Source organism: Dipodomys merriami, unplaced genomic scaffold (genome assembly GCF_024711535.1).
Source record: "Dipodomys merriami isolate MVZ:Mamm:240054 unplaced genomic scaffold, mDipMer1.0.p SCAF_1104, whole genome shotgun sequence".
NCBI lineage: Eukaryota > Metazoa > Chordata > Mammalia > Rodentia > Heteromyidae > Dipodomys > Dipodomys merriami.
This window is the reverse complement of record NW_027202388.1, coordinates 73,753-145,841: the sequence shown is the minus strand read 5'-3', so window position 1 is coordinate 145,841 and position 72,089 is coordinate 73,753. Positions and strand designations below refer to the sequence as shown.

Sequence of the window (72,089 nt, the reverse complement as noted above, 5' to 3'; positions counted from 1 at the left end):
GTTTTTAAGATCTTTAAACAATAGCCCAGGACAATTTACCAAAATCACAACTCTTTTTTTTTTTTTTTTTACTAACCAGATATTTTTGTAAAATAGACACAGAAGGCTCAGAAGGCTTAGTCTTGTAGCCATCTCTGACAGATGCAGTCTTCACACCTTGAACACCTACAACAGTTAACACTATTCTTTGTGCCTTTTTTTTTTTTTATCTATCTTGCCTCATTTTTCCAAAACTGACTCTGGACCCTTGATCTTAAATTGGGGGTAGAAGGGCGAAGGTCCATTTTCTGTAACTTCTTCAAGCTGACTTTAGGGGCATTGATCTTACCTAGCCAGGAACTTATAACCTTAGCCTATTTTACAAAGAAGCCATCAGGGTTAGATGTCATTAAGAACAATATTTTAACTTTTGACAACTGCACAGACCTTTTCTCTGGCTACAGCAGTGTAGCTTGTTTAGCACTCTACTTTGCAAAAGCATCTTCCTAGATGGCTTAGGAATGTGACCTCTAATGATCCCAACAATGCCTAAGATGCTTAAGTTACCTTTGCAGGCCTTTAGACAGATATCAATAGAAACACACTCTCAGGTTTACAAACTTTTTCCTGAGCAGATGAATTTCATGTAGCTGGTGTCAGCTCAATATTTCAATATTACTGCCAATTAGAGCTTTTGGTACATAAAGGGGTTGAGATTTAAACTATCCCCCACATTTTATAACATTAGCTTTTCACTATCACAGAGGACTGGCAAGTTCTTGTCCCTTACAAGGTAGTCATGAACATTAGGCATGCTTCCAAACTATCTTCCTATGACCTCCTGGCTTTGACCTGTTTTGAAGGGCCACGCACAAATGACTCTAGGATCTGACATTTCTGCCATCCAAGCAGTGGCTTTACTGCCTCTGGATGCTCCTCCATTGCTTTCGTCCCAGGAGTGTCTTCTCCACATTGGGATAAATGCCTCATTGGCATTTCCCTTTAGCTGGTCGCTGGACTTGAACTCGGGGCCTGAGCACTGTCCCTCAGCTCTACAGCTCAAGGCTAGCACTCTGCCACTTTGAGTCCCAGACTCAGGGCTTGAATGCTGTCCCCTAACTCTTCAGTCCAGGGCTAGTACTCTGCCACTGTGAGTCTCGAGCTTGGGGCTTGAGTACTGTCCCCTGACTCTTTAGTCCAGGGCTAGTACTCTGCTGGCTGAATAGAGGTGACAGTCTCACAGGAACCTTTTTGTGCCCGGGCTGGCTTTGAACCAGTTTGCAGATCAATGAGTCTTACAAAAGGCCATTTTACTCCAATTAAAAGCAACAAGGTGGTCAACATAGAAGTAGCTTTTAAGAATGCTCTTACCTGAAACTTATTAAAAGCCAAAGTTACATCTAACAAGCTTGTAAGAATCCTCTGTGCTTTGCTCTGAGCTTGCTGGAAACTGTTAAAAAAAATCTATAAGAGCAAACTAGAATAGCAATTATTTTGGTAATCCTAATTTTTCCTTTGTGCACATTGAGGCCAATGTTAAAAACAATTTTACATTTAAACTTTATATCCAAAAATCCATTTCTATTTTTTAAAACTCTTATTAATTACCTTTAATATTTTATACTTTAGTTTTTATTTGCATTTTGAAAAGATCCCTTGAAATCTTGAGGCCAAGTGTCACTCATTGCCTCTTGTTTTAAAACAGACACACATTAAGATTTTTAAACTCAAATGACAATTTTTCCTTAATGCAAGAATTACAGTCACCTTCACTATATCACGAAGCTAAACTTAACACCTTTATAACTTTTAAAAGCATCCTAATTGTGGAACAAAAGTGAAAGTAAGCCACATTATATAAATAACTTTTTAGCCCTCTTTTAATGCCTTCCTAATTTTAATGTTAACACGTCCAAGGGGAGGTTTTAGCAATACTAATCAGATCATCACATCACTCATTTTAACCATCATGTTTTCAGTGTCTATCTGCAGAGAAAAGAGAGAACAAAGATGGGCCACCCAGCCCCTTCTATGGAATGGCCACACACCCAATCTGACTCTTTAGGGTCAGATGAACTGCGTTTGCCTCAGCTTGCCCTCTTTTACCATGCGTGGACTCCTCCCAGGGCCTGTTCCACCATGCATGACAAGCTGAACTGCACTTCTGCTTGTTCACCCCTCACCCCTAAAGATAGGTCTTCTGTTGGCTTCTAAGTTTTTCCCCATCTCTTCTCTTGGTTCTCGAATGAAATACACAGTTTTTAGACTGACAGAACAAGTAACATCATTGACAGTGTTAAACTAACCTTTACATTTAAATTTCTAATACTTATCCCCAAATTTTAGCCAAGGGAACTAGATCCCAAACAGCCAATGCATTTTTGTTAAGCCAGGCAACTTGATTACAGTATAAAATGTCTTATGCATTTTAAAATATTAGTTTTAAATACCAGATTTTCTAATTTGCAAGTTAAAGAATCTTTACAAAAGCCATTTAAAACAATGCGAAGATTTTTTTTGTCAATGTCCAAACCTCATAACTTTTTGAATTTTAAATTTAAACTCACCCAATTGTTACAGCATGCTGACAATTTTTATCTTTGAACACGTTCACAGACACACACAAAACACTCACACAGATCTTAAAGCGCGCAAAAATCAAAATCAGTTGTACGTACACCTTTTAAAGTTTTTAAACAAAAATTTAAGACAGTATTTCTTTTAAACCAGGTAACTTTGTTGGGCTTCATTTTCCCAGAGTTTGCTTATCTAGCAAGGCAATTCACTAATTAGTCTTTTGAATCACTGTGCTGTTCTCATTCAGCAATCTGAATCCAGAGTCTGCTGAGTGAGCCTGCCATAGTCTCCCAAATCTTCCCTACTTCAGAAAACATAAAACGAACACACACACTAAACAAGACAAACAAGTGGCCACAAAGACAAAATCAGGTCTCAGTTAATGGGGCGACATCTCACCACCATTTACTTACTAGGGGACTCAACACCCCTACTCACCTCAGACTGACAGGTTCTCCCCCACGCTCAGAGCCCCTGAACCAAGGCCCAAGGCTGAGATCTAACTGGGGCCACTCGCAGGTGGTCAGTGGCAATTTCATAATTGACAAACAAGCAAGTTCCTAAAACCTGACAATCTGGGCTCGTGCTGTAACTTTTTTCCAGTGATCTAAAGTCAGACTTAAGGGGGTTGTTAGTTGCCGCCCCTTCCCTTTAAGGACAACAAGACAGACAACAGAGACAATTAACACTAAACAGAAACAGGAAACCAGACAGGCGCTGTGTGGCAGTCGAAGGACTGCAAACAGAAAAAGAAGCAACTTCAGATGGTAATGGCCATCTGAACATGTTTTTTGTTTATGATAGCCTGAGCCTCTGCCTTATCTATAAATTCAGCCTTCCAGGTTAAGAACTGGCTTCTAGTCAGGACTGACTGAACCACTTTAACCCACTCGTGAGGCAGCAGGCTGCCTCCTTGGCCCAGTCCTTCAAGTATAGAAAGGGTGAAGGGTGCATTAATACCATAATTTTTTACTGCTGAATGTAAGTCTTTTAGATGTTTAATTTTTAATTTTTTATATATGGCCTAGCCCACATTACCTCCCCCTCATTCCTCCTCTAATTCCTCCCCCTCTCCCTCAGAGGCCGAGGTCCCTTGTTCAGCATCTTCATCCTCTGAGTTATCACCCTGGGTGGTGTCTGCCTGATTCCCCTGAGTACCAGAGCGGGCCATTACTGGAAAAGAGAGTGACACCGAAGTTGGTGTCTTATTACTTTTACTTAACCTTGGCCTGGCCTGTGCTCTGGCTAAGGAACCCACACAAGGCAAAACAAAGCCAGCTTCTCCTGTAAGGTCAGTCTGTAATTCCTGTATTTGTTGGGTGAGATCTCTTAATTCCCTTTTTATGGAAAGGACATCTTTTAAAGAGGAGACCTGTCTTAACAGGGAGTCTTTAGTTTTTAAGAGTCCTTCTACCCCTGGAATCTGGGTAAGAGGAACTGAATCGTTTGGGGGGGTGCTTGGAGCGCTGGGGGGACATGGCCCATATAGGGGTGGAGAGGGCCAGTGGAGTTGTCTGGGATGTCCCCGGTCTGCTATAAAAACTTGGGACTGATATTGAGGGTGGGGCCCGTATTTTTCCTCCTCATATTTGGCAGCCTCCGTCTCGAGGCTGGCCTGCTGTGAAGGGCCAAGCCAATCATCGTCAGGGACATTTTGAGGAATTACAGGATAGAGTGCCTTATTTTTTAATGATTTATTTGGAGGAGATGGCCTCAATAAAGGGGGGGCAACTTAGTGGGGATAGGCTCATCAATAAGGGATGGGGAGGGCAAAGCCACAGTATCGGCCGCCTCCTCCGGTCTTGACGTCCCCTTTTGTGACTGAGTCTCATTTGTTAGGGGGGCGGGTGGCAAAATGTCCTTAGAGCAAGACTCATGCTCAGCCGAGGGACAGGAAAGGGCATCCTCTGCAAGAGCTAAAAGATGAGAAAATTGTCTATCTCCCTCCACATCCTTCAAGATGTCCCTAATGACCCCATAAAAACTAAAAAAGGCTTCAGGAACCTTCTCTCCGTCCCTGAGGAGTTTGTTAATGTCCTTTCCCACTTTATTCCATGTAAGAGGGTGAATTCCTGGCCCATGTAATACTAACCATGGACATTTTTCCTCCACAAAACAAAAAAAAATTATGCAAGTCCTTTTACTTAACTCTAATTCCTCTCTCCCTAAGACTACTTTTCATTTCCTTAAAGAAAAGACCTTCTTTAGACAGACTCTCTCCCATGGTTAGTTGACAGCAATCTTTACCTCAAGACCTTTCCGGGGTGGACGAGAGATGCGGTCCGGACGTCTCTACCTCGCGTGTCAGGAGCTCCTTGTTTGTCCGCTGTCCGGTAGGTCACCGTGTCTCGGGCCCCACGTTGGGCGCCACTTGACCGGTCCAGCAGGCCAGGTAATTTGGTGGGGGATCCGAGAGGGCACCTCCTAAAAGAACCAAGGGGGGCGAGAGAGGATCGAGACCAAGCGCATAAAGAAATACAGGGTCAGTCTGAGTCGCGTCAAGGTCTCATATATTGGCAAAGAAACTTAGGCTTTTATAAGGAAAGAAGGGGAAGTACTGTATGGAAGGGAGGGGCGGACGGAAATTTCTTTACGGTGAAGTCAGGGCAGGGTCTTTTTGGTCCACCGGTTTCGGTAATTGGCCCAGCCTGTTTTAGGAAGTAATTTAAATGTACACCTTGGAATTCCCAAGAACGGCTATTTGTCATGGCTTAATCAGGTGTTTGAAAAAGGCCAGAGCATTCTCAGGCAGGTTTCAGGTCTCCAACACATGATCATCCATCTAGAGAAGGACTCGTGTTCTGTCCACTGCATCCTGTCTTCCCTTCATAGTAGAGGACGGATATCCTTCTCCACTGTGGTCACATTTGGGAGGGATTGCTTTGTGGGGAGTGGAGGCATGGTGTAACAATGCTTTGTGTATGAAGACAGCAAGCTATTTTCTCTTCTGGACTCTGTGATCTGTATCATGGTTTGATTGGCTAGAAGCCAGTGTCAAGCGAAATTCCTACCCTATCCCACCTCCCCTTGGAATACAGAGGTCATTTTGTGGTACTAATTGTGCATTTCTGTATTAACTCCATTCCTGTCTCCATTGTATGCTGCTATCCATACCTTTCTACTTTCCCGTTCTCTCCTACACCTAGTTTATCAGAGCAGTTCTGGAATACAGCAAGTTATAAATAATTAAAATATAATTAAATTGCCTGGGCCTAGGGTGGAATTTGAGAGCTTTGCTTTGCTCTTCTCTGCTGCTGAGGGGCAAGCTTTCCTGTTGCTCTCCTGACTTCCACTCACTTGACATTCCCTAGGACCTCGGCAGTTTTTGCTCCTGGGTTTGCCATCCAGGCTGACTTGTGCAGAGCATACAGGACAGGCTTGGTTTAGGTTCTCCCCGAATCTTTGATAGTAACCTTGGTCTAAGGAGCCTGAGCGTCTTTTCCCCTGAACTCATACTTGAGTCATTTCACAGGTTTGTCTTGCCTTTCTTGTCTTCATAAATTGTAATTGCTTCTTTTGTCTTAGACACAGAGGTACAAGGAAGAGTTAAGAGCTGTGGAATGCTGGGTGCTTGCTCCCCAAATGATTCCCTATAGTCTGAAGCAAAAAGATAGATTAAATTTTGAAAATCTCTTTACAAGTCTGGTTGAAAATAAGAACCTCCTTACCTTTCTTAGAGGGATAGATCTGTCTGATAGTGACCCTGAGTTTGTAGCCAAAGGCGACTTTTAGAAACCCTGAGTGGTATTGGGCTCTGTCACTGACTGGTAACTCCAGGCTGTACAGTTTCCTTGTTCTCAGTAGAGTGTTAGCTCTTCCCCATAGTCCAGGGGATAAATGGTGAATTGTTTGGTATAATATCTAATGATCAATATATATAACTTACTATCATTAGCCTGCCTTCTGCTTATTTGTCACATTAGTTAGTTGGTCTATCTTCTGTAAAGATTATAGCAATTATGGTAATTACTATATCCACCATAAAGGAACCACATGAATACACACTTAATATCTTATTTTTTTTTCTGTAAACTCGCCTTTTATAAGTGCTCACTCCTTCCTTTCTTCCCTTCCCTCCCTGCTTTTTCTTCCCCTTTTTTGTACTTGAGCTGAGTCTTGAACTTATGGCCTCTTGCTCTTGTTTGGCTCTTTTGTTTATGGATGATGCTTTGTCCTTTGAGTCTCATTGACTTTATCTGTCAAGGACTTTGAACCGGGATCCTTAGATCTCAGCCTCATGAGTTGTCAGGAGTACAGGGGTGAGATAACAGTACCAGGCAACTCTTTGCTTTTACTTTTAAAAGCAATGTATTCTTTTATTTATTATCTTTAAGGAGTTATACAAAGGAGTTGCTATCTAACTCAGCAGTTTAGGAATACAATATATCTTCATCAATATCACCCCTTTCAACTGTTGTTTTGATTCTTCTTTACTTCCTTTCCCTTAGCACTTCTCATGACCAATTACTGTATATTCACTTCTGTGGATTTACTGCACACACATGTGTATGTATGTGCATGCATGTGTATGTCTGTGTTTGGTGTGCACACTCGGTTCCCACCACAGTCTTTTTAGAACATTGCTTGGTACGTCGTAGCCATGCAAATCTATATTCAATCAGTGAATAGTCTTCAGACACCACCACAGTTTCATTAATGCGGCTTTGGATGATACTTGAAACAGAAAGGGCATTCCTTTGACTGAAGACAGAAGCTCTTCCCAGGGAAGTGTGTGCTTGAAAGACCCAGGGAAGACATGGGCTGCATTACTCTTTAATGGGGCTGCTTGCTCAGGATTCTGTCACGAATTACCACTAGTCTTTTTGTCACCAGATTGTGGACTGCCCACTGAGAGCTAGGGAGAAACCAAATGGGAAACCTCGCAGGTGCCCACAGAATGATGTCCCTTTTGATTTCTGTGCAGGGACAACATTTTGGTAGGATCAATACATGTGAGTATCTTAGAATCCTCATATGTCAAGAGCATTTTTCAAAAGCAGTCTCTGATCTGCTGACCTCTCTGGGATTAAGAAAGCTGACTTATGTAAGCACATAGCTAACAATACCCTATGTCCTGATGCATAGAAGAATTCTAAGATGAAGTTGACTCAACACAGGTTCACACTGCATACACTATGTGTGGAAATTCTGCAAAGCAAGGCTGGGGTACCATGGAGCTACTTACCCCTGAGGGGGAGCAAGAAGCTGACATCCAGGGAAAGACAATCAAACCACTTCCTTCTTTCAGAGCTGAAGACCTTACTGTTAGGCAAGTGCACTTCCACTAAGCTAAATCCCCATCCCCCACTGCCTCTTGTCTCTATATTTCCTCAATATTTTCCTGACTCTTTCAGAATGTCTTTTGATTAAAAAAAATCTTAACTGAGGATCATTTCCTTGAGTATGCACAAGTAAAAGTGAAAGTTCTTATGTTCTGTATACTTCCGGAATTCTGAATGAATGCATGCTACCCTGCTGCACTCTGAATGTGCACGCTACCCTGCTGCACTCTGAATGTGCACGCAGCTTTCTCATCCATTATTTCACTGATGCTCTGCAGTTTCATTGTGAATCAAAAGTCACCAATTGCTAAACAGAGAAAGCAAAGCAGAGCGGTTAAGTTTTGCCCCAGGTCATTAGTGTACAAGTTCAGTAAAAGGAAATTATATTCACTTTTTTTTTTGGTTGTGGGGCCTGAACTCTGGGCCTGGGCGCTGTCCCTCAGCTCTTCAGCTCAAGACTAACGCTGTACCACTTGAGCCACTTCTGGCGTTGTCTGCTTATGTAGTACTGAGGAATCAAACCCACGGCCTCATGCATGCAAGGCAAGCACTCTACCACTGAGCTACCTTCCCACATTTACATTCACTTTTTATCTATTAAATCCTGAGTTCTTTTCCTCCCCTTTTTTTTCTAACTACATCCTACTTCCGCAAATGTAGAGGCTCTACTCTCACAGCAATATTATAGCATCCTCTTCGAGAAAGAATATTAGCAGCAGCCATTATATACTCAGGAAACATGGTCTACCCTACCCTGACTCCTACTGGTAACTCCTCTATGAGATGAGTTCCTGGGCAGGTTTTGGACTTTAAGCTACAAGTTAGTTCTGCTATGGCAAAGGGGCCACAGGCAGGACCAGGAAGCAATGCTGCTGTGCAGACTGTGGGGAGCCTGTATATGCTGAAGGTCAGATGCTGACCCAGGCAGGAACAAGATGAGGGGAAAGCACATCATCAGGCATTTGCTTTGCCTGTCTGCTTGTGCTCAGGACATCAATGAAGAAATAGATTCCGTTGTGCAACATATGTTTTAGATTATAGCCTGAAAGCTGTCTATGTGGCACCACAAATATCTTGGCCGGCATAGCAAATTTGAGGGTAGTCTCGTGTAAACAGTATGAAATTTGAACTAAAGAAGACATCTAAAATAAATGGGCTTCAGTTATTTTCAAAAACTTATATTGGAAACCTAAAATGATAAGGGCTCTAGGAAAGGTTCTGGTGTATTGCTGGTGGAGCCCAGCTATTTGGGAGGAGGTAATGGGAGGGTCACGGTCCATAGATCAGTTGGATAAAACTATGAGAACTTACCTGAAAAAGCCAAATTAAAGCTGGGTGCTCGTGGCTCACACCTGTAATCCTAGCTACTCAGGAGGCTGAGATCTGAGGATCACGGTTCAAAGCCAGCCCAGGCAGGAAAGTGCATAAGACTCTTATCTCATATTTTCCAGAAAACCACAAGTGGTGCTGTGGCTCACCTGGGTTCAATTCTTCAGCAACACATAAGCAGAGAAAGCTGGAAATGGTGCTATGGCTCAAGTGGTAGAGTGCCAGCCTTGAGCTGAAGAGCTCAAGGGAAAGTGCCCAGACCCAGATTTCAGGCCCCACAACTGACCAAAAAAAAAAGCCAGAAGTGGTACTGTGGCTCAAGTGGTAGAATGCTCACCTTGAACAAAAGACATCTGGAGACAGCACCCAGGCCTTGGCTCCAAGCCTGAGGGCAGACAAAAAAAAAAAGGAAAAGAAACAAAAAGAATAATTTTTAAAATTATGCTATGGTGGTCACGGGACGGAGATAAGACATTTACCAAGAAATGCCCTCCAACCAAGTCCATGAATTATTGAGAAAACCTGGAGATGCTGGTGGCTCATACCTGTAATCCTAACTATTCAGGAGGTTGGGCTCTGAGGATCGCAGTTCAAAGCCAGCTTGGGCAGAAAAATCCTGAAAGACACTTATCCACAATTAATCAGTAAACTAGAGGAAGCAGAGCTGTGGATCAAGTGGTAGAGCACCAGCCTTGAGCAAAAAGGCTCAGAAAGAGCACAAGACCCCAAGTAAAAGGAGAAGGAAGGAAGGAAAAAAGGAAGAAAGGAAGATAGGAAGGAAGGAAGGAAGGAAGGAAGGAAGGAAGGAAGGAAGGAAGGAAGGAAGGAAGGAAGGAAGGAAGGAAGGAAGGAAGGAAAGAAGGCAGGCAGAGAGGCAGGCAGGCAGGTAGGCTTATCACATGTCTTCCTGAACAGAGAGCCAGGCAAGGTGGTGTGTGTCTGTAATCCCAGCATTCATAAGGCAGAAGCAGGAGAATTATAAGTTCCAGGCCACCTGGAACTCCATAGCAAGACCCTGTTTAAAAGAACAGGAGAGGAAGCCAGGTGCTGGTGGCTCCCATCTATTAACCTTGCTACTCAGGAGACTGAGATATGAGGATCACAGGTTAAAGCCAGCCAAGGTAGAAAAGTCTGTGACATTTCCAATTAACCCAAAAAAGGCAAAAATGGAGCTCAAATGGTAGAGTAACAGCTTTGAGTGAAAAAACAGGGACAGCACCTAGACTCTGTTCAACCCCCAGGACTGGCATGAGTGTGTGCATGCACGCACGCACGCACGCACGCACGCATACACACACACACACCACACACACACAAACTCACACCACCACCACCATGACAACCACCATCCAAGCCCCTCAACAGGCAGACACTTCAGACAGCAAAATGAAGCTGCCATCACTAGTGCTTTCTCTGAAACCCACATTGCTAAGTGGCTGGGTGTATTTTCCAAAGATGGCTAAAAGAATAGTTTCACCTATATACTGTTCCTTAATGTTTGTTTTGATTTTGAAACAGTGTCTCACTATATAGCCCAGACTGGCCTGGAACTTCTGATTCTCCTAATTACCAGCACATACCACCATACTTGGCTTTGAATAGTTTTTACCAAGACCCATATTAAGAAATGGTTAGGCCGGGCACATGCCTGTAATCTTAGCTACTCAGTAGGCTGAGATCTGAGGATCATGATTCAAAGCCACCCCAGGAAGGAAAGTCCAAGAGACTCTTATCTACAATTAATCAGCAAAAATCCATAAGTGGCACTGTGGCCCAAGTGGTAGAGCATTTGCTGTGAGCTGAAGAGCTCAGGTACAGAGTCCAGGCCCAGAGTTCAAGCCCCATGACCACCACCACCAACAACAACAAAAACACGTTTAGGCTAGGCAATGGTGGCTCCCACCTATAATCCTAGTTACTGAGGATTGTGGTTGGAAACCAGGCAGGAAAATCAACGAGACTCTTATCTCCAATTAACCACTAGAAAACTGGAAGTGGAGCTGTGTCTCAAGTGGTAGAGTGCTAGACTTGAGACTAAAAGCTCAGGTACAGCACTCAGGCTCTAAGTTCAAACCTCACAACTGACAAAAATGATAGAAAAAGAAAGATGGACGTTTAGGCCAGGTGCCGCTGGCTCACACCTGTAATCCCAGCTACTTAGGAAGCTGAGGTCTGAGGATCAAGGTTCAAAACCAGCCTTGACAGACAAATCTGAGATTCTTCTTCTTCTTCTTTTTTTTTTTTTTGCTGGTCATGGGTCTTTCTTTCGTGTATGTGGGTGTATGTGTGTGTGTGTGCTGGTAGTAGGGCTTTAACTCAGAGAATGAGCTTTTGCTTGACTGTTCTGCTCAATGCTGGCATAGCACAACTCAAGCCAGAGCTATACATCTGGCTTTTTGGTGATTAATTGGAGATAAAAGCCTCAAGAATTTTTCTGCTCTGGCTAGCTTGGAACTACGAGTCTTACTTCTTACACTCTTGAGTAGCTCAGAAAACAGGCATGAGCCACAGGCACCCAGCTAGCTCCATGATATATTTATCTAGTTAGACAGTTTATGATGTTTCCAGGTTAGTTTTTGTTTTTTTGTTTTTTTTTTTTTGCCTTTTAAAAAGGATCTGAAATAGCACAGTGGTAGCTCAGTAATGAAAGCACATGCGATTCTTTCTACAGGGTGATTTCTTAGTGCTAGAATTTCTAGGCTAAAGGAGCAAATGCTTTTCTTAAACAAACAAACTTATTTTCTGCCAGGCACCACTATAATCCGAGCTACTCAGGAGGCTGAGATCTGAAGATCACAGTTTGAAGACAGTCAAAGCAGGAATGTCCGTGACTCTTGTCTCCAATTAACCACCAGAAAATCCAGAGTGGCTGTGGCTCAAGTGGTAAGTGCTAGCCTTTAACTGAAGAGCTGAGGGACAGCACCCAGGCACAGAGTTCAAGCCCCATGACTGACAAAAAAATTTAATAACTCTATACACTTCAGAAACACACACATATACATATAACCTTACAATTTCAAAAGGGTGTTCTCATACTCTCAGTCACTAGTTCGTTCAATGCTCATGACTCCTCCAGAGGGAGGAGACCATTATGATTCACAATTTTTCAGAGAAAGCAAAGAGGTTTCATTGAGTGAGGCTATTCGCTTAGTGTGACACACACAACCAGCCAGTGGCTGAGCCTGCCTGCCCTTCATGTCACCTGTTCCACACCCCTCCATTCCACCACCTCATGTCCACTCCTCACTTCATAACATTCCTGTGATAAAGACCTTCTAGACCCTTCTAGATCCACAATGGATGGCTGACCTTGCAACCCCCATGAATGGAGCCAGAACAGTTTCTGTAAGATCAAATGGATCTTGGCCAATTTAATTTTGTAGGATGATGTTCAGGGGCTCCATTCAGCAAGAAGTAGATATTTCCTGGGGCTCAGATGGTTCTAGCACTGCTTTCAAGGAGCCCAGAGAGATCACTTTGGTCAATAGATCCTTGTCAGTTCACTAGTATAAATTAAAAATTCCACCATAAGATTTATTTACTTATTTATTTATTTTTCCCCAAAGAAGATAATTGTGATTCTGGTTAAAATGCAAACCTGCACAAAAGGGAACAGAGTCTGACCATTCACTTACACGCCTCGATCTCCTTCTAGCTGTCTTGGTTTACTGATTGTCAATGCTACAGCACTGGAACCATAGTACCTGTCATACATTACTGAAGGCAGTGCAGGTGTAGCCCTCAGCAAGGTGCTCACGACAGTCCCTAAGTGCTAAGTAAAACCAGGTCTTCTGGGTGCTGCTTGGTTGTGGTAGCTGCTGGGGAAAGAAGCTGCAGAAGGGTCAGGACCGAAGAAATAGCAGTGCACCTGGGAGGAGCAGCTCGTGGGCAGAGGAGGCCCTGGCCATGTGAGAATGGATGTGGCCCAGGTGGGAGAAGGTGGTTGGTAGAGAGGATAGATGGATGGTAGGAAATTCCAAGTGCTGTTGTCCTGTTGTCTAGGAAAATCATAAAGGTGACAGACCAAGGCTGCTTTCCTCTTTCCTTCCCATCTCAGCATGTGGGGCCTACCCTGGGTGGCAGGAGGAGGGAGGGGAGGAGGAGGAGGAGGAAAGCAATCAGGTTCTGGCTAAGTATGGGTTCACACTCTCCATGGAACTATAACATGGGCTCTAGAACAGCCTGGTTCAGAATGTGGAGCAGTGCGGCCAGGTGGGGTGCATGGCTGTGTATGATGGCAGGCGTGGGTGTTTTATGGCTGTGGTGGTGCAGGTTTGCTGGTTTATATGACTTGCCTTTTAATGTTCTGCATCTCAGGCATTGTTTCTGCAGTGCTCGCTCTTCCTCTCTCTCTCTCTCTCTCTCTCTCTCTCTCTCTCTCTCTCTCTCTCTCTCTCTCTCTCTCTCTCTCTCTCTCTCTCTCTCTCTCTCTCTGCTCCTGTCATCTTCCCTTTGTTTCTGATCTTTTGGAAATGCAGAGACATCACGTAGAAGGGCAGAAGCAATGCATTTCCTATGGCGTGCACCACACGTCTGTACACACAGGTGACCATTGTGGCCCACTTCATCCTGCAGCTCAAGGACATCCACACACATAGGACCAAGGATCAGGCTTTGTTATAGCATGAAGCAGGCTACTTGCAACTCAGACTTTGCCCTTCACCCTTCTCTCCTCCAAAGATCTATTAAATGTGCAGACAAAGAAATATGCTTATGCTGGCAATGAGGCTTGAACTCTGAACCACATGCTCTTGCTTAGCTTGTTTTGCTCTAGACTAGTGCTTTACCCACCATTCGACTGACCCCTTCAATTTTGACCTTTTTCTGGTTAATTAGAGAGAAATTTTCCATGGATTTGTCTGCCCTGGCTGGTTTTCAACCTTGATCCTCAGATCTCAGCCTCTTGAGTGGCTAGAATTAGAGACATGTGCTATTAGCACTAATGTGAGAAAAAGTCTTTTCTATCAAAGGAGTTTTCTTCATTTCTGTTAATATTGAGCGATTTTTCTTTTCTTTTTCCATTTTGTCCACTATGGGTCTTTAACTCTGAGCCTGGGTGCTGTCTCTGAGCTCTTCAGCTCAAGGTGAGAGCTCTACCACTTGAGCCATAACGCCACTTCTGGTTTTCTGGTGGTTTATTGGAGATAAAGATTCTCATTGACTTTCCTGTCCAGGCTTGCTTTGAACTGTGATCCTCAGATCTCAGCCTCCTGAGTAGCTAGGTTTACAGGTGTTTTTTTCTGAAGTGTCCCTGCTTTGGCCAGGTGGCTTGGCCCTTGTTATGTACACTTTACTTACAAACTTCCTTTTCCTCAGCACCTGAGAAGCTCCTTGAATTTTAATTACATCTACATCTCTTTCCACATTATGAGCCTGATCTCAGCCAATGGGAGCAGAGGGGTGGGGCCTCCTGGATCTGGGATAAAAAGGGAGCAGCCAGCCTGCCTGCTCTGTGCGGTTGCTTGCCAGCTTTTTGACTGATGGTGCATTCTTCTGCAGAAATAAACTTAGCCTTGGTGAGTTCCTTTCCAGACACCCAGGAACTGAAAATCCACTTTACCATCCAGGTCCTTAACCTACACAACCTGGAAGTCTGCATGTACACAGAAGAGGTAGGGCTTGCTGCTTGTCCTGAGCACAGCAGGGTTGCACTGTAACTGACCATAATGCAGTTGCACTGAGACGGGAGACAGCATGGGCTAGACTAGAATCTCCATCAGCTCTGTGACCTTGTTTCTGTCTCCTGGCTGTTTGTTTGCCCATTCAAACAATGGAGTTCATGCTTAGCAATCTCTATGTTCTTCTCCAGTCCCATTGGCCTTGTCCTCTTTCTTTTCCCACTCTTGTCCTCTTGCTTTTCTATCACTATATATTTAAGACATTTAAAAAATTTGTTTATTCCTGGTGCCAGTTATGAGACTTGAACTCAGGACCTGGGCACTGTCCTTTGTCTTTTACTCTCAAAGCTGGTGCTCTACCACTTGAGCCACAGCCTCACTTCTGGCCCTTTTTTTACTGGTTAATTGGAGATAAGAATTGCACAGTCTTTTCTGTCCAGACTGGCTTTGAACAGCAAGAGGTCTCAGCCTCTTGAGTAGCTAGGATTACAGAAATGAGATATTAGTGGCCAGCAATCAATTATATCTCTAAATGAAGTTAAACAAACATAAAATATTAATTTCAATGTTGGACAATAAAGTGCTAAAATGAATCCTCAATCTTAGACTGTCTCTTTGTCTAGCATATAACTTTCTACTCTGTCATGTCCCTTAATAATGGCAGCCTTTATGGTCAAATGGTTCCTAACAGGTGACGGCCTCCTCTCCCCCCCACCCGTGCACTGGGGAGGGTAGAGGGAGACACATATTTTGTAAGGCAGACATTCATACAATGGCACTCATTTGTGCCCCTAAACCATGTCTTTTCTACTTGCAAAACACATTAACTCACCTGGCTCCAGTGGCTCACACTTGCAATCCTGGCTACTCAGAAAGCTGAGATCTGAGGATCATGGTTCAAAGGCAGCGCAGGCAGGAAAGTCCATGAAATTCTTATCTCCAATTAACCACCAGAAAACCAAAAGTGGTGCTGTGGCTCAAGTGATAAAGTGCTTGCCTTGAGCTGAAGAGCTGAGGGACAGTGTCTGGACCTAGAGTTCATGCCCCATGACCAAAAAAAACCCCCCAAGAAAACAAAATAGATACATTAACTTCATCCTAGTATTCCCTATCCCTCCACCCACAAAAAAGTAAATTTCGCCACTTATTCCAGCATCAACTTTAAAGTCTAAAATCCCTAGTATGACCTAAGTCACATACAGACCAGCTTTAAATCATGCTCCTTCTGAGGTTGTATGCCAGCGGAACCCAATGTATATTTCTAAAACACAACGGCGGATTGGCATAGAATAGACATCCCCATTTCTAGAGGGCTACATAGAACAGAAGAAAGGAATAGCCATTAAGTCTCCCAAATCCAACAGAGTAAGCAACATTAAATCTCAAAGCTGGAGATGAGTCATCTTAATGAAATTCCATTTCATGGACACTCAAGGCCTCAGGAAGACTTTCCTTGGTCATGCTCAAGTTTCTGCTCATGCTGAAATTTCATGCCTATGACTTCTTTAGGTTGAGGCTGTACATTGAAGCTCTATGCTTGTTTGTGTGTGTGTGTGTGTGTGTGTGTGTGTGTGTGTGTGTGTGTGTGTGTGTGTAGCCGGTTTTCCATCAGTCCTCTCAATATTGTCCTAGCAGAGATCTTGATAAGACTCCAGTGTCACAGCCTGCTCTCTATAGCAGCTCTGTCCCTGAAGTAGGACCCTGCCTGGTCCTCAAGGCTTTTGCAAGCATCCTTTGAAATCTGGCCAGACGAAGCCATGCCTCCATAGCTCCTACCTTCAGATTGCCTTGGAATTCACTGTATGTGGACATTTTATAAACAAGGCTTGCGTTGTGGTGGCCTGAGGCAAATCTTGGCCCTTGGAGCCAGAGCTGGGAGTATGGCAGAGGAGTTCTGTGGCAGAAAGTGGGGATCAGAAACTAGAAAAACTCTGGGTAATGAGCCCAGTATGTCCCACAGGTACTCTGAGCCTGTGAGGGGATAGGTAACCCTAGAAATCTCTGGCATGCCTTCTAGAAGCTTGTTTCTATCTTTTGCTGATCTCCATATGGTTACTTGGTTACAACTTTGCTTTTCTCAGCACATTTGTGTATGTATGTGTATGTGTGTGTGTGTGTGAGTGTGTGTGTGTGTGTGTGTGTGTGTGTGTGTGTGTGTGTGTGCACGCACACTTGTATCCACGCATGTGTGCATGCTGGTCTTGGGGCTTGAACTCAAGACTTGGTGCTCTCATTTAGCTGTTTCGCTCAAGGCTGGTGCTCTGCCACTGGAGCCACACCCCCCTTTCTGGCTCTTTGCATGGGTACTAAGACTTGAACTGAGGACTTTGAGCTCTTGTTTAGCTTTTATGATCAGGACTGGTGCTCTAACACTTGGGCCACATCTCCACTTCTGAAGCAATTTTTTTTGTCAGTCGTGGGGCTTGAACTCGGGCCTGGGTGCTGTCCCTCAGCTCTTCAGCTCGAGGCTAGCACTCTACAACTTGAGCTACAGCGCCACTTCCACATCTCCACTTCTGGCTTTGCTTTTTGGCTTATTAGATGAAGCTAAGAGTCTCATAGATTTGTATACCCAGACTTGCTTTGAACTGTGATCCTCAGATCTCAGCTTCCCTGAGTAGCTAGGATTACAAGTATGAGCCACTAGTGCTCAGCTTGAACATGCTTTTATGTCTCTTTACATGGACTGTCTCTGAACTTTCCAGATGTTTCCATGCTCATTCCCTCCTGAGTGTAAATTCTAGGCTTCAGATCATTTGATCATTCCTCTCTTCTTGCATTTTACAAGAAGCTGTTCAGAGAAGCCACATAGGTTCCTGAACCTTTGCTGCCTGGAGAGATTTCTCCTGCCTGATTCCAGAGCATTACCCCACACATTCTGCCTTCTACAGCATCCGAGGAGAGGGACAGAATTCACCCAGCATCGTTGCAAGTTCACAGCAAGGCTGGCCTTTCCTCTTGTTTCTTTCTCACACTTTGCTCAGGATGTCTAACTGAGGGTCCATTTCAGCTGATTTTAAGTCCTGACTACATCTGCTGAGAACACATTTGTTTTCCCTCCCTACCACTTTATTCTCGCAGAACCCAGTGCCTAATAGCTTGGGCCCTGTATGCATTCCAAATCCACTTGCACATTGTTAGATATTTAGGAGAGCCTCCACAGTGTACCCCATGGCTCTGGGACCCATCTTTGTCGTCTTAGTCCATTGGTATGACTATAACAAAATACCAGAAGCTAGACACTATATTAACAAGAGAAACTTGTGTTTTGTTGCCTTGAAAATGGAGATTAGTTCATGGCCCAGTTGTCAGAGGCTCAATTGTCAGATGATGCTACAGTTGGCTTCCAACATGGTGCTTGGAACACAGCATCTTCTGGAAGGGGATGGACACTTGCTGAACATGGACACCAGGGGTCAGACTCCCCTTAGATTCCTTTCTGATAGCATTAATCTCTCCACAAGGTCATGGCCTTCCTGGCATAAACACCTCCCCAAGTCACCACCTTCTAACACTGAGAGGATGGGGATTACGTGTTCAGCGTGTGAACTCGTGTGTGTGTGTGTGTGTGTGTGTGTGTGTGTGTGTGTGTGTGTGCACTCATACCACAGCGATCTCACTTTCTGCATCTCTGATATAAAACATTCTGAGTACTAAGCAGGTAGATTAAGAACTACCATGTGAAATCACATGAGGACCAGGAAACAGGCCAGGAACTTTAGATAGAGGGAGAAGGGATGATGGCTAGGATTTTTTTTTTTTTTTTGCCAGTCATGGGTCCTGAACTCTGGGCTTGGGCGCTGTCCTTGTACTCTTCAGCTTAAGGCTAGCACTCTACCACTTGAACCACAGCACCACTTCCTGTTTTTCTAGTGCTTTATTGGAGATAAGAGTCTCACAGACTTTCTTGCCTGGGCTGGTTTTGAATCGTGATCCTCAGATCTCTGCCTCCTCAGTAGTTAGGGTTATAGGCATGAGCCACCGGTGCGTGGCTTTTTCTAGGATTTTTATCTCATTCTCCTGAAAAGAATTAAACACACTGTGAACAAAAGTGTCAGCTTGTCCTCTGTATCTTGTTATTATTTCCAGGCCATCATTGTGATTTCTGAGTACTAGAATAAAAAGATTCATGAAGCCAGCTTTCCAAATATATAGCCTGGAGCTAACAGCATAAGCTGTTATGAATTCTAATTTGTATTTTACTTAGGAATCACATGGAATTAGACACCAGACTAAGGTTAGTTATATGGAAATGAAATGGAAAGAACTCAGGTCTTCAAAATTATGTTGGTCAGCCATGCCCTGGGGGCTTATGCTTGTAATTCTAGCTACTGAGGAGGCTGAGATCTGAGGATTGCAGTTCAAAGCCAGCCCTGGTAAGAAAGTCGATGGGATTCATGAACCACCACAAAACTGGAAGTGGTGCTGTGTCACAAAGTGGTAGAGCGCTAGCCTTGAGCAAAAAGAGCTTAGAGACAGCATCCAGGCCCTGAGTTCAAGACCCATGATTGACCAAAAAGGAAAGAAAACAAAACAAAAAAACATGACCAAGGATATTAGCCAGGCCCTGAGTTCAAGCCCCAGGACAAGCACAAAATAAAAACAATAATAGATGCAATCATGGTTCTAATCTCTGAATTAGCTCTTACTTGTTGGAATTCTCTTTATGAAGCGATTGAGCTATTAGGGGATATTGAGTGGAAGTGAGGAGTACAAAAGTCAGGCCTTTCTCAAACTTCTTTTGTGACCCCACACTCATTTTTGAAACCTTGATGGCTGAGCTGTGGGGTGAGTTTTATAGTCCTTGCCTTCCCTCCAAGTGGTGCAAAGCATTTATTGAGTTCTTCAGGTAATGATAGTAGCGTGCATGCTCTTAGGAGGTATCCTCATCTCTATCATCATGTGAAGTAGAAATGGGGTTTCCACAGCCCTGCAAAACCACCTCCATCAGCACATTGACCCTATGGGAAGGTAAATATATGGGCAGTAATAACACTCAGCCTGAGTCTGAAGCTGTGAGACAGAGGGACTGCACCATGCACAGCTCCCCTAGGGTGGAAACCTGCAAGCTCGATTTCTACCTTTATCAGCAGAAGATTTGACATCCTACAGGGTCTTCTCATGACAGAGAGGGGGCGCTCCTGCCAGACTGTAGGGTCACAGATCAGCCCCACAACACTGATTGTTGATTTATAGTGGGTCTAGTAAAGAAAATGAGACAAAGCATTCTCCTCCCTTTCTTCCTTTCTTCCCTTCCTCCCTTCCCCCTTCATAGCTCCCTCCCTTCCTCTCTTCCTTTCTTCCTTTCCTCCCTCCTTCCCTTCCTAGCTTTTCTTCCTTCCCTTCCCTCCCTTCTCCCATCCCTCCTTCATTCTTTCCTTCCTTCTTTGTTTTTCCTCTTCCTCATTTTCTCTTCCTCCTCCTCCTTCCTCTTCCTGTTTCCTTTCTCTTCTTTCCTTCTTTCTCCTTCCTCCTTCTTCCTTCTCCTCCTCCTCCTTCTTTCTCCTCCTCCCTCCTCATCCCACCTTTCTCTCCTTCCTCTTCTCTCTTACTCCCTGCTCCTTCTTCCCCTCTTTTGTCTTCTCCTCCTCCTCTTCCTCCTCATTTTCTTCTCCTTCTCTTGTTCCTCCTCATCATCTTTCTTTCTGTGTGCCAGTCTCAGGGCTTGAACTCAAAGCCTGCGCCTTGTCCCTTCATTTTTTTAACTCAAGGCTAGTGCTTGCCACAGCTCCACTTCTCACCTTTTGGGTTGTGAATCTGAGATAAGTGAGTCTCACAAACTTTCCTGCCAGTACTAGCTTGGAACCATGGTCCTCAGGTCTCAGTCTCTTGAGTAGTTAGGATTACAGGTGTGAGCCACCAGTGCCTAATGCTCACATTAAATTTTAGCCCACTTAAAAAAATCTGAAGAAAGAATTTGGAATTCTCTCACATCTGTTTTTCCCCCTCTGTTTTCTCCCAACAGTGGCAGCTATGTGCTGCCTTAAATCAATGCCTTGTTACAGAGTCCTGGGAGAGAAGATGAGGCAACCTCCTGCCTGCTTCTTTGCCTCTGGTCTCCATGCACCTTCCAGTCATAAGCTGAGCATGGTTGCCAGACTCCAGTTTCTACAGCATCCTCCCTTCCTTCCTCCTAAGTATTCAATCACTCCCTATTGCCAGAATGAAGAGTGAACTGCAAAGTAAGTACATGCCAGGTTCCAATGTCTCTCTCTAATTTTCAATTTTTCATCTATCTATCTATCTATCTATCTATCTATCTATCTATCTATCTATCTATCTATCTATCTATCTATCTATCTATCTATCTATCTATCTATCTATCTATCTATCTATCTATCTATCTATCTATCTATCTGTCTGTCTGTCTGTCTGTCTGTCTGTCTGTCTGTCTGTCTGTCTGTCTGTCTGTCTGTCTGTCTGTCTGTCTGTCTGTCTGTCTGTCTGTCTGTCTATCTATCTATCTATCTATCTATCTATCTATCTATCTATCTATCTATCAATCTATCTATCTATCTGTCTGTCTGTCTGTCTGTCTGTCTGTCTGTCTGTCTGTCTGTCTGTCTGTCTGTCTATCTATCTATCTATCTATCTATCTATCTATCTATCTATCTATCTATCTATATTGCTTCTAGTATGAGGACTTGAACTCACGCCCTATATACTGACCCTGAGCTTCCTCACTCAAGGCTTGCATTCTACCACTTGAACCACAGTTCCACTTCTGGCTCTTTTGGTGGTTCAATGGACATAAGAGTCTCACAGACTTTCCTGCCTGGTCGCGTTTTGAACCAGGATCCTCAGACCTCATCTTCCTGAGTATCTAGGATGACAGACATAAGCCACGGTTCGCAGAAGATAATATTCATTTCTATTCTTACCTATAAATAGACTTATGGACTGTAAGATGGGACATAGAACATTGTCTTTGGAGTAATGGCTTTGCCAAGATCTAGGATATGATGGAAGCATGGCCTCTGCTAGCCAGCCTCTAAAGAAAACCCTTCTTCTGGCTTGCTCACACTAGAGATGAGAGTAGAGGAGCTCGAAATGCTGCTCCAGGAAGGACGCCATCATGTTCTTCTGTGAGGTGAGAGATGTGGCCCTCCATGTGGCCTTCCTGGGAGGACAAGACCAGCCCAAAGCCCAGGTAAACATCTACTTCTCCCACCATGCATCATTCTTGACTGCCAACAGTTTTTATGAGTGAATAGCTAGGTGTGGTGATAGTCATGGGAGAGCCTGGGAGAGCAAGTGAGGGCCTTTGGCCTTGTGTAGTCTAAACCCCATCCCCTTCTGATGGGGAATCTGAGCTCCTGAGAGGTGCCTCTGTTCTCTCATCTTCTCCTTTCTTAATCTGAGGCACTGCGGGGTTGAGATCACCTTGAGAAAGCAGAGGGCTGTGTTGACCTGCTCAGCCAGGGGCAGAGAACACTCCAGAAATACTCCTAAATCCAAGGAGAGCAGAAGCAGAGAGGAGAATAGGAGAGGAGAGAACAGGCATTCCTCTGGTTCAGAGAAATAGAGTGCAATCTCAGAGCAGAGACAAGAACAGGAGAGGCTTCAGAACCTATGTGAAAACTTCCTAGCTTGCTTGCTTCCTTCCTCCCTCCCTAACTTCCTTCCCTTCCCTACCCTTCCCTTCCTTCCATCTTTCTTTCTCCCTTCCTTCCTTCCTTCCTTCCTTCCTTCCTTCCTTCCTTTCTTCCTTCCTTCCTTTTTCTTTTTCTCTTCTTTTTTTGGGGGGGGGGCGGTCAGTGAAGGGGCTTGAACTCAAGGCCCAGGTTCTGTCTCTAAGCTCTTTTGTTCAAGGCTAGCTAGCACTCTACCACTTAGAGCCACAGCAACACTCTGGTTTTCTGCTGGTTCATTGAAGATAAGAGTCTCAAGGACTTTCCTTCCTGGGCTGGCTCTAAACCACGATTCTCAGATCTCAGCCTCCTGAGAAGCTAGGATTACAGGCATGAGCCGCCAGCGTCCAGCCTAGAATTTCTTATTATAAGAACATAGTTAGGCACCAGTAGCTCACACCTGTAACCTAGCTGTTCAGGAGGCTGAGATTTTATGATCATAGTTTAAAGACATCCCAGGCAGGAAAGTCTGTAAGACTCTTTTCTCTAATGAACCAGAAGAAAACTGGATGCAGAGCTTTGGCTCAAATGGTAGCATGCCAACGTTGAGCAAAAAATACCCTCAGGGTCAATGCTCAAGTTCCAAGTTCAAGCCCCAATAGTGGCACACACAGACAAAAAAAAAAGAATAAATTAAGAAGTAGTGATTGCTTTCTACCGAAAACCTGAAAGGAATGAAGAGGTGAACCTTTTAGGAATCTGTGTACCAGAGTTGGAGGTGTGACTCAAGTGATAGAGTACCTGCCTGTCAAATGCAAGACCCTGAGTTCAAATCTCAGTTCTGCCAAAAAAGCATCTAAGCATTACTCTGGGCAGTATTAAGTTGATCAGAATGTTTGTCAAGGGGAGTGTTTGTGCCTTAAATCACAATGGGGGCAGGCATTCTCTGTCATTAAAATTTGAAGATAGATAAACAGTAAATATTGCTGGGGATAATTAGTGCAGTGTGGAAAGACATGGAAGTTCCAACTCTGGCTGGTCCAAATCCATAGGGCCATGGGTATTTATCTAAAGCGTAGCCAAACCGTCTGAGCTGCAAAGGTGAGGTACAATTTGGAAGGCACTCTTTTGACACAGTTATGTTTGAGAGGTGTAATAATAACAGTTTGGCTGGATGCTGGTGTCTCATGCTTCTCATCCTAGCTACTCAGATGGCTGAGATCTGAGTATCGAGGTTCAAAGACAGCCCAGGCAAGATAGCCAATAAGACTCTTATCTCCAATGAACCACCAGCAAAAGGAAGTGTATCTGTGGCTCAAAGTGATAGAGTGCTAACCTTGAGCAAAAGAGCTCAGGGACAGAACTTAGGCCCTTAGTTCAAGCCCTGAAACTGACAAAAGAAAAGAGAAAAGGGGGGAAGGGAAAAAGAAAGGAAAAAAGGAAGGAAGGAAGGAAGGAAGGAAGGAAGGAAGGAAAGAAAGAAAGAAAGAAAGAAAGAAAGAAAGAAAGAAAGAAAGAAAGAAAGAAAGAAAGAAAGAAAGAAAGAAGGAAGGGAATTATAAGAAGAGTTATTTTCATTCATAGAGGAAAGTGGCTTGAATGGCAGAATGCTCATCGGATGCAGACTTAACCATTGACTTTGGGAAATTACTTGATATCTCTGACTTTGAACGTCACCTTTACAGTTTGTGAATGAGCCCGCTGCATAGTCAGGATCATTGTGTGGATGGGCAGCACACAGTAGGCCTTCAGTTGATGGCTGTCCCTCCTCTCCAACTATCTGTTGTCCACAACCTTCCATCGGCACCTCTCTGAGATGTCTGTCTGTCTGTCTGTCTGTCTGTTGATCAGCTGGCAGAGAGGCCTCTCTGCCAACTTCCACAATGCTATATTATGGGATGCAGAAACAGCTTTCTGCCATTAAACCTGTGAGGAAAGAACACTTGCTCATTAGAACTGCTCAGTGTGACTCTCCCAAAGGTCATCTCAGTTCTGCAATCCAGACTTGTAGGTTCTTGACATAGACCACGTTGTGTCTCTTGACCTATATAAACGAAAACCTGCGAAAAACATCTAAATCCAGATCTAGGCTGAGGAAGCAATTTTCTTTTCTGGATGGATGGCACAGTTACAAACAACTGGAAAGCAGCAGTATTAATCAAGAATGGGGAACTTTTAAACCCACAGAAGTTAAAAGCAGGGGGAGGGAAGTTGACTGACACATGTAATGATAAAATCTAGACTATTTTGGCTTCAGGTATGGCTTGATCCAGGTACTCAATATCAGGATTTCTCAGCATTAAAAGTCTTTTATTTTATTTTTTTTGGTCGGCCGTGGGGCTTGAACTCTGGGCCTGGGCTCTGTCCTTCAGCTCTTCAGCTCAAGGCGAGCGCTCTACCACTTGAGCTACAGTGCCACTTCCGGTTTTCTGGTGGTTTATTGGAGATAGGAGTCTCACGGTCTCTCCTGCCCAGGCTGGCTTTGAACCGCGATCCTCAGATCTTAGCCTCCTGAGTAGCTAGGATTACAGGCGTGAGCCACCAGCACCCGGCTCAGCATTAAAAGTCTTATTGTACTTTTGATCACCCAAGGTAAATACAAATACTGGAATTGACCCATGAATTATTAGGCTGATGAAATTCTTCTGTGACAACCTGCCTAGATGATCATTGTCTTCCCAATTGATAACTTTGATGAGACCGCCTCCAGGTCTCATTAGAATTTTAGAGGAATCTCACTGTACAGAACCATAAAAGACTATGATACTAAGGTAGAAAAATGTCAGTGTACTACACACCCCCACTCCAAACTCCGATGACTTCCTAGAGGATTAAATCGAGACTTAAAGAAGTAGTGATTGCCTCTCCCACCCAAATATACAGAAATTCTATGACATATCTGGTGTTGTAATGTAGATTTCTTGATACTAATGGAATCGGGTTTTTTCTTCTATATTTTTGCTGCAACTGGGGTGGAGATAGGGTTGATAATAATAGCCTCTGGAAAATGAAACTAGTCTTTTTTTTTTTTTTGCCAGTCCTGGGGCTTGAACTCAGGGCCAGGAGCTGTCTTTGAACCTGTGTGTGCTCAAGGCTAGTCCTCTACCACTTGAGCCACAGCTCTACTTCTGAGAATTTTTTGGAGTAGTTTATTGGAGATCAGGATCTCATGGGCTTTCCTGCTCTGGATTGGCTTTGAACTGAGATCCTTACATCTCAGCCTCCTGAGTTGCTAGGATACAGACTAGCTGTCCCATTTGGTTCCTTTGCTGAGAATTAGGACTCTTCTGGAAACTCTAAGCAAATAGGAGTCAGCTGTGGAGGGCAGTGTTGGCAGATGGCAGCAGGTGGATGTCAAGCTGCAGAGCACAGGGCCCTGTCCGTGATGCTGACCCTTCTCCTCTGTGAGCCAGAGGTTGCTGGATCCTGTGTGACTTGTTCCTGTTTGCAGTCTCCAACACGTCTTCCATTAAATGATAACATTGTCCCCACACCATCCATGGTGGCTTTGAACACTCAGATCTCGGTTCTTCTGTGCAGAAAGACCTGGTGGACTAGAATCTCAAATGTTGCTTCCATGTTGGTTTTGTTAGCATCAGGACTGAATCTCTTTGAGGGCTCACTTGGTCCTTTTAAGGGATCTTTTACTCAAGATTACCAGGCAAGAGAGACAGGTCTTCCTTCCCTCTTTCAATGAATTATCTTCCAGCCTTCCTTATCTTCTTGGGGCTCACACCTGTCATCCTAGCTACTCAGGAATCTGAGACCTGAGGATTACGGTTTCCAAACCAGCTTTGGTAGAAAGGTCCATGAGACTCATCTCCAACGAACCACTCAAAAGCCAGAAGTGGAAGTATGGCTCAAGCAGTAGAGTGACAGCCTGGAGCAAAACAGCCAAATGGAGTTGGAGGGCTTGAGTTCAAGTCCCAGTACTAGCACATACACACAAGAAAATTTGTCTTGTAGACTTGGCCACTTGTGTCTGCAAATTGGTTCTTCATGGGAATCTTGGGTCAAGTCTGTCTAGCCTTGGGTTTGCCTCAGGTTTGTCCTTTTGTTTTCAATGCTTGGCCATCATTTTGACTCTTAGATTTTAGATCTGTAGTTCCCTCAGAGAGAAATCGTATTTCATTCCATTGCAACTTCTAAAATACTACACAGAATGCCATATTCATCTCAGTCAAAACACCTTATCACATCTTCACAGGAAAAATGACTGCGTGAAGTTTAATTTGCTTCAAGTATTATTTGAACTGTGTGTGTTTGTGTGTATAAATCCTGGGGCTTGAACTCAGGGCCTAGGCACTGTCCCTTAGCTTTTTCTTTCAAAGTTCAGTACTCTACCACTTGAGCCATATGCTTCCCTTCTGCAGGGTTTTTTTGTGTGTGTGATTCATTCAGAGATAAGAGTCTTACAGACTCTCCTGCCTGGGCTGTTCTTTGAACTGTGATCTTCAGATCTACACCTCCTGAGTAGCAAGGATTACAGGTGTGAGCCACTAGCACCTCACTCTGGCCCCATTTGAACTAATTCTGTCTGAAAGAGAGAGAGAGAGAGAGAGAGAGAGAGAGAGAGAGAGAGAGAGAGAGAGAGAGAGAGAGAGAGTGTCAGAGGGAGACAGACATACAGACAGAAAGACAGAGACAGAGAGAAAGATAGAGACAGAGACAAAGCTAAAGAGAGAGAGAATGACTTTTCTTTTGCTCTACTGAGCCTTCTTGGGATAGAAGCAAAGTTTTCCCTTTTTGTTTTGATTTTGGTTTCTGAGGAATTAGCAATAGGTCTAATTAATGTCATCAAAAGGAGAGCATTTAATTAACTAAATAACATGTTGAGTCTAATGAGAACATACTTCAGCACCCACTAGGTGGTAATGGTCTCTGAGGCTAATTCCCAGGAGGCCTGTGATTGGATACAGAGAAATTTCTGTCCGCCAGTGTCAGGGTGTGTGTGTGTGTGTGTGTGTGTGTGTGTGTGTGTGTGTGTGTGTGTGTGTGTGTGTGTGTGTGCATGTGTATGCATAGGTGTGTGTGCACATGAATCTGTATACACCTTGCTTTGCACTTGCCCAGAACTCTCTATTTCCAGTCCTCTTGACCTGTCTAGCCATTTTCATACTTGATGGCCCAATCATTTATAACACCTGATGGAGGCAATCATTTTACCTTAGAAGTAAGTACATGAGGCCCAGATAAGGTTTGTGACTGTATCAGAGTCACACAGCCTCCACCACAGACAGAGTAGGCATTGTTTACATAATATGAAGTGGCCCTGTGGCTCAAGTGGTAGACTGCCAACTTTGAGCAAAAGAAACAAAAAAGCCAAGAGCAAGTGCAAGGTCCTGAGTTCAAATCCTAGTACTGGCACAAAAGACAAGGCGTTCTCTGCATCTCTATGTCATGGCGTCTCATTTACCTCAGAGATGATCGTTCTTAAGATTCCTGAGTGCTTACTTCAACATTTTATTTGGATGAATCTAATAAATTCTTTTCCCCCCAGTATTTTAACACAACAGTAATTAGGCCACTCATGGTGTGTGCAGACCTCCTCCATTTTTGCTTAACATTTTTACTTTCAGCACACAGGACTCTTGTATTTATCTCTTTTTTTGGCCGATTGTGGGGCTTGAACTCTGGACCTGAACACTGTCTCTCAGCATTTCAGCTCGAGGCAAGTGCTCTACCACTTGAGCCACAGCGCCACATCTGGTTTTCTGGTGGTTTATGGAAGATAAGAATCTCATGGACTTTCCTGCCTAGGCTGGCTCTGAACTGTGACCCTCAGATCTCAGCTTCCTGAGTAGCTAGGATTACAGGTGTGAGGCATTGGCACCTGGTTTTATTTATCTTTGATGGCTGCATGACAGATGAACTTTAGGCTATTACTCAGGACCAACAAAGTTAATCCACCAAAAAGCACAGACAAGAAACAGGGGAGAGATGGGAGAGTTCTTTCTCTGCAAATCCCTTACCTGAGCAAACCTAGGTCCTGGGGATGAATGGACTTGGAGGCATTAGAGTGACAGGGAGGAAGAGGAAGAGGTGAAGCTTCAGAGTGAAGCCCGCCTCCTACTTCCTTTTCCATCTTTCTTTGCTTTTTCTTCTTCTAAAATTTCTGTTCTCTGCAGAGACCCAAGCATCCAGAATAGAAGCTCCCAGTAGGTTTATCTACTCATTTATCCTTCTCTGGGAACAATTGCTTTGTTAGCATTGAAAAGATTTATTCATCCCATCTTTGTTTTCACCCTTGTGGGCTTTCTGCTTATTATTGGCTGTTTTTTTGTTTGTTTTCTTGCTTTTTCTTTTTGTACCAGTCCTGGACACTGTCCCTGAATTATTTTTTGCTCAAGGCTGGCACTCTACCACTTGAGTCACAGCTCCACTTCTGGTGGTTTCTTTTGTTTAATTTTTTTTTGGGGGGGGGTCCAGTGGTGGGGCCTGAACTCTGGGCTGTGCGCTGTCCCTCAAGTATAGCACTCTACCACTTGAGCCACAGTGCCACTTCCGGCTTTTTTCTTTTTGCTTATGTGGTGCTGAGGAATTGAACCCAGGTCTTCAGGCATGCAAGGCAAATGCTCTACCACTGAGCCACTTTCCCAGCTCCATCATGAGATTTTTATCTCCAATTAATCAACCCAGAAAGCCAGAAATGGAGATGTAGCCCGAGTGGAAAAGTGGTAGCCCTGAGCAAAACATACAAACAAGCAAAAAAGATTCAGGGACAAGCCCAGACCCTGAGTTCACGTCCCAGTGCCAGCCTCCAGAGAAGACAACAACAAAATAAAGCAGTATGCTACAGCACACTCTTCTACAGATTTGGTAGAGATGTGCTTGACCTTCATTCAAATGAAGAGAATCTTTTAATTTTCTCTGCTTGATGCTGCTCAGTGGGGCATTGGGGAACCTCTCCTTTCTCTGCGGGTGTCAACCATTCACATTGTACGGTGAAGGTTACAGTGAAAGTTTCCACTGGGTTACCATTCCTCGGCCAAAGCTGTCTTATATAATTGAGTTTTCAGCTCTCTCCAAATCTATTTTGAAGCTCTTCTGACCCATTTCCTCTCCTGGGAGATTGGTCCTTCTAGAACACTTCACCTGGATGAGTTTTGCTGGTTGGTCTCACATGGAAAGGGGCCAGTGAACTACTACACTTGAATGTGTTTGGCTGGGTTGGGTCGGTGGGAGGCAGGAAGGAGGCCTAGGCGCTTCTCTAGTGCTTTCTTGATTCAGTGTGACACTGGTAATCATCATGGGTTCCATCTTTGTGGCCCCTGATGGAGGGCCCCTGGTGCACAAATCTGACTCTCTGTGGACTCTGATAGCACTTCTTCTGAGCTTTCATCTCCTTTGACCTCGGGGAATCCACAGCTCTCTTTTGCTGCCAATCTCCATGTGGCTCAGTGGCCCTTGTTTATTCTTTAATCTCCTACCCATCACTTCTTTCTTCCAGTTGGTTCACAAAAGTGAACTGAATTTGTTTGTGTGTGTGGGGGGGTGTACAAGTACTTAGACTCTGAGTCTCTCTTGCTTGTTTTGATTTACTCAAGAGAGCTCCACTTCTTCCTTTTTGATCAATTGGAGATCAGAGTCTTACAGACTTTTCTGCCAAGGCTGGCTTCAAATCTTGATCTTCAAACCTCAGCTGCCTGAATAGCTAGGATAATAGGCATGATCTACTAGTACTGGGCTTTCCATGGGGCATTTGTTTCCTGCTGAGACCTGGAGCAGATGCTCCTGCTGAATTCACTCCTATGTGTTCCAAGTTGTTTTTTGGTTATTTCACAACTGATAGGTCCAGCCCATCACCAAGATTATCACATTTGCTGCCTTCCCCTGGCACACATCGTTGCCCCTCCCTGAGTTCTTGGTCAACTAGAATTGTGAGGTCATTATAATGAGGACATTCTTTTTGGAACTTGATTTCAGAACTAGGTTACCCAGGCTACAGGCCTGTCACCATCTTAAGGACTGTTTATGAGTAAGATCCTGTATTCCTTCATTCTCAACTTTCTGCTCTGTTAAATGAGAGCATCATAGCTTTCCTTTCAAGCTAATTACTGCCAGGATGAAGTGAATTGACATACATGGCAAACTTCATACGGGACAGTGCTTAGTGCTTCATACGGGTGGCCTTCATTGTCAAGGTAACCATGCTTTACATACAAGAGCAAACATTTGATCTAAACACAACACTTGTCTTTTATAGGATGTCGATTGTCTCATGGGCACTGCAAATAGTGATGCTGTGGTGCTTTCTGGAGCCAGGTATCTTGGGAAGGAAATGGTGAGCCATTGTGTGTGTGTGTGTGTGTGTGTGTGTGTGTGTGTGTGTGTGTGTGTGTGTGTGCGTGCGTGCGTGCACATGTGCACGCATGCATGCACGCAATCACGCACGGGTGCATGTTCTGGTCCTGAGGCTTGAACTCAGGACCTGGGCTCTGTTTCTGAATTTTTCTACTCAAGGCTAGTATACTACCCCTTGTGCCACAGTTCCACTTCTGGCTTTTTGGTGGTACATTGGAGATAAAAGTCTTAAGGACATTCCAGCCTGGGCTGGCTTTGAACCATGATCCTCAAATATTAGTCTCCTGAGTAGCTAGGATTACTGTTGTGAGCCATCAGTGCCCGAATTGTAATTGTCTTTTTTTCTTTTCCCCAGCCTTGTTTGAGTTTTCTCAGGTGCTCCCTAATGTGTGATGGAGTTGTATGTGAAAAGATGATTATAAGCAAAAATGTTGTGTGTTGGAAAATGTGTTTAATTCACCCTGACTACTGGATATCTTTGCCTAGCAACAGTGTGCTAGAGTGGTTAGTTATTAACTCAGAATTGCTGGGCTGATCTGAAGTTGTAGGTACTGTCTCTTCTCAGCTTTGCAGGAGAAAATCCCATTCATCAGCCTGAGAAAAGATTCACATTGAAAATTCAATATATGAGCCAAGTACTGGTGGCTCACATCTGTCATCCTAGCTACTCAGGAGGCTGAGATATGAGGATTGTGGTTCAAAGCCAACCCAGGCAGGAAAGCCCATGAAACTTTTATCTCCAATGAACCACCAAAAAGCTATGTGAAGCTATGACTCAAGTGGTAGAGTGTTAGCCTTGATCAAGGGACAGTGCTCAGGTCCTGAGTTCAATCCCCAGGACTGGCAAACATGTTTGCATGAGCTTACCCTCCAAATTCAAGATATGATTTCTACTAAATTTTCTGCAATCTATTAACAATTCAAAAGAAACCATAGTTGGGATAATATAGGCAGGGTAAGGTAATAGGGAAGTTAGAAAATATATTCAAAAAATTAAGCTGGAATTAGGAGTGAGGGTATAACCCGCCTAAAAAATAAACAGTCTGGCTGGGTGCTGGTGACTCACACCTTTAATCCTAGCTACTCAGAAGACATGAGAGCTGAGGATCCTGGTTCAAAGCCAGCGTGGGCAGTAAAGTCTGTGAGACTCTTATCTCCAGTAAACCACCAGAAAACTGGAAGTGGCACTATGGCTCAACTGATAGAGTGCTCGCCTTGAGCTGAAGAGCTGAGGGACAGCACCCAGGACCAGAGTTCAAGCCCCACATCAATAACAACAAATAATGGGCTGAACCACAAGAAGTTGAGTCAACTGTTTCAAAAACCCACAGAACTGCCTTCTTTCTAACACTTTCTTTTTCTTTTTCTTTTTTCCACATGTAGAGTAAACATTTCTGCCTCAGAGAAGTAAATAGGTATGGGAATAAAAAGTGACTCTTTCTGGTAAATCTATGACCAGAATGAATATCTTAAATAGGATCACGAAGAGCAGACTTCCATGTCACAAAACTCCTTTGCCAATCCAGATCCACTGTGCCACTCTTGCATAACAGTAGCAAAAAAAAAAAAAAAGAAGAAAAACAATAAAAGGATAATAGAGAAGTTGCTAGGCTACCCTTCATCCAAGTGACCAGTTTGTGAATGAGGAGCTCCAACCCACATAGAGACATGAAGGTCACTTACGAAGCCCCTAATTCTCTGTTTGGCAGAAGCCGTCAAATTCTCCCACTCCTGGCAACTGGCAAGGTACTATCAGCTAACTTGTGTGAGGTTTTGTGAATGACTTCAAGCTTGTATTGTTAATCTAATTTCCTCAAGGGTCACAGTGGGGCATGGAAAATCTAGTAGGGTTCCCTTTTCTTTCTTTTTCTTTCTTTTTTTTGTCAGTCATGCGACTTGAGCTCTGGGTCTGGGGACTGATCTTGAGCTCTTCAGTTCCCTACAACTTGAGTCACAGCACACTTCTGGTTTTCTGGTGGTTAATTGGAGATGAGTCTCACAGATGTTCCTGCATTGGCTGGCTTTGAACTGTGATCCTCAGATCTCAGCCTCCTGAGTAGCTAGGATTAAAGGCATGAGCCACCAGTGTCCAGAGGGTCCCTTTTCTATTTGGGAAATCTCTTTTCCACATACCTTCCCAGAGATACCTAAGAAACTACAAACAAAACTGGATTATTTTGTGGTGCTTGGGATTGAATTTAAGGTCTCACATTTACCAGGCAAGTACTCTACTATATTACCTATACCCTCAGTCCTGTTTACTTTTGGGGTTTCTTTCTTTCTTTGTTTCCCTCAGATAGGGGTATCATGTTTTTACTCCTACTGACCTTGGACCACAGTCATTCTACCTTTGCCTCCAGAGTAGCTGGGATTATAGTCATGCATTATCATGTCTGGATTTGTTTTTAAGTATTTGTATTATAGTTTGAATTCAGGGCTTTGAGGCTCAAGGCTGGCATTCTACCCCTTGAGCCACACCTCTACTTCCTGTCTTTTGCTGGATGGTTGGATATAAGACTCAGAGGGTTTTCTGTTTGGGCTGGCTGAGAATTTGACCTTCAGATCTCAGCCTCCTAATAGCTAGTAGTACATATGTGAGCCACCAGTGTCTTTTCCTCCTCCTCCTCCTCTTCTTCCTCCTCCTTCTCTCCTCCTCCTCTTCCTCCTCCTCCTCCTGCTCCTCCTCCCCTCCCCCTCTTCCTCCTCCTGTTCCTCCTCCTCCTCCTCCTTCTCCTCCTCCTCGTCCTCCTCGTCCTCCTCTTCCTCCTTTTTCGGTAGATTCTCACTAAATTTTGTCTTGGCTAGCCTTCCACTATGGTTCTCCTATCTCTACCTCTAGAGGAGTGAGTCAGCATAGCTGGAAAGGAAACAGAACTTTTGCCTGACTCACTGTGGTGACAAGATCAGCAGGAATTCATATCGTCTCAACCTTCTCTCAACCCTTTCTAATTCATTTCTTCCCCCTTCTAAACTCTGTGTGTGTGTGTGTGTGTGTGTGTGTGTGTGTGTGTGTGTGTGTGTGCGTGTGCATTTATAATTGTGCTAGTACTAGGGCTTGGACTCAGGGCCTGGAGCTCTCATTTGGCTTTTATTGCTTAAGACTGGTACTTTACCATATCAACCACAGCTCCATTTCCAACCCTTTTTTGCCAGTCGTGGAGCTTGAATTCAGGTCCTGGGCACTGTTCCTAAGCTTCTTTTGGTCAAGGCTAGTATTCTACCACTTGAACCACAGCGCTATTTCTGGCTTTTCTGTGTATGTGGCCCTGAGGAATTGAACCCAGGGATTCAGCCATGGTAGGCAAGCACTCTACCACTAAGCCACCTTCCCAGCTCCTGTTCCCAATTCTTTGCTGATTCATTGGAGATCAGGCTCTCACAGACTTTTCTGCCTAGGCTGGCTTCAAACCAAGGTCTCTGCCTTTCTGAAGAGCTAGGATTATAGGCATGAGCCACTAGCATCCAGATTCAGGCCATGGGTTTTTTGTTTTGTTTTGTTTTGTTTTGTTTTTGCTTCAGATCCAGATTGTAAACATGTCTTGGATGGATTTATATCCTGCTTAGGGCCATAGCCCACACAGTACAAAGTAGACTTTACCTTCACTTGAGGTGAATTCTCATGGGAATTTAGTGGTGAGGATTACATAGTGTGGGCTATTATAGGACCCAGGCAGTATGTGAGAAAATGGGAAAGCACACAGCAGAGACCTTGGCATCTCTTTGATGGCCACAGAAGGAAAGTGTGGGTTTCCTCCATCTTGACATAAGTTCCTTTTTGGATTCTCCAAGTGTGAAGTTCCTCTGAAGCGATCCTTCTTTGATCTCCAACAGAACGCACTTTGTAGATCATCTCCATCCTTGACCCCCTGTGCATCTCCTTCCCACAATAGCCAGGTGTTCTTCAGAGATAATGCCATCTGCACAATAGCTTTGTGTCTCCTTCATGTCCTTCAGAAGTGGGGGCGGGGAGGCTTCAATCTTAGAGACCTATAGCATCCCTGAAGGGCCTTTGTTGCTTTTCCTTGAGATAAATGGGTGCCGGTGTCTCTGGGCAAAAGGGATCAAACTTTGCACAGTGATTTTCAGATCCGTTCAGCCTCCCAAGTAGCTAGGATTACAGGTGTGTATCACTGACACCTGGCTGCATTCTTTTTTTTTTTTTTTTGTCAGACTTGGGGGTTGAACTCAGGACCTGGGCACTGTCCCTGAGATCCTTTTGCTCAAGGCTAGCACTCTACCACTTGAGCCACAGCCCCATATCCAGTTTTTTCTGTGTATATGGTCCAGAGGAATCCAACCCATGGCTTCATGCATGCTAGGCAAGCACTCTACCACTAAGCGACATTCCTACCCTTGCATTCATGTTTAAGGATGGTTTTCTTTCTCTTGTCAGCCCTCTTGCCTTCTTGTAGTTTCCTGAGAACCTCAATTCCTTTCTCCTGAACACCAACAGTTTCTCCTCCAAGTGGAAAAGAGATGGAAAGTATTCAGAGTTTCGTAATGCTTTCTTTTGGCTCTATTTTTCTTCTATTGATTTCTTTGTAATTAAAAAGGTCATAGAAATGTGTGGGGCTGAGAAGGTGACTCAGTGGTAGAGTGCTTGCCTTGCATGCCTGAGGCCCTCAGCACCACATAAGCAAAAAGAAAAAGCCGAAAGTGGCACTGTGGCTCAAGTGTTAGAGCGCTAGCCTTGACCTGAAGAGCTGAGGGACAGCGCCCAGGCCCAGAGTACAAGCCCCACGACCGAGGCCAAAAAAGAAAAAAAGAAATGTGAGAGAAACGGTAGAAAGATGGAAGGGATCCTAATAGATGAGATGGGTGGAATATGGTGAATAATGGTGAAAGCATGTGGTTGTAGGGAATGTGGACTGACAATCATTCCTTCAACCTGAGTTTTTGGGGTAGGGAAGCCAAAGGCCCAGGGAGGGGACTTGAGTGGCCTGTGGAATTTCTGTGGGCAGGGCTCTCAGCGAACAGCACCCCTGGTGGGCAAATCCAGTGTAGCAGAGCATGTTACTTTGGGAAGCAAAGAACTGTCTGGCCTTGGGCTCCCCACTCACCATGCAGAGATAGGAGAAATGAAACAACCGGGGGCATTTTTTAGATACAGCCGTAGAATGCATACATCTCTCTAGAGAATCAGCCTCTGTGGGCAGCTGCTGGTTTAGCTCAGAAGTGAAGGGTTGGAGAAGAAAGGAGGGAGAAAGAGCCAGGGATGTTGGTTTCTTGTTTTTAGCTCTGTTAGCGTCTTCTGTGCTACTGTTACTAAACCGTATCCTAGTAATAAACACTATCCTAGTGTTACGGTTATTAAAAAAATTAGTTCTGGCTCTAATCCTAGCTCAGGAGGCTGAGATCTGAGGTTAATTGAAAGCCAGACCAGACAGGTTATTTTTGATAAACAACTCAGAAAGCTGGAAGTAGTCTTGTAGCTCCAAGTGTATATCGCTATCCTTGAGAACAAAGAGCCTCAGGGATAGCTCCCGGGTCAAGCTCCAGGATCTGTAAAAAATAAAAAAAAATTAGAACTGGGTACTGCAATCCTAGCTACTTAGGAGACTGAAATCTGATGATTATGGTGGGAAGCCAGCTCAGATAAGAGTGTCTGTGAGACTTTTATCTCCAATTAAACACCAAAAACCTGGAAGTTGTGCTGTGGTTCAAATAATGGAGTGCTAGACTTGAGCACAAAAGGTAAGCACCCAGGCCTTGAGTTCAAGCCCTAGGACCAACACAAACACACACACACATACACACACACACACTCACACACACACACACAGAGCTGTGCTGGCATGAGCTCTTCAGTCTTTTCTCCTTATGAGATTTTTTTCATTAATATTTACACAATATTTTATTATTTTCATTCAGGTGAAATCTTTCCTTAACTCTCTGAGTGGAGAAGAATTAGAGGCTCTAATATTTGAATTAGAACAACTCAGAAGCATTTTCCCTAGCAGAATTTTTTGAGGAAGAGGAAGAAGAGAAAAAAGGTAATATGAAAATTCAGAATCGGAGTGGGAAGATGCAATGTATTTATTATTACTAGAGTATTTATTATTACTAGGGTATTTATTATTATTATTATTATTATTATTATTATTATTATTATTACTAGATTATTTATTATTACTAGAGTGATTTGTGTGTTTGTGTGTGTGCACGCACAACACCTGTGCTGGTCCTGGGGCTTGAACTCAAGGTCTGCTTGCTGTCCCTGACCTTCTTTGCTTAAAGTTAGACCTTTAAGGACTTGAGCCACACCTCTACTTCCAGCTTTTTTTTGTGTGTGATTAGAGATAGGAGTCTCACGGAGTTTTCTTCCTACGCTGGCTTCCAACTATGATCCCCAGATCTCAGCTGCCTTAGTAGCAGTCTGACAGGGATAGCCACTGGTACCCTGCATCTCTCTCTTTTTTGCAGTAAGAATTTTCATGTAGAATTTTTTTTGCAACTTTCCCCCATCTAGGTGTTCAAACACGTCAGCCTCTTGCTTATGTCTTCTTTTTTTTTTCCCTGTCAGACTTCTCTTATCATCCCTCATACTGATATTGTTCATACACCCCTGCCAGTGATTACAGTTAAAGATTGCTTTTTCAGAGTTTGTCCTCAGTTTGGCTGATGTTTCTTTATATCTCTGGATACTTCATCTGTGCCTCATGACTTGTGGGATCCTTAATTCCATCTTGAATTGAGGCAGAAAAGTTGGTAGTACCTAAAACGTGAGTGGCACTCTTCCCCCTCCCTGCCTCCACAATTTAAAGCCTGTATCTCTTAGAAAATATGAATGTTGAAGCTGCTCATTTTTTATAGTAATTAGGTAATGTGGCAGTTAGTATAAAATGTAATTTCTGGACAAATGAATCTTAAGGGTTGTTTATTAACATTTAATTAGATATATTTCTAAGACATATTCTCTGCTAATTGGCTATTTTAAGAAAGTGGAATCCAATGAACTAAGTTTTGTCTTTTTTTTAAAGCTGGTCCTAGGATTTGAACTCAGGGCTTGGATGTTGCCCTAAGCTTTTTTGCTCATGGGTAGTGCTCTACCACTTGAACCACTGCACCACTTCTGGCTTCTTCTGAGTAGTTTATTGGAGATAAGAGTCTCACAGACTTTTCTGTCTGGACTGGCTTTGACCCATGATCCTTAGATCTTAATTTCCTCAGTAGCTAGGATTACAAGCATGAGCCACCAGTGCCTAGCCCATTTGTAGTGTTTAAATGAACTATTTACTTTGCCATGGAATGACATTTTCACTCTGAAGTATACAAGTGGTCATAGAGACTAGAATTTTATTTGGTGAACATTTCTTAAAAGTGAATGAAATGAGCCTTTTCAATGAGAAAAGCAACGATGTATGAGTCATGATACACATTCAAACTAAGTTTCAATTTTGTAGAATGTATTTATTGCTCTGTTGAGCTTTGTAGCTTCCCAGTGCTGTTTACAGACTATGCTGATGAAATCTGTGTTGATAATAACAGCTATATTCATTGATTTCAGGACAGTTGGTCAGCATTTGGAAGATTTGTGTCACTCGGTGTGAGTATTTTCCCATTATTTAATGTGTGATGTTAGCAAATCATGTACAGGCAAAAGAAAAGAAAAGACTAACTGATTTTAATTTAATACATCCAAGCAGAAAATCTTATGGTATAGCTTCAGGCTCATTGCTATGTATCTCATTACAACTAAATTTTAAGAGATGACCACTAGTTGAGTTTTAGTGTAATATTAAGGAGTATGCCAGCATTAGCTTTATTGATAATCTGAGAAGGCAACTAAAATACTTCTTCCTTTTCTAACTAAGTGACTTTGTAAGGTAGTTTTTCTGCATATACTTGAAACAACATAACCCAACAGACAGTATAAAAGCAGATGAGAGAATACAGGTGTCTTTCATTAGGCTAAAGGATGAAGAGATTTATTAAAGATGTAAAACAATGGGACTATTCTGCTGAAATTTTACCTTTTTTGGAAAATACAGTGTTTTTCAATAAGCGTATATTAATAAGTAGTGTTTCTTTTCTTTCTTTTTGGTGAGTTGTGGGGAGTAAACTCTGGGCTTGGGTGCTGACCCTCAGCTCTTTAGCTCAGTGCTAGTATTCTACCACTTGAGCCACAGCGCCACTTACAACTTTTTCTGCTTATGTGGTGCTCAGTAATTGAACTCAAGGCCTCATGCATACAAGACAAACACTCTACCACTGAGCCACCTTCCCATCCCCAGTGTTTTTGTTCTTAAATTTACAAAACTACCATAAGCACTTGAGTTCTAAATTTTCTTTTGTTTGGGTTGTGAAACTAGGACTCAATACCTGATGCTTTGCTCATTACCTGAGTTCTACTTTTTAACATATCTGTCTGTTTCTCTTGTGTGTGTGCGTGCACATGCTAATGCATGTGTATCCCCTATTTTTTATTTAATTTATTTATTTTTGTGCCAGTCCTGGGGCTTGAATTCAGCACTTAGGCATTGATCCGGAGCTGCAGTCTACCACTTGAGTTATAGTTGTACTTCTGGGTTTGTTTTGTTTTGTTTTCTGAGTGGTTTATTGGAGATAAGAATCTCATTGACTTTCCTGCTCCAGCTACCTTTTAATAGCAATCTATAGATCTCAGTCTCCTGAGTGTGTAGCCAGGATTACTGGTGAGAGGCACCAGTTCCTGGCTCTACTTACATTTTTTTTTGTCGGTTGCGGGGCCTAAACTCTGGGTCTGGGCACTGTCCCTCAGCTCTTCAGCTCAAGGCTAGCGCTCTCTCACTTGAGCCACAGTGCCACCTCTGGCTTTTTCTACTTATGTGGTGCCGAGGAATCGAACCCAGGACCTCATGCATGCAAGGCAAGCACTCTACCACTGAGCCACCTTACCTTTTTAATTAGCTCTTTGGGAGCTCTCAAAATTTAAGAGTATTAAGAGGTCCTGAGACGAGCATGTTTGAGAGCTGCCAGATTAAAATTTTCCAAATGTCAGTGCTTTTAAAGATGGCTCTCTGTTTTACTTCTTTGAACTGTCAGTGTGCTTGCCACTGATATCTCTAAACCTCATTTGATTTTTTTCTATTTCTCATCAACTGTAAAATAACTAGTCTTCAAGTTTTCTACAAAGCAAATATTTCTCAGTGAGAAACTTTTCTTACTCCTTTAGTATGGATTTTATGCAGACTGGGACATTTTCTTTTTTGTTTGTTGTCTTCAGCATCGTGTTTAAGAAGTCAGACTAGACAATTGTATAACATCTTACTAATAAATGATTCCTTAGTCTATGTAAAAGCTTGATTCCTGATTAGAAAATGTTTTCTGACCAGGTACTGGTGGCTCACACCTGTAAACCTAGATACTCAGGAAACTGAGACCCCGGATGGGTTTAAAGCCAGCTCACCAGCAAAGTCTGTGAGACTCATCCCCAGGTAACTACCAAAAGCCCAAAATGGAGCTGTAGCTCAAGTGATAGAGTGTTAGATTTGAGCTGAAGAAGCTCAGGGACAGCACCCACACCCTGAGTTCATGCCCTAGGACTTGCACAAAAAAAGAAAAAAAGATTTTTTGAACATAAGTTCTTAATGTTCTTCTGAAGTATTGAGATGGCAGTTAACTATGATGGGCTTTGGAGTTATCCACTGAGTCAAAATAAAGATCTGTCTTTTACTAAAGCCATGTGACCTGTGATACTGAGCTCTTTTCTCATCTGTAAGGTAACCCAATCTAATTCCTTACAGGTTGTTAAAATAAGTACTAAATGAAATACTTTATTCAGAGGCTGGGAAGGTGTCTCAGTGGTAGAGTGCTTGCCTTGCATGCATGAGGCCTTGGGTTCGATTCCTCAGTACCACATAAGCAGAAAAAGCCAGAAGTGGCACTGTGGCTCAAGTGGTAGAGCACTAGCCTTGAGCTGAAGAGCTGAAGAGCTGAGGGACAGTGCCCAGGCCCAGAGTTCAGACCCCGAGACTGGCAAAAACAAAACAAAACAAAACAAAAATGAAATAATGTATTCAATAAGTGGCATAATAGTCATAAGCAAGGGATGGTAATTATTTTAATGATTCCAAAGATATAATAGATTAAAAAATCTGCTTTTTAGAAGTCTTAACTTAGGAAACACATAAAGCCATTGTGATGTGTTTAGATAGTTGCATTCTTTCTAATTAGTCCTCAATATGACAGTTGTGTTATTTATAAACTTTTTTTGTGCAATTAACTGCATTTGTTCATGTAATCAGCATCTGTTTGGTGTAGGAATGGGAATCCTGAACTTTAAATACCATTCAGAGGACTCTGAAGGATTTTCTAAACAGTTGGATTTTTGTCTAATATATTCACCAGAAATGACTCTGAAAAGAGACTCCTGCCCAACTCCTCTCACTCTGTGCCAGCCCTCCTCAGTGATATTTGTTGAGAATTCAGCAGTGATGTTGGCATTTAATGATATCTCAATGAAGTACTATAAAAACGGATGTAGCTGACGGGGGATAAATGTAGGAACCTGCTGTTGCGGTAGTGTTGGTCATCTTTTTCTATCAGCATTTTTGGACACAGTGGCAAGTGTCTGTGATCCTAACAATGACAGGAAGATGAAATCGGTAATTGTAGTTCAGGCATGCATCCAGGCAGGAAACCATACTCTCCCTGAAAATAGTCAAGGGAAAGCAGGGCCCAAGGCATGGCTCAGTGGTAGAGTGTCTGCTTACTAAGTTTGAGTGAGCTGAGCTCAAACCCCAGTACCATCATAACAAAGTAAAACAATGGTGGAAGATCACTACCAAATACTTTCCACAGAATTAAGTATATATTGGGCAGGATTGTGGCCCAGTATTAGGCTAGGGGTGTAACTCCATGGTACAGTACTTGCCTGAGGCTTTGCATTTGGTGACTGGCATTGAGATGAGGAGAAGTTGCATCGAAATTATGTAGGATGGTGCTGGTGGCTCACGACTATAATCAGCTACTCAGGAGGCTGAGACCTGGAGGATGGACGTTTAAAGCCAGCCAGGCAGAAAATTCTGTTTAGATCTATCTCCACTTAGCAAGAAAAAGACAGACTGGTGTTGTGGTTCAGATTAGTAAGACATCAGCTGAGTTCAAGCTGTGGTCCTGGCACCAAAAACAACAATAACAAAATAAATAAATAAAGGAATAAAGTGTGGGCTTTGGAGGGACTTTGGAAAAAGGAAGGACTCTCCCAAAATCGGAAGATGCATGCCTGAACTACAATTACCGATTTCATCTTCCTGTCATTGTTAGGATCACAGACACTTGCCACTGTGTCCAGCCTCTCTGTTGAGATGGAATCTCCTAAAATTTTCTGCCCATGCTGGGCTGGAACTGAGATCCTCTTAATTTTGGACTCTCACATTAGTGTTGGAGGATGAGCACATACTAATATAACAGGCTATGGCTGAGAAGGGATCTCACAAACTGTGCTGCCAAGGCTGACCTCAAATTATAATCCTCCATTCTCAACCTCTCAAATAGCTAGGTTTACAGGCATGAGCCACAGCAGTGACCTGCCTCATTTTGTTCACAACACTTACCAAAAAATAAGTTTATTAACACTCAAACATAATACATTGTATATCTGAACATTGTAAATTAAATGTATATATTGGAATATTATTTACATTCTAAGTACACACTAAATAATTTTTTAGAACAGAATGAGATAAATATAAGTGAAAAAAAATTCTGCATGCTATTGGATCATTTTGTCAATATTTTGTGATATAGGTATGTCATTATATTTTCAGATTAATTTCTTGCACCCAGTAGGATTTAGTTGGATGACAACCTACGAGTCAGGTTTTAGATTTTTATTCATATTAGGATATAGTTAAATGTTGTTTAAATGAGTTACATTGGTAAGGATGGTATTAATGAGATCAGCTTCACAATCCATCTTATACTTGGGATTGCTAAGTCATTTTAATTCTTTCTCTTAAATGCCAAGGGAGAGGCACAAATGAGCTATGATACATTCTTCCCGCCAATCCCGGGAAATTTTGGGGACAATGGTCAGATAAAGCAGTAACAATTTGCCCTTTAAGCTATAGACTGCTGATTAAAAAATATATAGATTCTAAAGGCTAAAACCTTAGGCTGGTCTCAAAGTGAGTGAATGGATAGGATTTATTTGTGTAAAGAGAGAAGGAATATTTCCTGACAGTATGTTTGGCTGTCTTGATTATAGTTTGCTCTTGACTTACCCATATGTTTGCATGTTTCTTCAGTGAGGTGTTCTGCTTTCCCATCATCAAGATAACATTTTCCTTAGCACCCTTCCAACATTAATCCTTTCTCCCGCTGATTTAAACATCACCTTGCTCACTTGGATCATGGATTATTCCCTCAATTTTACTTCCTTTTTTGTTCCTAGATTAGTGCTGATCAGTTCTCTACTCAGCCACTAAAATTATCTTCCTTTGATTTAAATTTGATCTTACTTGTCTCTGTTCTAAAAATCATTCAGTGGTTCCTCATCTCTTCGTTAGAATCTTTGGAATCTTACTAGGGTGTAAAGGCCCAGTCTTTGCTGGATCCTACTTTGTTGTTTTTTTCCTTTGTTTACATTAAATGCTGTGATCATACTAAACTTCCTGCTATGCTTTCACCCCCTAATCTTGGCACTCATTTTCTCTGCCTGAAACTCTTCCCATAACTTGAATTCCATTTTTTAAATTCTTTTTCTTTTCTTTTTTTCTGGTCCTGGGGCTTGAACTCAGGGCCTGGGTTCTGTTCCTGAGCCTCTTTGTGCTGAAGGCTAGTGCTCTACCATTTGTGCCACAGGGTCACTTCTGTCTCTTTCTGTTTGTGTGGTACTGAGGAATCAAACCCAGGGCTTCATGCATGCTAGGCAAACACTCTACTACTAAGCCACATTCCCAGCCCTGAATTCCATTTACTTTATACAATATCTGCTTCATACTCTCCATTCATTATTCTGTAATGTGACGCAAAGAGCATTGAGAGTGGAGGCCAAGGTTTAACTCCTAACCTTTGCTAAGAAATCTTGTGGAAATTCTTGACCTCTTCCAGCCTTCATTATCTTTATTGCCAACGTGTGATAATGCCCACCTCTCTTATAAGCCCATTAAGAACATCTATCGACATACTATACACAAAAAAATTCTATAAGCATGTCAGCCAAAGATGTTTGGTGTGGCAACGTTTGTGATGACAACAAGAATGATCCCAAGGAAGCATTTAGCTTCACTGCTCAGGTGACCTTCCTGAACCATCCAGGCCAAATCAGTGCTAACTATGCCTCTGTCCTGGATTGTCATTCAGCTTAAATTGCTTGCAAGTTTCCTGAGTGGAAAGAGAAACTTGAACAGAGATCTTGTAAGAAGTTGGAAGCTAGTCCTAAATTCCTGAAGTCTAGTGATGCTGTCATGGTTCATATGGTTCCAGCAAGCCTTGTGTATGTGGAGAGCTTCTCTGACTATCCTCCTTTGGGTCATCTTGCTGTTTGTGATAGGAGACAGTTGCTGTGTGGCATCAAAGCTGTGGACAATAAGTCTGCTGGAGCTGGCAAGGCCACAAAGTCTGCCCAGAAATCTCAGAAGGCCGAGTGATTATTATTATCCCTAACGCCTGTAGCTTCAGCTTAACCAGTGGTGGAAGAAAAGTCTCAGAAATGTTTGTCTTAATTGGGCATTTAAGTTTAATAGTAAAAGACTGGATAATGATAACAATGCATCATAAAAACTTGAGAAGGAAAGGAAAAAATTCTATAAGCACTCATATTCCATGCTCATTAAATTGTTATGCATACTTCTGCTGCATTCACTCCTCTTCCTTCTCACCTTTCTTGTGATCCTCAGCAGTTTTTCTGGAATGTTTTTCATGTAAAACTTTATTTTTTTTCATGGGATGAAGATTTTTCTGAAGAGATAACAGATGTTTTTACCAACACATCTCCTGCAAATCAGACAAACTGGCCAGGGTAAGTTATTACTTCTTGGTGATTGAGATTCATTTGTGACACTTCAGTGAATAAAAACTGAGATAGTAACCATTTACGATATGGAAGTAAGAGCGAAAGCCTTGCTCTTTGTTGGTGACTTGTGAGCTATGTGCATATCCAAGGTCAGAGTGGGCAGGGAGGTGCTATATCCAGAGAAATATTTAATACAACATATATTCCATTGCCTGCTCATGCACAGGACATGGGATGCTTTTTCCTTTTATCCCTATCTTTCCCAGGCTCAGGAGACATTCTGTAAACCAGTACGCCCCAGGCACACAATGCTCTCTGGACAGAGGGAACTGATATAATCAGGATGTCCTGTTTGCTCCTAAGTCCTAGGGTAAGGACCCTAATACTTGATCTTTTTGGTTGTTGTTGTTATTAGAAAATAAATTTTGTTATGGAATGTCTTGGGTAAAAGAAAGACATTCCTCAAGCAACAAAGTAGCAGAAAGTTCCAGGCCAGCCTGTTCTAGCAGGGTTATAACTCAAAAAGAAAAAAAAAACATAAAGAAATACATGTTTAAAATCTACTGAATGTAAGAAAAAAAGAGTACAGTTTCCTGTGAGTATATAATGTCAGAGAGTTTCCTGGAAACAGTAGCCTCTAAAATGGGATGATTTTTTTCTTTATAGGGAAATAGTAATAACATTTATTATTATAACCACAATTCAGTGACATTCAGTACATTTCCAGTATTGTAGAACCATCACCTTTATCTTATCCCAAACATATCCATCACCCTCGACAGAAATTTTGGGCCATTAAACCATTCATGCCTCTTTCCTTACCTCAACCCACAGTAGCCCTGAGTTATTTTCTGTGTCTGTGAACTTTCTTACTCTTGGTACTTTATTGTTGTAGTCTGAATGTTTGGATTTCCATAATTTTTCATATGGTAACACTTGATCTTTTATTCTTATCCCCTAATGTTTGCTTTCTCCATGAAACCCTCTCAGAACACTCCTCGGGAACTCATCTTCTGCAGTTCAAGTGCATCTCTTCACTATTCAATCTAGTATTGTTTAAAAATGGTCAAATTTAAGAAAAGTCATAAAAAGAATATAAACAGTATTTGTGTGCTTTTTATGAAAATTCACTATAGTTAACATTTTCCTTCTTTCGCTTAATCACTTATTTGTGTGTATGTTCTCTTTGTGGACATACATTTGAGATTAACTTGTATATATCATAGTCCTCTATTCCTACATATTTTAATCTTGCTCTCCTCAGGATAAAAATGTCCTGTTATTACATATCCACAGTAGTTACCGGCTTCAGTAAATTAATCACAATGCCATACTTTTGCTTAATCTTTGTCTATATTTCAGTCTTGACAATTGGCTCAATTCTGCCCTCTCATTTTTTTCTCCAGTACTAATACCAGTACATGATCATGAATTATATATAGTTGTGTATACTTGATCTCCTATAGTCTATAATAATTCTCTGCTTTTCCTTTATAACATTACTATTTTTAACAACACAAGCACCTGCTTCCATTTAGTAGCTAGGATTAGAGGTATGAGTGACTGCTGACTAGCAAATGTAGAGTTCTTGAGGGTTAAATTGTGTTATTTGTTTTTGTTTTTGTTTTTTACAAAGTATGAGGCCCATTGTAAAAATTGCTCAGTGTTGATGACCCTATATAAACTAGCTTATTATCCCAAATATACATGTAGATGTTCAATAAGCAGATATGTCTCTATATTTTTATACTAGGTAATTTGCTAGGTGCTAGGGAAGTAATGATGAGGACATAGAAAAATCACAAGAATAAAAGAAATCATGTTAATAAATATTTTTGAGGTCAATAATTCTCAATGTGGTCCCTATGTGGCAATTCTCAGAAGGCAGTTTTCAAATAATTGAAATTTCAAATAATTTCAAATTGAAATAGAGATACAGGATATAGCAGGGGCATTGGCCTGGTTGTCTGCACACTAAGGATGTAGGGAAATGTGCACTGGAGCATGTGGTTCTGGGAATAATTTTTTAATACTTTTGTTTACATTTTTTACCTTTTTTCTCCAGGCTAGCAGGCTTCATACCTTGAGCCACAGCTTAATTACTCACTTTCTTTTTTCTTTGTTCCTTTTTGCCGACCTTGGGGCTTGAACTCTTCTGCCTGGGCCCTGTCCCTGAGCTTCTTTTGCTCAAGGCTAACACTCTACCACTTCAGCCACAGCAGCACTTCCAGCTTTTTCTAAGTAGTCTATTATGTTTCTCGGACTTTCCTTCCTTGCATCAAACTGTGATCCATAGAACTCAGCCTCCTGAGTATGAGTAGCTAGGATTACTGGTGTGACCCTTTGGCACCTGGCTAGGTTTTTCTTATGTTTTGGTTCTGGACCTAGGGCTTGAACACAGGGCCTGGTCAGTGTTGTTTAGTTTTTGTTTTTTATTTAAAGCTGATAGTCTATTTGAGCCAAAGCTCACTTTCTGCCTTTTTGTTGTTGTTTTTATTCTTTGTGTTAATCCCAGGGCTTCAAAGTGGCCTGGCCAGTCTCCAGTCTCCATGCTTTCTCCCCCTCCGCCCCCCCCCCCAAGTTAGCAAGCACTACATCTTTAGCCAGTGCACAACTCTTCCTTTTTATTTTTGGTTGTTGTTTTTATTTCTTTGTATTTGGCTTTTATTTATTTATTTATTTTGGCTGGTCATTGGGCTTGAACTCTGGGCCTGGGTGCTATCCCTCAGCATTTCAGCTCCAGGTCCTCTACCATTTGAGCCACAGCACCACTTGCAGCTTTTTTTTCTGCTTATGTGATGTTGAGAAATCGAACCAGGGCCTCATGCATCCAAAGCAAGCAAGCCCTCTACCACTGAGCCACCTTCCCAGCCCTGGTTTTCATTTTTTATGGTGATCCTAGGGCTTGACCTGCCAGTCTTCTTGAGGTGTTGGGCTTTTTCCCCCCTCTAGGATGGAAGTTTTACAAGTTGAGCCATAGCTCATCTTTTTTTTTTTTTTTTGGTGGTTAATATTGTAAGGTCCGCTCCTGGATGGCAAGCAGACTCCACCCTCCTCACAGCAAAGTCTCCATCCAGTAACTGCATTACCTTGGGAACTGGGACACCTGGAAGAAGTCACATTTGCATCCACTGAGGTCATATCTGAATTTGATGTGGCCACACCTTTCTCTGCACGTACCCTAGGTAAGGCCTAGCCCAGGCCCAGACACTCTCTCTCTGCTCTCTCTCTGCTCTCTCTGCTCTCTCTGCTCTTTTCTAGCTCTTTCTTCTCTCATTCCTCTCTTTCCCAACTCTCTCTCATTCGAAGGCTTTTCCCAGCCAGGTGGAGTGCCAACCTTGCCTGGTCCCAGCAGGTCTACTGAATAAAACTAGTCCCTTACCTGAATAGCACATGCATGGTGCTGTTCTTACTCGGCTATCTCTTTTTTTAAAACCTAACAAGTGAGATAAGTGTCCTATGGCTCTAACTACTCAGGAGGCTGAGATCTGAGGACCTCAGTTGGAAGCCAGCCCAGACAGAAAAGTCCTTGTGAGACTCTTATGTCCAATTAAGCACTCAAAACCCAGAAGTGGCGCTATGGCACAAATGGTAGAGCACAAGGCTTGAGTACAAAGAGGCTCAGGGACAGCACAAAAGTCCTGAGTTCAAGCCCCACAACAGTCAAAAAATACAGAAAGAAAAAAAGTACTACAGGAAGCCAAGATGACTATCCAGACAGCTTGGTATTGGCATAAGAACAGACATCAGGACCAATGGAATAGAATTGAAAACCCAGAAATGAACCTACAGACCTATAGACATCTAATCTTCGATAAGGGAGCTAAAACAATAGAATGGAAGAAAGACAGCCTCTTCAGTAAATGGTGCTGCTAAAATTGGTTAACTACTTGTAGAAAACTAAAGCTAGATCCTTATATATCACCTTGCACCAGAATCAACTCCAAATGGATCAAAGACCTCGAAGTCAAAGTACACACTTTGAAAACATTACAGGATGGAATAGGAGAAACCCTAGGTCTCCTCGGCTCAGGCCAAAATTTTCTGAATAGAGACCCGGAAACACAACAAATCAAAGAAAGGTGGGACAAATGGGATTGCATGAAGTTGCAGAGCTTCTGCATGGCAAAGGACATAGCTAGCAAGATCAATAGAAAGCCCACGGATTGGGAGAAGATCTTCACTAGCCATACAACAGACAAGGGTCTCATATCTAAAATATACTTGGAACTCAAAAAATTAAATCCCCCAACAACAAATCCTCAAAGAAACAACTGCCCAATAAATAAGTGGGCTAAAGACTTAAAGAGAAACTTCTCTGAAGAAGAAAGAAGGATGGCCAATAGACACATGAAGAAATGCTCAACCTCCCTAGCCATAAAAGAAATGCAAATCAAAACAACATTGAGATACAACCTCACTCTAGTTAGAATGGCTAAAATCAAGAACTCTAACAACAACAGATGCTGGAGGGGATGTGGACAGAAGGAAACCTTACTTCATTGTTGGTGGGAATGTAAACTTGTTCAACCACTTTGCAAAGCAGTATGGAGGTTCCTCAAAAGACTTCACATAGAGATCCCCTATGACCCAGCAATCCCATTTTTGGGCATTTACCCAAATGTTTACAAACAAGACCACACTAAAGCTACTAGCACAACTATGTTTATTGCAGCATTATTTACCATAGCTAAGATATGCAACCAACCCAGATGCCCCTCAGTAGATGAATGGATCAAGAAAATGTCGTATATATACACAATGGAATTCTATGCCTCCATCAGAAAGAATGACATTGCCCCATTTGTTAGGAAATGGAAAAACGTGGAAAACATTATATTAAGTGAAGTAAGCCAGGCCCAAAGAAACATAGGTCCCATGGTTTCCCTTATTTGCAATATCTAGTATATGTATGAGTCAAGCGGAAAAGGTCAGATAATGTGATGTTAGGAAAATGAATCCTTAGATATGTATTCAAATGTTTTTTTTCCTTTCATGCATTTGTTTCTAACGCATTTATAAGATTATCTCTTTGTAGCTTTGTATGTCCCTCCCCCACAGTATAACCCTGCTTTTACTATATTTGATGTCAGTATAACTTGTGTAGGAGATGGGAAAAAACAAGTCGTTTAAGGATACAGGTAGACCTGTTGCAACAATGAGAAGTACAAATTGTCATGTCGAAAACGAGCTTTACAATGTTGGTGGGGGGGCTAGCGGGGAGGATTGGGTGGGCAGATGGGGGGGAGGCTGGGAAGGGATGTTAAGTGTAAACAAAGGAGGAGGCTGCAATGCTTGATAAGAAATGTACACATTAACCTGCCCATGTAATTGTAACCCCTCTGTACAGTGTGTTCACAAAAAAATAAAAATAAAATAAAATAAATAAATAAGGAAAAAAAAGAAAGTTGAGAGCCAAGGTTCAAAGCCATTCTAGGCATGAAAATCAATGAGACGTTTTTCACCAATTAACCAGCAACAGGTAGGAAGCAGTAGAGCTCTACCCTTGAGTAAAACTCAAGTTTTAGCCCAGGAGTAGCATAAATGAAAAGAATTCTCATTTACTTTCCTGCCCAGGCTGGATTCAAACCACAAATGCTCAGATTTCAGCTATTTGAGCAGGTAGGATTATAGGTGTGAACCATATTTTTAAAATCTTGAATTGGCTCTAATATTTTTGTCCTTCTTTTCATTAATTTATTATTCTTTTTCACTTTTTCATAAGTTTGGGTCATCCAGCTTATTATTAGGGCTGGCCACTGTTTCTGAGGTTTTTGTTTTGAAGTTTTTTTTTGTGGATTTTTGTCCCAACCTGCAGGACGTCAATGAGGGCGATGAACCTAAACGAGAAGGAATGAAGGGACAAGAGACATGAAGAATGACAGCAAGACAGGGATTCTGATCAAGCTGCAAATTTTTATTTTTCACACAGGGGTATTTATATGCTTGGAATAAGGAAGCTTTTAAATTGGCCATTAAGGAAGCTTTTTCATTGGCCATAGCAGCTGCAGGATGTTTGCGTAGGGCAGGGTGAAAGGGTGGTCATTAGCAGCTGCAGGATGTTTGCATAAGGCAGGATGAAAGGGTCGGATTTCTGAGAGTGGTTCTGTAAACTCAGCCACAAGATGTTCCAGTGAGATAGTCAAGCCTATCTTCATGTTGAGAGACTCCTTTTGGATCTCAACAGATTTTTTTTTTTGAGCTTGTTATAGTACTTGAACTCCAGGCCTGGTCATTATTCCTAATTTTTTCTCAAGACTAGTAGGCTTCCCACCTCAAGACAGTTCAAATTGTGGCTCTTTATGTATTTTTCTTTCTTTCTGCATTTATTTTAGGTGATGCTCTTATGGTTTGTACTCAGGACTTGGGCATTTTTTTTTTGAGTTTTTGTTGTTGCTGTATTTTTTTTTTCTTCATTGCTGGTCTTAGGGCTTGAACATAGGGCCTTAGCTTTTGCTAGTCATAAAATCAGGGCAGAGCCACTGTGTCTGAGGTTTTTCCCTTTTCTTTCTCAAGACTAGCAGTGTCTATGGCTTGAGCCACAGATAAAGTTCTGGCTTTATTTATTTATTTATTTATTTTCATTTTTGTTGCTAGGGCTTCAACTCATGACATGGCCACTCTCCTGAGGCTTGAAGTCAGGGCAGGGCCATTGTGAATGAAGCATTTTTTGTATTGTTTATTCTCAAGGTTAGCATACTTTAACAGCTTGAGCAACAGCTGCATGAATGGCTTTGTTTATATAATGTTCTCTACCACCCCCACCAGGCAAAAGTTGTAAAGTTCATTTTTGAAATAATTTCTTGTACATCTCATTGTTGCAATAGGTCTAGCTGTAACCCTATTTAAACAATTTGTTTTTTCCCTTCACCTTCACAAATTACCCCAACATCAAATACAGTGAAAATGTGGGAGTTATTTATTTATTTGGTTCTGGTCCTAGGGCTGGAACACAGGGAGTGGTGACTCTTCCTAAACCTGAAATCAGGGCAAGGTCACTGTGCTGGAGTCTCTCTCCCGTGTCCTGAGCAAGGCTGGCAGGCTCCAAAACTTAAGCCACATTTCAACATCTGGCTTTGTAAAACAAATTTGGTGATTCATAAGGGGTAAGTTTCTTATGGAGGAGCTGGGAAGTGGCTCAGTGGTAAAGTACTTGCCTTGAGCTGAAGAGCTAAGGGACACCATCCAGAGCTGGAGTTCATGCCCCACAACCCACAAAAACGAAAAAAGAAAAGAAAAAAAAAGCTGAGTGCCAGTGGCTTACACCTGTAATCCTAGCTACTCAGGAGGGTGAGATCTGAGGATTGCAGTTCAAAGCCAGACTGGGAAGGAAAGTCCATGAGACAATTATCTCCACTAAATCACCAGAAAACCAGAAGTGGCCCTGTGGCTCAAGTGGTAGAGCACTAGCCTTGAGCTGAAGAGCTTAGGGACAGTGTGCACGCCGAGTTCAAGCCCCATGACCAACCAAAAAAAAAGAAAGATTCTCATGGGAAGACAGGGACATTAGCCAGGTTCTAAAATCAGAGTATGGTGATTCGAAGCCAGCCAGGGCAGGAAAGTTTTTGAGACTCTCATCTCCAATTAATCACCAAGAGCATGGAAGTAGAATAGTTCTAGTCTTGTGCAAAACAGCACAAGTTCAGGCCCCAGGACTAGCACACATAAAACCTAGTGTCATGGAGCTTCCTGCCCAGGTTGACTATGAACCACAATCCTAAAATTTCAGCTTCCAAAGTAGCTAGGATTATAGGCATGAGCCACTACTTAAAAATATTTCATTGACTTCTCTCTTCTTCTTTTGCCTTCTTATTATATTGTTCATTTCGTGTGTGTGTGTGTGTGTGTGTGTGTGTGTGTGTGTGTGTGTGTGTGTGTGTGTGTGTGTGTCCTGGTGCTTGTTCTAGACCTTGAACTCTGGAGCCTAGCCACAGTCTCTGAATTTGTTTTACTTTTATTTTTAATGCTGTTTCTAGGCTTTGTATTCAGGGCCTAGTCCCTGTCCCTGAGTCATTCTTTTGTTGCTGGTGGTGGTGGTCCTAGGGCTTGAACATAGGGCCTGGTCACTTCCTGGGTTTGAAACCAGGGCAGGTCCACTGTGTATGAGGGTTTTTGTTGTTCGTTTTCCCTCAAAGCAAGCAGTCTCTGTGGCTTGAGCCACACAGATCAACTTCTGGATTCTTTTACTTTTTGGCAGTTCATGGAAGATAAAAATCTCATAGAATATAAGAGTACTGTATCAGCAACTGAAATCTGAGGATTGGGGTTGAAAGCCCGGGCAGGTAAGTCCGTAAAACTTATCTCCATTTCATCCCCCAAAGAAAGGAAGTGGTAGAATGCTACCTTTAAGAAAAAAGAATTTCTATTTCAAGCCCTGGGTTCAAGACCCCTACCTGATACATACTCACAAACTCGTAAGGGACTTTTCTGCCTGGGATGCCTTGGAACCCAGATCTTCAAATTCTGTCTTTTGTGTAGCTTGAGCTCCAGGTGTAAACCACCAATTCTCTTGGCTTTTGTGCTCATCTTCCACTCTGATTTTTATTTGTGTTTTGTATTTAATTGATTAATTATTAGTAGTCCTACCCTATGTATCTGGGCCTGGTCACTGTTATTTTGCTTTTTCATTCAAGGCTGTTGCTTTACCACTTGAACCACAGCTCTACTTCTGGCATTTTTGCTGGTTAGTTGGAGATTAGAGCCTCATGGAATTTCCTGCCCAGGTGGGCTTTTAACCACCATCCTGAGATTTCATGCTCCTAACTGGGAGATTACATGTCAGCCACCAAAAAGTGCCTGGCTCACTCAATTTTAATATTCTTTTTTTTTGTGGTTGGTCATGGGGCTTGAACTCTGGGTCTGGGCTCTGTCCCTCAGCTCTTCAGTTCAAAGCTAGCGCTCGACCACTTGAGCCACAGAGCCACTTCCAGCTTTTTTCTTTTTTGCTATATGGTGCTGAGGAATCAAACCCAGGGCCTCATGCATGCAAGGCAAGAGCTCTACCACTGAGCCAACTTCCCAGCCCTCAATTTTAATATTCTTAATAGGCTCTTACAGTCTTTTTATTCACATGATGATGATGATGATGATGATGATGATGATGATGATGATGATGATGATGATGATGTGCTGGTCATAGGTTTGAAATCAGGGCATGGGTGCTGTCCATGATCTTCCAGTTGAACCTCAGCTCAAGTCCTGGACTTTTCTTTATTTCTTTTTGCTTCTTTCTTGGTGGTTAATTTGAGAGAATTGTCTCATAAAAAACCTTGGCACTACTCAGAAGGTTGAAATCTGAGGATTGTGTTTTCAAGCCAGTCCTGACAAGAAAGTCCAAAACACCCTTTTCTTTTTCTTTTTGTTGTTGTTGTTGTAATGACAAAGGTGAGGTGCAGTGGAGTTGCAGTTTCATTAACAGGTAAAAAGGATGTTTGCTTTTGAGCAATAGCCTCCCAAAGTACACTGCCTCCTGACTAGGGATGGTCCACTGATGGTTAGAATGACTTGTCTTCCTTCTATGACCCTATTACCCTGGTAACCGATTGTTTACAAAGATGTGATCCTGACACCTTAGCAACATGAGAAGGGACAATATCATTCCTAGGTTGGGATGAAAACCAAGTGGATCCCCCCATTTGGTGTGCTGCCTCGCTCTGGGGGGCCAGGATGATAGTGCACCCTTCTGTGAAGAAGGAAAATGACTTGAACAATTCTGTACTCTTTGTTCATTTCTGACAGATGAGGGCTGTGGATAAATTCATGGACTCACCTAGGGACAAGCAGGGAATTTTCTAGGATCTCCATTGTGTCTAGGAAGGAAGGGCCTCAGGTTTTGCTGCAGAGAGATGCATCCTACAGTGCGGTTGCAGCAGCCCTGGCTTGCTCCAATGCCAGTGATTTCACAGATCAGCAATATACCTGGACCCAGGAAATGTCACCTTATGCAGATGAAATAACTCTCAGGACATCTGTCCTGATGACCATGGAAGCCTATGCCAGTGCAAGCGTTGGTGACACAATTCTGCTCATGTGGCTGGGAGTATGGAAGTGGCACAGGTGTGGATTTGAGGTGTTGGATAGCACACGTGGTGTATGCTTTCTGCTCTGCCCACCACATGAGTAAAGGCAATGCTGGATTCTGTCTGAATTTAACTGGGGTCTGAGGGACTGTGGATTTTCTGGGATGCCAAAACTCCCAGGGGGACATAGGTTGAGCTGGACTAGGTGAAAGGGAGTGAAGGAAACCTCCAGAAAGAAGGAAGTCTTGATTCTCTTTAAAAGTTCCTTTAATGCTTAAATTTTAATGAAAACGGGAAATAAATGGAAAAAGTGATTCTAGATCTCAGTTTCCTGAATAGCTAGCATAACAGGTGTGACACTAGTACCCAACTCACTCTTTTGTATCTATTGAGTTTATTAGGTTCTAGACACTGTAGCAAGGAAAAAAAGAAAAGCTTTGTTTTGAAGGTCTATGCCTTTGTGTGTGGGGTTGGGAGAGGGTAGGGAATGTATACACATAAATATGTTTAAATATATGATGGAAAAAATATATTGAGTGATGTGCTAGGGAGGAATGTTAGCAATTTGCAGTGATGTATGAGTTCAGAAAAGCCTCATGTGGTAAAGTGACTTAGAAGAGATCAAGGCAACTCATCCAGGCCCCAGAATCAGGTAGAGTCATGAGCTCGAAGTATGAGCACCTACACCTGGGTCCCCTCCCATTTCTGGAGTTCCCTCCATACAACTGGCCCCTCCCTCTCTCTGCCCAGACCCACCTGGACTCCCATCTACCTCACTTCCTTTTCCCTCAGATCCTCCTGCTACCAGGATAGTGATGGAGGTCATGTGCTCCCTCTTGGGGGAAATATCGCTTCTCTAATAAACCTTGTAATAATCTTTCTCCTTTGCCTTCCTGCTTCTGCATGGTCCCCTTGCATGGATTTTTGTCTAATCCTCTTACATTGGTCGCCCCTGTGGGGATAGGCTCCCCAGTGGGTTTGATCCTCCCTCCACTTCGGAAGGAGGTTCAACCAGCTTCCCTGGGACCTATGCTGAGATCCTATACGCCAGCCACCAGAGGACCACCAAGGTAACTTTCTCCTGACTGAGCGCTCTACCAGCCCATCCAACACTGCTAATTAAGTCCCACTCCAGGGTAAGTGAAAAGTTTATCTGAGGTCTGCGTTTCTGATTCTGATATCTCAGTGGTAAGGGTACCTGGGCCTCTGTGACTTACCGAGCCCCCCTTCCCCTCATCAGAGCCAAACCTTGGCCAAGTGCCAGGGGCCTACCTTGGCCCAAGGACCCCTCCTCCATGGCCCAAGGAATGCAAATGGACAAACATGAAGACATTCTCCACTGGCAGGGCCACCACCCCCTTTAGGAGCCAACCTGTACTGTGGAGAACACTCTAATATAGGCCCATGGCATCAGGTCCGTTACCATGGGAAGGACACTAAATTTCTTTACATTAAGGCCACCTGGGCCTTGGAGGGCTTCTGAGCCCCTTCAATCAAATTTTGCCCCAAATTTAAAACTCCACTTCTGCGAGTGCTTGGGCAGATAGCTCTGGCTCTCTCTCTCTCCCTCTCTCCCTCTCTTCCTCTCTCCCTCTCCCTCTTTCCCTCTCCCTTGCAACTGAAGGTAAAAGTATGGATGAGTTTAAGTTTAAACTCCTCCTCTGTGTACTGCTTTTGCAGTTTCCCCTCCTCTGCAGTCTCCCCTGTGAGGCCCTCCCCTCTTTTGCGGCCTCCCCCACAAGGCACCCTCACTTCTTTGCCCTTCCCCACGAGGCACCCTCACTCCTGCGGCCTCCCAGTGAGGTATACTCCTTTTTGCAGCCTCTTCTGTGAGGCCCCCACCCCTGAAGGACTTCATCTGTGAGGTCCCCACTGCTCTGCGGGACCCCTCCTCTGCCTTTGTAGTGGGGGTGGAAGCTGAAGCTCCAGTTTTGCCAGAAACAATGCATAAAGCATAAAGTGACTCCATTTAGGGTATCATCTCTTATTCTTTTCCATGGTTTTCCATGGTCAGGACTGACTTTGTCCTGGCCATTGTCTCAACATCCATTGCTGGGATAGCTTGTCCCGGTTGGCATTTACGGTTTGGACTCAAGGCCTGGGCACTGTCCCTGAGTCCTTCTGTTCCAGGCTAATGCTCTACTACTTAGAGTCACAATGCCACTTTCAGCCTTTGGCTGGATAGTCCTGGTTCTGTGCTGATTAGTAGGGAGATGGAGTTTTAGAAGGATTTTTTTTGTGCCCAAGATGGCTTTGAACTTTCTTACAAAAGCTCTTTTTATTTCCAGCTAAAGCAACAAGGAGATCAATGAGATGGAGGTTACCTATAACTTGTTAACAATTGACTAACAATTACTTGTCAGAGATTTTTAAAAGAAAGCCCAGTAGATGCTTTTAACCTGAGACTGATTGGCACTCTAAGTACAGCCCACTGCCTCTGGGTAGCCTGTTTAAAGTGGCTTATAGACAACATTTAACCTATAACAAATGTACAGGCCTTTTCTTGGGCTACAGCAGCATAGCCTGTTTAACACCCTGGTTTATAAAAGCATTTTCTGTCTGGCAGAGGAATGCCTACCTATGTAGGCCTTTAGACAGATCTCAATAGGAACATAATCTCAGCTTTACAAGCTTTTCAACAGATGAATTTAACCAGCTCAAAAGTTACTGCCAATTAGGACTTTGAGCAGATACAGGGGTTTTGGGATTTACATTCTACAATCTTAGCTTTTACTACCCACTATCACAGATCTCTGGAAAGTTTTGCCCAGTTACACCAACATGGGTGATAGGAATGTTTAAAAACTTATCTTTCCATGACTTTCTGGCTTGATCAATTTTTTGGAAGACAAAGCTCAAGTAACTCAGGACCTGATACCACTTTTGTCATCCAAACATTTGTTTGTAATTGCCTCTGAATGTTTTAACATTGTCAGGGTCCCTGGAGTGCCTTTCTTATGTTGGGATAAATACATCTTTGGCACTTTCCTTGGTCAGTCGCCGGACTTGAACTCAGGGTTTGAGTACTGTCCCTCAGCTCTCCAGCTCAGGACTAGCACTTGGCCACTTTAAACTCCAAAACAACTCAGCTTTGGGCACTCTGTTGGCAGATTAGAGATGACAATCTCACAGGGACTTTAGTCTGCCTGTGCCTGGACTGGCTTCGAACGACAGATCAATGAGTTGTTTTTTTTTTTTTTACAAACAGTCACTTTGAAAAGACCCCAGACCCCAGAATACGTTCATCCATTGAGCTCTTTAAGAAAAACCACTGCCCCTTCCCCTACATAGCTAAGAGAGCAAGCAGGACGCAGGCAAGTCATTAACCACTGAGTCACCGCCTGCAGACCTCAGCATGACTCTAACACATGCCCTAAAACCAGGCATTCCTGAAAAATAGCCGACCCTCCCGTCCCTTCCTGTAAAACTTAGCTATAATGGCAGGGTAGGTCAGGAGGTAATAAATCACTTGTCAAAATTAGGGAACGAACAGTTTCGGTGCATGACGACCAGCACAGACTTGCCGGGGCAAGTACCGACACGTCAGCTTTCCCCCAACCCCACCTGCCCCATCTGGCCAGCTTAACCTGACCAATCCCCACCCTGAGCGTAATTTGAAATTAACCAATCAATACTCTGTAACCAAGCATCTTGCTTCTGTAACCTTGCTTCTGCTGTCCATAAAAAGAGGGTGCTTTCAAGCACTCGGCGCGCAAGTCTCCCGATAGACTATGTCGCCCCGGGTACCCGTGTAACCGGTTCTCAGACATTCAACCCGAACCTTGTGGATCTCGAGGTTGAGTGCACCTGGGAGCCGAGGGCTTGCCCAAATAAACCTCTTGCTGATTGCATCCGCACAAGTGGTCTCGTTGTTCCTTGGGGAAGGGTCTCTTCTGATTGAAGGACACCCCACGCCGGGGGTCTTTCATCTGGGGGCTCGTCCGGGATAGAGACCCCCACCCAGGGACCACCGACCCATTTTCGGGAGGTAAGCTGGCCAGCGTCTCTGTGTTGTCTGTGTGTTGTCTGTGTACTGTCTAAAGTCAATCTGTGTGTGCGCTTGCGAATCTGGTGAGTTCGGCCGTTCTCGTCTGCATCTGGCGGACCCGTGGAGGAGCTGACGAGCTCATACTCCCGACCGCAGCCCCCAGGAGACGTCCTGGAGGTGTCCGGGGCCTGAAACAGTGGCCCATCCGGGGTCTGAAACAGTGACCCATCCGGGGCCTGAAACAGTGGCCCATCCGGGGTCTGAAACAGTGACCCATCCGGGGCCTGAAACAGTGGCCCATCCGGGGTCTGAAACAGTGACCCATCTGCTTTCTGGAACTCAGTCCTCTTTAGACGCGTGATTTCTCTGGGAGACTCTCAAAACAGTCTCCGCCTGGTTTTTGCCTTTGGCTTATTGTCAAAACAGCGTAGTGAAAAAGTAGCGTGACCAGTATAATTGTGATGTTTGTTGTAGAATTTTGGTTGCTCGCACTGCTCTTGCCTTTGTGGTTTGTTTTCCTGTTGATCTGCTGTCTTTGCCTTCGTTGTGGAAACTTTGGGAGAGTGTGCTACTGTGAATAGTTTTGTAACATTCCTCAAAACCACACAGGTCTCTGCCAGGTTTTGCTTTCGGTTTACTAGCAACAGCGCGCAGCGAAGCTAAGTGTTGCCTGTATTGTATTGTTGTTCTTGTGTTCGTTAATAGTTTTAAAATGGGACAAACTGTCGCGACACCACTTAACCTTACTTTACAGAACTGGAGGGATGTGCAAACATCAGCTCACAATCTTTCAGTAGAAGTTAAAAAAAAAAAAAAAAAGAAAATGGATAACTTTTTGTTCATCAGAATGGCCCACTTTCAACTGTGGCTGGCCACGTGAAGGAACCTTTAACCTAACCATTGCCTTACAGATCAAGGCCAAAGTTATGGACCCGGGACCACACGGACACCCAGACCAGGTCCCTTATATTGTTACTTGGGAAGCTCTTATTCTAGAACCTCCCCCGTGGATGAAACCCTTCTTATCTACCCCGGCCCCCCAAATCCCTACCCCCTTAACCCTTCCATCTGCCCCTCAGCTCTCTCCCCCACTCCTTCCCTCTCCAATTTCCCAACCTCAGCTTTCTCTCCTTCCCGGGAGTTTAGCCATGGTCGGCCACTCCCATCTGAAGTCGCTTTTTCTGTTTGGCGCCTGTCTGTTTTTGTGTTTCTGTTTAGTGTTAATTGTTTCTGTTGTCTGTTTTGTTGTCCTTAAAGGGATGGGGCAGCAACTAACAACCCCCTTAAGTCTGACTATAGATCACTGGAAGTCACAGCCTGAGCCGAGATTGTCAGGTTTTGGGAACTTGCTTGTTTGTCAATTATGAAATTGCCACTGACCATCTGCAGGTGGCCTCAGTTAGATCTCAGCCTCGGGCCTTGGCTCAGGGGGGTCTGAGCGTGGGGGAGAACCTGTCAGTCTGAGGGAACGGCCGCTAGGGACTTCCTTCCCTTGCCCTAAGATGACTGGGAATTCGCCTCTGCCTTGGAAGACCCCCGGGTCAACGTCTGCAGGACTCTAAGAGAAAAATCCTCCGGAGGTGAGTAGGGGGGTTGAGTCCCCTGGTAAGTGAATGGTGGTGAGATGTCGCCCTATTCACTGAGACTTGATTCTGTCTTTGTGGCCACATGTTTGTCTTGTTAACTTTAGTGTGTTTGTTTTATGGGGTAGGAAAGTTCTGGGTGAGTGTGGCAGGCTCACCCAGCAGACTCTGGATTCAGCTTGCTGAGTGGGAACAGCACAGAGTTCCGGTAGGGATAAACTGGGGCCCATTAGTCCCCAACTCAGCCTTCAGTTCTTGTCTAGTTCTGTTTTTAGAATTGGTACCAGTTTTAAATGTGGATCCTTGGTTTTTGTGTTTATCTGTGTTTTTGTTATTTATTTATTTAAACATCTCTGAGGGAATAAAAGTTCCAGCTGGGCCTAGTCACAGACCTGCTATGCCCACCCTCCCCACGAGGCATGAAGGGTTACTGGGCTAGTTTGGTTCCCTTCAAGCCTCAGGCTGCACCTTCTCCCAGTGGAGGCTGCTGGAGGACAGGTGAGGGCGTAGAAGGCTGTGTACCTGGATTGGACTTTTCAGCTAGTTCTGTCTAAAATTGGGTTAAAAAAAAAAATCAGGCCAGTTTAGTCTTAGGTGACTCCCTCCCTCAGCCCTCCTCCAACTCAGAAGAGATTCATAAGCCTTGCTAACAAGCAAGCTCTGTGAAAATGAAGCACAACAAAGGTACCTAGTTCTAAAAGAAATACTGTCTTAAATTTTTTTGTTTAAAACCTTTAGAAAGTGTACGTACAACTGATTTTGATTTTTGCGCGCTTTAAGATCTGTGTGTTTTGTGTGTGTCTGTGAACGTGTTCAAAGATAAAAAAAAAATTGTCAGCATGCTGTAACAATTGGGTGATTTAAATTTAAATTTCAAAAGGTTATGAGGTTTGGACATTACCAAAATTTTTAAAAATCTTCACATTGTTTTAAATGGCTTTTTAAAAGGTTCTTTAACTTGCAAATTAGAAAATCTGGTATTTTAAAAACTAATATTTTAAAATGCATAAGTCTGTTTATACTGTAATCAAGTTATCTGGCTTAACAAAAATGCATTGGCTGTTTGGGGTCTAATTCCCTTGGCTAAAATTTGGGGATAAAAATTAGAAATTTAAATGTAAAGGTTAGTTTAACACTGTCAAAGATGTTACCTGTTCTATCTAAAACTGTATTTCATTTGAGAACCAAGAGAAGAGACGGGGAAAAACTTAGAAACCAACAGAAGACCTATCTTTAGGGGTGAAGGGTGAACAAGCAGAAGTGCAGTTCAGCTGGTCATGCAGTGGGACAGGCCCTGGGAGGAGTCCAAGCATGATGAGGCAAACTGGCACAAACGCAGTTCATCTAACCCTAAAGAGTCAGATTGGGTGTGTGCCTGCCTATTCCATAGGAGGGGCCAAGTGGCCCATCATTGTTCTGTCTCTTTTCCCTGCAGATAGGCACTGAAAACATGATGGTTAAAATGAATGATGTGATGATCTGATTAGTATTACTAAAACTTTCCCTTGGATGTGTTAACATTAAAATTAGGAAGGCCTTAAAAAGAGGGTAAAAAGTTATTTGTATAATGTGGCTTACTTTCAATTATGTTCTGCAATTAGGATGTTTTTAAAAAGTTATAAAGATGTTAAATCTAGCTTTGTGGTATAGTAAAGGTGACTGTAATTCTTGCATTAAGGAAAATTGTCATTTGAGTTTAAAAATCTTAATGTGTGTCTGTTTTAAAACAAGCAGCCAAGAGACAATGAGTGACACTTGGCCTCAAGATTTCAAGGGATCTTTTCAAAATGCAAATAAAAACTAAAGTATAAAATATTAAAGGTGATTAATAAGAGGTTTAAAAAAATAGGGAATGGATTTTTGGATATAAAGTTTAAATGTAAAATCATTCTTGACATTGGCCTCAATGTGCAAAAAAAAAAAAAAAAGGAAAAAAGAAAAAATTAGGATTATCAAAATAATTGCTATTCTAGTTTGCTCTTCTAGGTTTTTTAAGTTTCCAGCAAGCCCAAAGCAAAGCACAGAGGATTCTTACAAGTTGTCAGATGTAACTTTGACTCTTAATAAGTTTCAGGTAAGAGCATGCTTAAAAGCTACTTCTATGTTGACCACCTTGTTGCTTTTAATTGGAGTAAAATGGCCTTTTGTAAGACTCATTGATCTGCAAACCGGTTCAAAGCCAGCCCGGGCACAAAAAGGTCCCTGTGAGACTGTCACCTCTACTCAGCCAGCAGAGTGCTGAAAGAGCAAGCAGAAATGCTTTGGGACTCACAGTGGCAGAGTACTAGCCCTGGACTGAAGAGTTAAGGGACAACATTCAAGCCCCGAGTCTGGGACTCAAAGTGGCAGAGTGCTAGCCTTGAGCTGTAGAGCTGAGAGACAGTGCTCAGGCCCTGAGTTCAAGTCCAGCAACCAGCTAAGGAAAATGCCAATGAGGCATTTATCCCAATGTAGAGAAGACACTCCTGGGACAAAAAGCAATGGTGGAGCATCCAGAGGCAGTAAGCCACTGCTTGGATGGCAGAAATGTCAGATCCTAGAGTCATTTGTGCGTGGCCCTTCAAAACTGATCAGAGCCGGGAGGTCATAGGAAGATAGTTTGGAAGCATGCCTAATGTTCATGACTACCTTGTAAGGGACAGGAACTTGCCAGTCCTCTGTGATAGTAAAAAGCTAATGTTATAAAATGTGGGGGGTAGTTTAAATCTTAACCCCTTTATGTGCCAAAAGCTCTAATTGGCAGTAATATTGAGCTGACACCAGTTACATGAAATTCATCTTCTCAGGAAAAAGTTTGTAAACCTGAGAGTGTGTTTCTATTGATATCTGTCTAAAGGCCTGCAAAGGTAACTCAGGCATTGTGTTAGGGTTACTAAAGATCACATTCCTAAGTCATCCAGAAAGATGCTTTTACAAACCAGAGTGCTAAACAAGCTATACTGCTATAGCTGGAAAAAAGGTCTGTGCAGTTGTCAAAAGTTAAATATTGTTCTTAATGACTTCTAACCCTGATGGCCTCTTTGTAAAATAGGCTAAGGTTATAGGCTCCTGGCTAGGTAAGATCAACGCCCCTAAAGTCAGCTTGAAGAAGTTACAGAAGATGGACCTTCGCCCTTCTACCCCCATTTTAAGATCAAGAGTCCAGAGTCAGTTTTTGAAAAATGAGGCGAAATAGATAAAATAATTTTTAATAAGGGCATAAAAAATAGTGTTAACTGCCTTCTGTGTCTATTTACAAAAATATCTGGTTAGTAAAAAGTTGTGATTTTGGTAAATTGTCCTGAGCTATTGTTTAAAAGATCTTAAAAACCAGCAGGATCAAAGCCTGCCAAGCCTAGGCAATGTATCTTTAACCAGTCTGTGTAGGAATTTACAGCCCAGCATGAGGTGTGACAACAGTCCCTTGGAGCCACTGAGAGACCCTGCTGTTCCGGTTGCTGCTGCTGCTGCCTGACGGCCTGACAGTCACTTGGAGGAACTCCTGCTTGATTCCATCACCTAAGTCTGCTTCATGGTTGACTGCTGCTAAATCTAAGATCTTGTGGGACATTCTTTTGGGTGATATCCAGAAACCCTCTCTTCCCACAGTGGATATTGGGGACAAGGATATCACTGGCTTGCTTGTCTTAGGCACTCCAGTGCATAGTAACTGGAAATCCACTCTATGTTCACAGCCTAGTTTGACTCTAATATGGTAATAACCTGAGTGTGTTATCAATAGAGGTAATACTCTTAGCCTTAAAATCTAGCAAGCTTCTGCATCACGGTGGTGCCTTAAGGCTGTTCTAAGATAAAGGTTCCGCAAGCCAAAGGAAAATTGGGCAGTTTTAAACTACAGCCACAAAGATGGTCAAGAGATTGTAAAGAAAGAGGGTGGTAATGAAAGCCTTGGGAAAGGAATTGTAAAGAAAGAAGGAAGGGGGCCTATGTGTAGCCTTAAAGGAAGAATGTTGTTTTTATGCTAACAAAACAGGAGTGGTAATCAGGACCGCCTATCGGTCGTGCAGGCCCTAGTATTAACCCAACAATATCATCAACTTAAATTAACGGAGGAATCTCCAGTTGAATGAAGGATTTCATTCAGGCAAAAAGAAAATGGGGGAATGAAAAGACCCCAGACCCCAGAATACGTTCATCCATTGAGCTCTTTAAGAAAAACCACTGCCCCTTCCCCTACATAGCTAAGAGAGCAAGCAGGACGCAGGCAAGTCATTAACCACTGAGTCACCGCCTGCAGACCTCAGCATGACTCTAACACATGCCCTAAAACCAGGCATTCCTGAAAAATAGCCGACCCTCCCGTCCCTTCCTGTAAAACTTAGCTATAATGGCAGGGTAGGTCAGGAGGTAATAAATCACTTGTCAAAATTAGGGAACGAACAGTTTCGGTGCATGACGACCAGCACAGACTTGCCGGGGCAAGTACCGACACGTCAGCTTTCCCCCAACCCCACCTGCCCCATCTGGCCAGCTTAACCTGACCAATCCCCACCCTGAGCGTAATTTGAAATTAACCAATCAATACTCTGTAACCAAGCATCTTGCTTCTGTAACCTTGCTTCTGCTGTCCATAAAAAGAGGGTGCTTTCAAGCACTCGGCGCGCAAGTCTCCCGATAGACTATGTCGCCCCGGGTACCCGTGTAACCGGTTCTCAGACATTCAACCCGAACCTTGTGGATTTCGAGGTTGAGTGCACCTGGGAGCCGAGGGCTTGCCCAAATAAACCTCTTGCTGATTGCATCCGCACAAGTGGTCTCGTTGTTCCTTGGGGAAGGGTCTCTTCTGATTGAAGGACACCCCACGCCGGGGGTCTTTCAACTTTTACTCCAATTAAAAGCAACAAAGATGGTCATTGGAAGTAGTTTTATAAGCATGGTTTTACTTATTAAATTACATTTGACAAACGTGTCCTATCTTTTACTGTGGGCCTTCCGGCAACTGTTACAAAAAACTTTAGGGGCAAACCTGAATAATCCTATTTTTTTTTTTTTTACTTTGAAATAAACCTTTAGGAAAATTTTATCTTTTAAACTTGTCTGGGAGGTCAGCCACTCCCCACAACTTCTCAAATTTTTACAAGGGGGATGTCATTTTAAATCCTTTTTGTGAAGTTATGTTAATTTGCATTTAAATGCATCATTGAAACACTGGGCTGTATATTCTTTGCCTGTAGGCTGTCCTGTGGGCAGTGAATAGAAAGAGTGGCCATATTTTTTTTCTGCAGTCTGAGTTACATTTAGGAATTTACCTCCAATTGTAAAATAGTATAGAAATCAATTTCTATCCTTTGCTCATACACCCTGTATGGTCTAACTTCTGGCGATTAACATTTACAGAACCAAATATCTAATGTGGCTTGTGTTTTACCCTTAATTAACAGGCTTTTGGTCATGTAAGATGAAGCAAGGCCAGAGTCTGAGAGAGACTGTGGCATCTCCCAGCATGTATGGACTGTTGCACCTCCTGTTGGTAACCTGCAATATTTCTACATATACTGGTTAGAGACCTGGTTTACATTGTCTTTTGCAGGCTGGTGCCACTGGTTTAGGCAGCTGTGCCTGGGCATAGTCACTCTGCTCCCTTGATCTTAATTGAAGTTGATCGGCACACAGGGGAGAAAACAGAGAATGAAACCCTTAGCTTTAGTTTACTAGCCATGGTCAGTGTACAATAGTTAACTCTTAGCATAGATGGACATAGGAATGACATAATTCACAGCCAACTTAGTTACCAATTTCATTTACTTTGTAAAGGACATTGTCTTTTTTAAGTCCTTTTCCAAGGTCTTTTAAAACTGCCTGTTTTTTCTTTGGCTTAGTCAGGTCACAAAGTTTTAAAGCAATTTAGATTAATTCACAGCTTCCATTGACAAAGATTTTTAGTAGGCAGAGTAACCTTGAAACCATAATCACTTACATATAGTCAAATAAGACACAGACAGACATGTTTGTGCACAGATTATAGAGCATGCTTAGATTTTAAAATAGACTTTTAAAGTTTTGAAATTTTAGTGGAACTACTTTTCTAATTATGAAGGAACCATGTGGTCAGTTTAAAATACAAAACTTTGCCAACAAGAAACCAAATGAACAGGAGGCAATAGGAACATACACTTGGCCTAGCATAATGGCACCACAGGACAGGGGAGGGGGAAGGGGTAGTACCAAGCTGAAGTACCAAGATGCCAATTTGGCACATCCACCACTTGCTCAGTGCTAGAGAGAAGATTAATACACTTTTGGTAATATCCAAACTTGTTGGCCTTTATTTCGGTGAGTTTAGACTTAAACTCACCCATTTTCTATCTAATGAGTAGAAACAAGCAATTACTGGTTACATTCTTCCAGGGCTTAACCAACGCGTTTAGCATATGAAATACTTGTGAAAGAGGTTACAAGCAGGTAATTTTGGCAAGAGGGAGAGTTTAAGGGGAGGGGGAGAGAGAGAGAGAGAGGTACTTGCTCAAGCACTCTCAGAAGTGGAGTTTTAAATCTGGGCCAAATTTAACTGATGGGGAACCAACAGCCCTCCAAGGCCAGGTGGCCTTAATGTAAAGAAATTTAGTGTCCTTCCCATGGTAAGTGACCTGAAGCCATTTGCCTACAGTAGAGTGTCCTCTACAGTGCAGGTTGGCTCCTGAATAGGTGGTGGCCCCACCAGTGGAGACTGTCCTTATGTTGGTCCAAGGTGGGTCCTTGGGCCATGGTAGGCCCCTAGTGGCTAATTCTAGCACTTGGCCAAGTTTTTGGTCAGATGGTGAGGGTGGGGCTCAGTTAGCCCAGAAAGGCTCAGGTGGCCTTACCACTGATATTGGAATCAGAAACCCCGACCTCGGACAAACTTGTCACTTACCCTGGAGTGGGAATTAATTAGTGGGGCTGGATGGGCTGGTAGAGCGCTCAGTCAGGAGGAAGTTACCTTGATGGTCCTCTGGTGACTGGAGTGAAGGATCTCAGAATAGGTCCCAGGGAAGCTGGTTGAACTCCCTTCTGAGGTGCAGGGGGAGCAAATGCACTGGGGAACCTATCCCAGTATGGAGCCACCAATGAAAGAGGATCAGACACATCCATCCTATGGGACCATGCAGAGGCAGGCAGGCAAAGGAGAAAGATTACAAGGTTTATTAGAGGAGCCATATTTCCCCCAAGAGGGAGCACATGACCTCCATCACCATCCTGGTAGCAGAAGTATCTGAGAGAAAAGGAAGTGAGGTAGATAGGAGTTCTGGTGGGTCTGGGTGGAGAGAGGGAGAGGCCAGTTGTATGGAGGGAACTCCAGAAATGGGAGGGGGCCCAGATGTGGGTGGAGCTGAGGACCAAAGGTGAGCAATCTACAAACTGCAGTTCAAAGCCAGTCCAGGCAGAGAAAGATTATCATCTCTAACTAGCCAGCAGAGTGCCAAAAAAGTGGGCAGAGTTGCTTTGGAGTCCGAAGTGGCAAAGCGCAATCCTTGTACTGGAGAGCTGAAAAACAGCACTCAGGCACTAAGTTCAAGTCCAGTGACCAAGGGAAATGTCAAGGTTGCATTTACCCTAACATAGAAAGAGGCACTGCTGGGACTTTGGCAATAATGTTTGGCTCTTCTAAAATTGATCAGAGCTGGAGGTCATGGCAAGCTAGTTTATAAGCATGCATAACTGGGCAAAAACTTGTCAACCATTTGTAATAGTTGGCTGTAAAAGGCTGAGTTTGTGAAATGTGGGGAATAGCTTAAATCCAAACTGCTCTGTATGTGCTTAAGACCCTAATTGGCAGTAAATTCTGGGCTGACACTAACCAAATAAATTTGTTTAAGAATAAAATATGAAATTGTTAGGACCAGATCGAAAGTAAACAGATAGGGTATTAATTAGAACAAGGAAGGAGAAAATTCAAATTTAACTGAGACAAATAAGTCCCAGGTAAGCAGAGAAACATTGGTATAAACACCAAAATAAAACAAAATTGTGGTCTGATAATTACTAAAAAGATCATTTATATCAGGATTTAGACCAAATGTTAAATTTTCAAAGATAAGGGCTTAAGTAGAGAGTTAAGCACCAGGAGCTACACTAAACATCTGTATGCCAAAGGATGGGCTGTCCCACCTAGGCTATTTGAGGAGCTAAACAATGCTTTCGCCCATTTGGGGAGGTAATGTTTTCCTAGAATTTCAAGGTAAGACTTGTCCCACCTCCAGGCCTTGAAGCTGGGTACAATGCCCCCATCTCCAGCCTAGATACCAGGATGTCTACAGGCAGTTGTTTGGACTCAACCACCCTATTTGCCTTAATGCAATTTGTAATCACTAACTGTTAGTTCTGCTTTTATAACTTGTTTGTCAATTACAAAACTGCCACTGAACACCTACAAGTGGAACTTCTTATGGATCTTACCTTTAAACATCCTAGACTATTTAAATCTTTTACAAACCAAAGTACTAAACAGGCTATGCTGCTATAGCCCCCCCCCCCAACAGGGTCCATACAGCTATTAAAAGTTAAAAAATTATGTCTAAACTCTAGTTTGGAATAAAATGTAATTAGTAAAAAGTTGTCACCTTGACAAACTACCCCACACCATATTATAAAAGCCAGTGTACAACCAGAAAAATATTAGGGGAGTTTACTAAAGTTAGTCCCTAGGAAAACTTCTTTAATCAACCTGTGTAGACTAATGCCAACTGTTTACACACCCATAAAACATTTAAGCTTCAATTATAAAAAAAAAAAAAAACGAAAAAGGGGAATCCCCAAGGGAAACTTTTGCCTTCACCTTATTTAAATTTTTAAAATTTCACTCAAAGTGATCCTTTCACTAAAGCTGAAAAGCATTTTATCCCTCTAGCACCACCTCACTATCTATTCCCATATGGTTTAAAAAATTTAATCAATGAAGACTAAGAGTAATGCCCCATAAGGGAAAACAGTGTTTCTATCATTCCAGATGGATCCACTGGCAACATCTGGGTCCCTTTTTGACTCATCCGACCTCCAGAGAAGCAAAAACAACACAACACAACCCTGAGGAAGAAGATCTAGTACGCAGCTTCGCAGACCTAAGCTTTAAGTCCCGAGGAAGCCATCATCCTTATCTTAAGAAAACCAGCTTGACCCCACCAACATGGGGTCAGAATAAGGTGTTGACACAAGACCGAAGCCACCCTGGTCAGTACAAAAACCCCTAGAATACCTGAATATCTGTTTTGGCCGTGATTGCACTGCTTGTGAATACATCTGCAGTGAACATGCATATTGGGCCTATGTCCCTCACCCACCATTGTTAAAATTAGTGGATTAGCTAGACCAAGGTCCGGTGGCGTATACAAATGACAGCACGTATTTTCCGCCACCATGGGATCATGCAGACCCTACTCATCCAGGTGAGGAAGGAATACCTTATATTATTTCCTTAGGATTTGAGTCTTTACCACTGTGTTTAGGGACATCACCTTGCTTACCAACCAGAAGACAGGTATGGGCATACATCTTGCCTGATGATAAGATCAACAATCATATGGGGCTATTCAGAACAAGTTCCTTAAATTTTATTGGTCAGGATCATTCTTATACAAATAAGACTGGGCAACCACCTAACCTAGTATGCCAGGACATTAATTATTGAATTGGGTTTATGTTTCTATTCAGTGGTCTCAGTGTCAAAACCCTAGAGGAAAGATTATACAGCATAATGATAACATCTCATTTATAGATTGAGGTCCTCATGGATGTTTCATTGCCAATTATTCTGAAAAGCATGTTGGTGATTGGTATACTAATAATTCTTCTGACGGTGACGTCTATACAATGGAGTTATAAATCATGTAGAACCCATTGGCTTGCTCACCTGACATGATGGAGGCCTTGTGCCTCGTAGGCCACATATAAATTTCAGGGGACACTTAGGGCCTGAGCAGTGGCATTTATAAAACTTGCCACCCAATTTTATACAACTCAGAATTGGATTGGTCACTTTACTAGGGCCCATGAGGCAAATTATACATTTTACAGGAACCATTCTTCTACTGTACAGGGTTGTATTAAACTTTCCTATGTACTAGCCCACAGGGACAGTGTCAATCAATGAGAACCCACGCAGCCAGGACTCTTTACATGCTTAAATCATACTATTTCTTTTAATATGCCTTCTCAGTCTCTCTTGATATTAAGATCTCGCTTAGGGGTCTGGGTGCCTGTTAACCTCACCCGACCTTGGCAGGAGAGCCCCACTGTTGGTTTGTTGAAAGGAGTCTTCCAGCAACTGCTGAAGAGAACTAGGAGATTCCTGGGTCTGAGTGTAGCTGTGATCCTTGAAATGATTGCTATCACCATGACTGCTGCGACTGCTGGAGTGGCCCTGCATTCCTCCATCCAAACCAAGGACTTTGTAGAGAAGTGGCTGGACTGTCACCAGCTATGGACTCATCAGCACAATATTAAACAGGACATTGATTCCCGTCTGAACACACTGCAACACAGGGTGCAGTGGATGGGAGACTAGATAATTGATCTGCAGAAACAGCTAACCTTCAAGTGTGATTAGAGCTCAATAAACTGTGCATCACTCCTACTTGATTCAACACTTCTAACATTACTTGGCAGGGACTTCACTACCACCTGCCAGTCTTGCAAGGAAATTTGACTTGGGACATCCACTAGTTACAGCAGGAAGTCATTGAGACTTTCTTGGCACAACTCCCTGGGGTGGGATATGAAGGTCTGGCTGAGGGAATTGCATCTGTGCTAAACCAATTGGACCCTCGTACCTGGTGGCACAGTTTTAAACATAGTGTTTCTACAGATCGATTGCATTATGTCTTGTCAAGATATTGCTGTCTACATTCCAAAATAGTTTCTGCAAATCCCTCCTGCAAAGGATCTCTTGCTTACAGTTGTACTTAAAAAACAAAAAAGGGGGGAGATGTCAGAGGCATTGACTGGCATAACCCCATTTGTTGCTGTTTCCACAGTGGGATCTGGGGACACGATGTGTGGTATAGGCAAGAAGGGACTACACCATGTGGGTATAGACAAAATTTATTGAAACATCACATGCTTATATACAGCACACAAGCAGGAGAAGTAAATCTTCAGTCAGGGGCAGAGAGTTAAACAGTTTTATGGGAGCACAGGCAATGAGAGTTTAAACAGAAAAAGCTAATCCTTGTCAACAAATGTGGAGCAGTTCCACTAATCAAGGTTGTAAAAGTAGGTAAAGCACAGGTGATTACACATAGGGGGAGTCTCCAGGCATTGTTCTACGTGGTTAAGTAGATGAAGCAGGAATGGTACTTTGAGCAAACCATTACCTGAGTCTTGCACCGGGGGCAGAACCTTTGCCCAGCATGGAGGAAGGGGTGTCCCTTCCTCCCCGAGAAGAATTGGAAGTGGTCCTGTGGCTCAGGTGGTAGGGCACTTGCTTTCAGCTGAAAAGCTGAGGGACAGCGCCCAGGCCCAGAGTTCAAGCCCCACGACCAACAAAAATAAATAAATTGGAAGGAAAGAATGCATGCCTGCATGCACCCTCAGGGCACACAGGTGCTCAGATGGGGTTTTGTAGGCCTATGCCTCCAACACCCATCTGAACCCCTCTCCTTTTGCTCCAGATCCAGCTCCCAGATCTTAGGCCGATTGGGTGGAAGGGGGTTGTGTCAATCCTGGAGTTTTTCTCCGCCTCTGGCTGTGCCTGAGCAGCTGCAGGAGCCCTGGCCCATGCTGCACGAGGCAGCAACAACTGCTGCAGTCGCTGCTGCAAGTTTGGCCATTTGGCTCCACTCCTGCCTGGTTGCCCTGACACTGGAGGAGTCTCGCTGACTCCTTTGCTGTTTCACACTGCACCTCCAGCCTAGGGATGAGCCCAGGAAGCTCGGCGCTGGAGCCTTTGAGGCCTGAGGTCAGCCACTGGAGGGATTTGGAGGGGC

At 43.1% G+C, this 72,089-nt stretch overlaps 1 long non-coding RNA gene across 6 annotated transcripts; it reads left to right on the top strand.

The window, feature by feature from the left end:
• The first annotated feature begins 30,301 nt into the window (after positions 1-30,301).
• On the top strand, positions 30,302-70,920 carry LOC138822492 (uncharacterized). 6 transcript variants are annotated; one of them, XR_011370480.1, is made up of 12 exons: positions 30,302-30,334; positions 30,563-30,640; positions 32,044-32,406; positions 36,532-36,653; positions 38,168-38,206; positions 44,539-44,605; positions 44,866-44,969; positions 47,620-47,784; positions 51,543-51,705; positions 52,797-52,881; positions 69,116-69,336; positions 70,388-70,920. It is a non-coding gene; the product is annotated as an uncharacterized lncRNA (long non-coding RNA). The 6 variants fall into 6 exon arrangements; XR_011370482.1 differs by lacking the exon at positions 38,168-38,206; XR_011370483.1 differs by lacking the exon at positions 44,866-44,969.
• Positions 70,921-72,089: the final 1,169 nt, after the last annotated feature.